The sequence below is a fragment of the Benincasa hispida genome, chromosome 3, assembly GCF_027475165.1.
Source record: "Benincasa hispida cultivar pf3 chromosome 3, pf3_genome.v1.1, whole genome shotgun sequence".
Lineage (NCBI taxonomy): Eukaryota > Viridiplantae > Streptophyta > Magnoliopsida > Cucurbitales > Cucurbitaceae > Benincasa > Benincasa hispida.
This window is the reverse complement of record NC_143480.1, coordinates 48,427,964-48,494,014: the sequence shown is the minus strand read 5'-3', so window position 1 is coordinate 48,494,014 and position 66,051 is coordinate 48,427,964. Positions and strand designations below refer to the sequence as shown.

At 33.1% G+C, this 66,051-nt stretch overlaps 3 protein-coding genes and 3 non-coding genes across 22 annotated transcripts; 2 read left to right on the top strand and 4 right to left on the bottom strand.

Annotated features, from left to right (window-relative positions):
* The first annotated feature begins 11,554 nt into the window (after positions 1–11,554).
* Positions 11,555–15,226, top strand: LOC120074283 (glucose-6-phosphate/phosphate translocator 1, chloroplastic-like). 8 transcript variants are annotated; one of them, XM_090311657.1, is made up of 9 exons: positions 11,555–11,768; positions 11,970–12,192; positions 12,782–12,952; positions 13,497–13,654; positions 13,799–14,043; positions 14,123–14,192; positions 14,596–14,678; positions 14,759–14,889; positions 14,975–15,226. In XM_090311657.1, the coding sequence occupies exons 5-7, from the start codon at positions 13,816–13,818 to the stop codon at positions 14,604–14,606; spliced, it is 309 nt and encodes a 102-aa protein (XP_090167783.1). In that variant the 5' UTR covers positions 11,555–11,768; positions 11,970–12,192; positions 12,782–12,952; positions 13,497–13,654; positions 13,799–13,815; the 3' UTR covers positions 14,607–14,678; positions 14,759–14,889; positions 14,975–15,226. The 8 variants fall into 8 exon arrangements, 7 of the variants coding, with proteins under 7 accessions (XP_090167783.1, XP_090167781.1, XP_090167782.1 ...); XR_016528342.1 differs by having other exon boundaries at positions 13,799–13,926; positions 14,123–14,678; XM_090311655.1 differs by lacking the exon at positions 14,596–14,678.
* Positions 15,227–26,805: 11,579 nt separating this feature from the next.
* Positions 26,806–26,887, bottom strand: TRNAS-AGA (transfer RNA serine (anticodon AGA)). The gene has a single exon. It is a non-coding gene; the product is annotated as a tRNA-Ser (tRNA).
* A 70-nt stretch (positions 26,888–26,957) lies between these two features.
* On the bottom strand, positions 26,958–27,030 carry TRNAA-AGC (transfer RNA alanine (anticodon AGC)). The gene has a single exon. It is a non-coding gene; the product is annotated as a tRNA-Ala (tRNA).
* Positions 27,031–31,066: 4,036 nt separating this feature from the next.
* TRNAA-AGC (transfer RNA alanine (anticodon AGC)) lies at positions 31,067–31,139 on the bottom strand. The gene has a single exon. It is a non-coding gene; the product is annotated as a tRNA-Ala (tRNA).
* Positions 31,140–32,471: 1,332 nt separating this feature from the next.
* LOC150037326 (uncharacterized) lies at positions 32,472–33,069 on the bottom strand. Its single transcript, XM_090312114.1, has one exon. The coding sequence runs from the start codon at positions 33,057–33,059 to the stop codon at positions 32,583–32,585; it is 477 nt and encodes a 158-aa protein (XP_090168240.1). The 5' UTR covers positions 33,060–33,069; the 3' UTR covers positions 32,472–32,582.
* Positions 33,070–44,352: 11,283 nt separating this feature from the next.
* On the top strand, positions 44,353–58,925 carry EMB1513 (copper ion transmembrane transporter). 10 transcript variants are annotated; one of them, XM_090312113.1, is made up of 7 exons: positions 44,353–45,983; positions 46,285–46,403; positions 52,924–53,024; positions 53,799–53,850; positions 54,599–54,645; positions 58,428–58,618; positions 58,713–58,925. In XM_090312113.1, the coding sequence occupies exon 1, from the start codon at positions 44,776–44,778 to the stop codon at positions 45,790–45,792; it is 1,017 nt and encodes a 338-aa protein (XP_090168239.1). In that variant the 5' UTR covers positions 44,353–44,775; the 3' UTR covers positions 45,793–45,983; positions 46,285–46,403; positions 52,924–53,024; positions 53,799–53,850; positions 54,599–54,645; positions 58,428–58,618; positions 58,713–58,925. The 10 variants fall into 10 exon arrangements, 9 of the variants coding, with proteins under 9 accessions (XP_090168239.1, XP_090168237.1, XP_038883724.1 ...); XM_090312111.1 differs by lacking the exon at positions 53,799–53,850 and having other exon boundaries at positions 44,353–45,979; positions 46,328–46,403; XM_039027796.2 differs by lacking the exon at positions 53,799–53,850 and having other exon boundaries at positions 44,353–45,979.
* Positions 58,926–66,051: the final 7,126 nt, after the last annotated feature.

The following is a 66,051-nucleotide window of genomic DNA, read 5'->3' as shown; positions in this document are numbered from 1 at the left end:
AAAACAGAAAAAAAAAAAGAATATCTTCTATTGAAAATATTTTATATTATAATCTTATGTGAAAATCAAATATTAATTGAGGAGTAAGTATCATGCTCTATGCCATCTTCAATCACCAATTGGTGAAAGTAATTTTAACATTATTTTGTCTAATAACCTCTTTTGGTAGCACAAGTCCAAGAATTTCATAACCTCTTTTTTTCGAGCTTCAAGTAAAAATAAAAATCCACCAAGATGAATAGCCTTTTTTCTATCGTGAACTTGAGTAGTACAACATGAACACAGATACCAATAAAATATAATAATAAAATAAACAGATATAAAAATAAACTAAACATAATATATAAATATATGAAATAAATAAATAACAAAAGTAAATAAAATAAAAAGGACGAATTTCTCCACTTTCTCCAATCTTTTTGGATTTTGTCCGATGTATGTGTATTCCAAAACCCACCAAATACTACTATTTATAGGCAATTTGGCAAGTACTAGATGGGTTACATGGACATTAATAATGTGTAATGTTGAGACACATGAGCAACACTTTGGGAAACGAGTGCATGACACATGACACTTTGGGAAATGAGGGCATGACACATGGTCAATAGACACTAAACATGAGCATCTTATGGGCATCTATTATCATAATATTTATAATATTCCCCCTTAGATACCCATTATATATATATATAATATGTCTCGTTAAAACCTTAGTAGGAAAAAACCCATTGGAAAAAAAATCCTAGTGAAGGAAAAAAAGAATGCATATTTCATATAATCTAATATTCTTAAAAAGAATACAGTATATTTACTCCCTTTCATATACATCACTTATCTTTGAGTCGCCGCATTCCAATATTGTGCACCAATTTCTCAAAGGCTGCAATTGGTAATGATTTTGTAAATAAATATATTAGGTTATCCTTCAAACAAATTTGTTGTATAGTGATGTCACCATTTTCTTCAAGATCATGAGTGTAGAAAAACTTTGGTGAAATACGCGTTGTTCTATCTCCTTTGATTTGAGATATGCATGTTATGTTGTCTTCGTATAATATCATTTGAAGATTTTTACTAAAAGACAAACCACGTGTTCCACGAATATGTTGAGTTGTTGATCTTAGCATACATATTCTCGACTAGCCTCGTGAATTGCAAGAATTTCAGCATGATTGGAGGAAGTAATCGTAATGGTTTGTTTCACTGATCGTCATGATATAAAATTTCTTCTCCATATACTAAGTACCTATTTAAGATCTAGCTTGTATGGAACCTGCATCTTCACAACCAACTAGATCATAATAGATTTATTAGAATAAAATAAATGAATATAAACTAATTCTTAAATAAAACATATCATATGTTTAACTCTACTCCAATATCCTCCTTTTGGAGGTATATCATATATATGTAACAACATTACTGAAAAATACTATAAAGTGCAATGTATAAACTAGTCAAACTATATAAGTGCACTTACTTCTTAAAATTTATGGTTCTTCATGACCTAACATTCTTCATCATCTTTCTAAGATCAGATGATATATCCTTTTCACATCGAGTGAATGAACCACCATAGAAGTATTCAATAATGTATAATCCACAAAAAATCTTTAATGTATAAATTGATGCAATTTCATTTGCTTTATGCTTATTTGCAAACTGGGGCAAAATTTATCATCTCAATTTCTTTCTTCAAAAATTCTATTGTCTTTGAAATCTCTTCAGGCGTTTCTGCTCAAATCATCAATATGAAGTAAATCTCATGTTGTGATTTCTTTATAACAGGAAATGGACAAAAAGAGTTATTTTTGTACCCTTATACAAACAAATATTGAATAAGACGATTATATCACATTTGTCAAAAATATTTTATAAGAATATCTATGATATATATATGATTCTCTAATATTTGAATTATAAAATTATGGTACCTTTAATTCTTCAGGATTTTTATAAATAAATATCATTATTAAGAGATTCATATAAATGTGGTATGATTGCATCTATAAGATGTATATTAAACTTTTCATATACGATCAGATAAATTGAATATCTCATGGCATTATATATCAACTATTAGAGAATATGTTTTCTCATAATTAATATCAGTTTATTGCGAGAATTATTATGGGATCCGTCTTGTTTTATATCTTGTGACTTCACTCTATTTGTTTTACAAATACTCCACTTATATCCCACATGTTTAACATTCTCTACTGTCTGGACTACTAGTCCTCGCGATTTGAAAAATGAGTTTATTTATATTGGAATGTTTCTTTCCACATAAGTAATACTTTCTATATCAATATTTTTCATACTCACTTCCATAAATAATATCGTGAATAATATTGTATGCAAAATGTTGTCAACTTACATAGTTCCATAATTTATTGAGATCTCATTATTATCCTCATTTACTTCAATATCTTTATGAGTACTCATATCTAGAATTTCTTCTAGAACATCATATTTTTAACTGAGTCATTTATTGACTATTTCGTTTTCGAGGATTTTTATCTCTGGAATGGAATGGTCTATCACGCTTCTGGCGTATCCCAGACTCATTAGTGACAACTTACTGCATAATGGAGTATTTGCAGCTAGTATATGTGACTTATTCACTTTCTTAGCATGCATCTGGTAACTGATTTGTTATATTTACAAAATTATTTTTTGAACTTCAGGTTCACATGATCTGTATCTAAATGAGACAATAACGATGCATTCAATATAATGTATTTTTCTAACTTTTTAATTCTTCCCCCTAATGTTGGAAAATTTGTCTCATTAAAATGATAATCAGCAAACCGTGCAGTAAATACATCACCTATCAGAGGTTCAAGATATTTAATAATTGATGAGGAATCATATCCAACGTATAGGTTAATTAACAAAAATAACCTTTTTCAAGTTTTGATTTTGACTTTTGGATCCTTTTTAAAAAGTATGTTTTTTTTACCCCCACAATTTTGAAAATGAATGAAAATTACCCTAATGCCCTTCACATTTCAAAACTCACTCAAACCCTTCAAACCCTCACTTTTCTTTTCCATTTTCACTCTTCTCCATTTCAAAAGTTCTCAATCTCACTCCATTTCACTCTTCCCATCCTACATTTCCTTGTTATTCTCCTTTTCATTAAAGATCATTTCGAATTTTTCAACTAAGGTATGGATTTTCATTTTTTTTCACTCAATGTGTTAGTTTATGTTAGGTATTCTTCCGTGAATATTTGAAATCTATGTTAGATCTATGTTGAATGTTATTTTTTTTTCCTAAAAACATCATGTTCGTCATTTTCTGAATAAGTTCGAGCCTAAAATGTGTTTTCGAAAATCGGTCTCACCCGGCCGGGCTTCATACCATTGTGAACGAATATGTGATCGAGCGGGCAAGTTTGAAGTTGCTTTGGGATAGATTTGGGGAAGAGGGGAAGATTGTGCCTGGTGGTGGCCGGGCCGTATGTGTATTTCGACCAAGTATGGGCGGGAAAGACTGGGTATGGGGGGGAAAGAGAGGAAAGGATGAAAAAGAAGGGGGAAAAATCGGGTAGGAGTAGGTGGCGCATATGGGTATGGGCATATGAAATGATTTCATCATTATTTAGATGCATTGCAAACAGATTGAATGACAATGCGATACCACGTATTTTGAGATGGTCGTGCTCACATTCTCCTCCATATGGAGTGATTAGAGACGAAGTCTTTGGGTCAGATGCAGTATGTTTCTTCTTAATTTTTTTGGGTTAGAATTTTTTTTATGATTATAGCATCTTAGTTTATTTATTCATGATTACAATTTTTTGTATGTGAGAATTACTTTAGAACTCGTTCCTTCTGAGGAAGAGATTCAATTTATGAATTGTGTTATGGAGCCACTCATCCCTCCATTTGCATCAATTGCACCCCCTGCACCACCTGTACAACCAGAACCCACAAATGATGGCGATGTTGCTAGACCTTCAAACACTAAGGAGGTCGATGACAGTGACAATCAATAAAGACATGACCGGAAGTCCCAAAAGAAATGAAAGAAGTACCGCAAATTGGTTAAGCTAGTCAAACGTCTTGATGTCGCGTGGAAAGTTTGGAACGTGACCTAAAAAGCATTAAGAAGTACTTGCGATGTTTATCAAAAGTAAGGATATACCATTATGATGCTTCTTGTATGTTGTCTTCATAACTAAGCATGCAGGGACCGGGCGCCACCTACTCCTACGCCAAAGCTCCCACAGGTACATGATCATTTAGTTCCTACGCCAAAGCTAAACGATCGTGTAGTGCTATCGTATAACATTTAAACGCATCGCTTAGCTCCTGCAGGTACACGATCGTTTAGCGTTCAACATCACAACGACCAGCGCCCATTGCTATACGATTGTCTAAATTTTCTTCACATCATGTAACGTCTGGAACTAAACGATCGCTTAGCAACTGAACCTCAAAATGGGAAGCTTCAGTGAATATTCGTCTAACTTTTCTTCACATTGTTATACGATCGTCTAACTATTTTTTTATGTTTTTTTTTTATATAAATATCATTATGGAAATAATTTGGTGAAGAGAACTTTTTGTGGAGTTGTAAACAAATTAAATTTTGTGGAGAATTTTTAGTGTTGGAATGTGAAAAAAAAATTGTCAATTAATTTTGGATAAAATAATTTTTTGTGAATAAATTTTTGAGGTGGAGAATTTTTTGTGAATTAATTTTGTAGGTTGGTTGTTGAAATTGAAAGTGAGAATTTAATAAGGGGCATAAGAGTAATTGTACAAACAATATTTTCCATGCTCACATCATTTTCATCATCAAGGGGGTCAAAAAACTTGTTTTTCAAAAATAGGTCAAAAATTCAAAATCAAACTCCAAATAGGCCATTTTTGTCAATTTTTCCAACATATATTCCTAACCTCCTTTGAGGACCCATCTTAATACATTGTGATGGAGCAACTGGAACATATATTGCATATCCAAAAATTCTCAAATGGGAAATATCTGGCTCATGGCCATAAGCTAATTGTAATGGTTACTTATGATAAGCTACTGGCCTAATGCATACAAGTGACGTCACATGCAAAATAACATGTCTCATATAGATGTAGGAAGCTTAGCTCTTATAAGCAATATTCTAGCAATTAACTACAAACGTTTTATGAATGATTCTACTAAACCATTTTGTGTATGAACATGAGCTACAGAATGTTCAACACTTATCCCAATTGACATACAATAATTATCAAAATCTTGGAATGTAAATTCACCAGCATTATCAGGACGAATGGTCTTAATTGTATAATTAGGAAATTGTGCTCTTAACTTAGTTATTTGAGCAAATAATCTTACAAATACAAGATTTTGGCTTGGTAATAAGCACGCGTGACCATCTGTTGCATGCATCTATTAATAACATAAAATATCTAAATGGTTCACTTGGTGGGTTAATAGATCCACATATATCACTATGAATTCGTTCTAAAAATGTAGGTAATATAATCCCCACTTTAACTGATGATGGTCCAATGATTAATTTGCCTTGAGAGTAAGCATCACATGATAATTCATTAGATTAAAGATTCTTCAATGTGTGTCCATTTGAATTCTAAAAAATTCTTCTCATCATTATAGACTCTGGATGACCTAATTTGTCATGTCAAATTGTAAATATGTTTGGATTCATGAACTTCAAGTTTATTGTTGCATATGTTTCAATTACTCATATATGAATATTATATAATCCATAAGATAAAGCAGACTACTCTTCTAAATAGTTTTTCATATGAGATAGTAAATATGATATAAAGATACTCTATATTATTTTTTCTATCAGCCTCAATATAATAACCATTGCAACGTATATCTTTAAAACTTACTAGATTTCTCTTTGATTGACTAGAGAATAATGTATTGTCAATTGTAAACTTTGTTCGTCTAGGAAAAGTAATATTTGTTTTTCCAAAGCATTCAATCAGGTTTGCAAAACCTGATATCGTATGCACTTTTGTTTCCAGCATTGTCAGTTTGGAAAACATTTTCTACTTGTAAGTATTATATGTGTAGTTGTACTGTCTGCTAGACATAGATCTTCTTTACTCATTTTTTAGTCACCTAACATATGAAAAATAATCCAAGTTTCTTCATTAAAAAATTAATTACAATAAAAAAAACAACACTTGAAATACACAAAAATTAATATTAACCAAAGAAAAAAATGAACATAAAAAAAACGGACAATATTAATACTAAATATTCTCAAAATCAAAAGAAATATTTGTTATGTCATCAATTGTGCCAATTTTCACTTGAAGAGATTTGAAAAAATGTGACACATCCAAATCTGTTATATTGGATGGGTAAAATATCTCATTATCCTAGTATGCAAAATTTGCTTCCACATTTTTCCCTTTTTTCTTCAGGGAGGCTTGATGGAGATCGACTAAGTGTTTTGACGTAGGGTATGTACGTGACCACTACCCAGTTATTCCACATCGAAAACATTTATTTTTAACACTTTTTGAACTATTATCTTGTGGAGTTTTTCCTTTGTGATCATCATTTTGTGTGGGTCATTTGAAATTTGAATGATTAAAATGACTACCACGAAAATAATAATTATTTCTTCCTCTGCCACGGTCACGACCTCGATCGCGACCATGACCTCGACCACGATTATTAACATTCACAGCATTCACTTTAGGGAATGATGTTGTTCTAGTTGGTCGAGATTCATGATTTTTCATCAATAACTCGTTATTTTTTTCGGCCACGAGAAGACATAAAATTAGTTCAAAATAAAACATTTCTCTCGATATTGCTATTGCAGAAGCATATCCGAAATGTATAAAAATGTCTTCTCTAACATATTGATTTAAAATTTTGGAGTCTCAAGTGCATCCATTTACGACAAGCTTTAGAAAGAAAAATTGTTTTCCAACAATCACATTTTTATGACATCCAGGTGTATTTTAGCGTCAAACACTAATGATAAATAATTATTACCATTCATATCAAATGCTAAAAATTCTACTTTTACAATATTTTTCATAATAACACTATTACAAAATATTATGTTTATATTAGAAATTTAATATATATTAAATATGCAAAATAACGTTAAATCTATCAAGTATAACAAAGAGGCAAAACCAACATACCTTTAGGACCTATCTTTAGCGAGGAAAATGATAGGAGCTCGTGTTAATAACGTGTTGTGAACTTGAAGAGTACAACAGGAATAAGGATACCAATAAAATACAATATTAAAATAAACTAAACATAGTATATGAAATAAATAAATAACAAAAGTAAATAAAATAAAAAAGATGGATTTCTCCACTTTCTCCAATCTTTTTGGATTTCACACAATGTGTGTGTATTCCAAAACCCACAAAATGCCACTATTTATAGGCAATTTGACAAGTAAGAGTTGGATTACATAGACACTAATATTGTGTAATGTTGAGACACATGGACAACACTTTGGAAAATGAGGGCATGACATAAGGTCAATGGACACTAAGAATGAGTATCTAATAGGCATCTATTATCATAATATTTATAACATTTTCAATGTTCTTTACCATCCATCAATACAAAATGGGTTCTTCCTCTGTTCTATTGAGAATCCACCAAAAAATTAACTTTTAAATGTCATTTTGATTATAGGTGAAAGATTTCTAGTACTATTCACATAGAGTTTTAAAGATGTGATTGTAGTCTTAATTAATGTCAAAAATGGATCAATCGTAAATTTGTATTACGAGAAAAATAGTCCAAGTGTCTACAAGACAAAAGAAAGTGAGCATCAATGTGGTGTCAAGCTACACACTTTGACGCCCAAGTTAGTCTCGAGTTTGTGAGTAACTTAATAGTAGAAAATAGTAGGGTATTCTAGGTGTATCTTCAACCCATGGTTTTGGTCGTTTATATAGGATAGTAAAGCATAATTGACATTTAGGCTCATGATGCCTCTCTTAAATTCTTCGAACCGTTGGTTAATACTCATTGGGCAGTTACACCATTATCGTAATTAATGCTTAAATTCACCACCCACTCAATTTCTCAACATTTCTTTTATAGCTCATCAGTTGAAATTATGGACGGTTTCAAACTCTACAACTCTAAGGTCTTATAGAGGTCTTTCATGAGTCCACCAATGTCTTTCATGTGACTCATAGGCTCCCTCTACGCTCCCAATAAGTCCTCTGAGCATCCTCTAAGCTCCCTATAGGTCATCTGAGCTCAATTTAGGTTCTTCTTATGGGTTTTCAAAGCTCACTCTAAACCCCTCATAGATGCTCTAAGCTCCATTGAGCACTCCCCATGGGACCTCTAAGCTCCAATAGGCACTCTCCATAGGTCATTTAAACTCTCTTAAGCTCTTCTCTTGAGTCTTTTAAGCTCTTCTCATGAGCCATCTGAGCTCTTCTTATAGGTCATCTGAGTTCTTCTAGGCTCTCCTTAGTCCTCACAACTTTTCTAGGATCTCTGTAGGAGTATATTAGCGTGTAGCGGAAGCAACAAGGATCAATAAACATTCTAATTCATTAATTTTGGTTGTAACTAAAGCATGCTCATACAATTATAAGAAGGTTTCAAGCAATACCTTTGTAGAACCTTTAGAATCTCAATTCTCTACTGTAAAACTTCAACAAATCTCGTTGTGAACCACCTCAAGATCTTCCCTACTATTCTATTGGAGCTTTAGATTGAGTTGTGGGACTCAAGATAAGCTTGAATGAAGGAAACTTAGAGAAGAACTCACTGCACTATCCCCTTTGAAGAATAGCTTCTTCAACTCGAATTTTTTAGCAAAAACTCAAATGATACATCCCTCAATTCCATCTATCTTCTCTATTTATTGTAGGACATCCATGCAAAGAAGATGGCTGCATGAGATGCAGCTCATGCTAGAAGTATTGAAGCTTGAGTCAAGTGGGTTTTGAGTGAGCTTCTTCATGATAGTGGAGAAATCCAACTTTCCAAAAAGTTTGTGTTTTTCAATCTTTTCTAATATCAAAATAATTTCAAAAATCAATTTTATTTCAAAATTAAAAATATTATTGATTTTACAAAATTAATTTCACAAATTAATTTTCTAATAATTAATAATAATTAATTAATTAATTCTAATTAATTTAATATCAAATATTAAATTAATTTTATACAAATTTCACCTTCATGAACTTTATATTTAAATATTAATAAATTCTCCAATTCCGTTTAATTCTAAAATTAAACGTGTAATTATATCTTATATAATTACTAATTCCCTTAGTTCTACTTTGAACGTTTCAAATTAACTTATCACGTTACTCTAAAGCTAATCCATTTACGAGCTAGTAGGGGGACCTCACGAACCTACAGATCATGGGCTCCAACAATCTGAGATTAATTGGCTAAACTCTTTACACCGAATTAACTCTCATTCGTTAACTATTGAGCCACTCCACTACAGCCTATAATTGCACTCCCCTCACTGTAGATATATTTTGTCAACTTGATATAACCATGATTAGTAAGTTAATCCTTCACAGGTTGTTCATAATAATGGTTGGGTCAAATGTCTGTTTTACCCTCGAGATTACCTCTTGTTCCTTAAGTCCCATCGATCCTCCAATAAACAATTGATTTGTGATCTAATCAACAAACTGAGTCCCTATCAGGCCAATGAGAGGGTGGGACCCCATGTTTAAGATTCGGAATCAGCACTTAAAGAAACAACTCTCTCCTATCCCTAAAAGCGGGTAGGATTGGGTTCCATCTTGCACTCTATGTCCCCAACTATCTACCCGGTCTTACCCCTGAAATGGAGGTTTATTGAGCCGGCGCTGTTGAGCCAACCCTTACCTATGCAAATCTAAGAATAATCCCGAATAAATAGAAGTTCATAATTAGCTCAGGATTAAAGTCAAGTTACCTAGGTCATCGCTTTGAAATAGTCAGTCTTAAACAGTAAACAACATTATAAAGTAAGAGTGACTGATTTCGTGGTCCGATTTTGTATAAAACCCATTGCACAGGACGTCCCTACTCCTCATGTTCTAACATGTATGAATTAGGATCACATCGTTTGTAGCACTTTACAACTCCTTGTAACAACTACAGAGTGGACCATATCTGATAGTGTGACCAGAATAAGGCACCCAACCTCATTCATATACTATAGATCATTTTGACTATTTACTCGAACCTGATCCATTTTTATGTCTCCACATAAAATTCAAGTACTCACGTAATAGTTATGGGACTTTTAGTTTCTTGGATTTCTAAAAAGCAATACATATTTTCAATAACAACTTATTGAATTTTTAGAATAAATTTTATTGTTTACAAACCACGAGTTTTAGGACATAAAACCCAACAATCTCCCCATGGGGCCTCCGAGCACTCATAGAATCTCCTCATTTGTCCTCTGATCTCTCCTAGGCACTCTCTATGGGTTCTTTGGTATCCATTAAGCATTCTCCATGGGTTCCCTGAGCTTCATTAGACTCTTTGAAGGGATCGAATCTCGTTGCAGAAACGTGTGGATGTCGATGTCAATGATTTCAATTTTGGAAAACATGAAAAACAAAGAAATAAAACATATAGGATAAACATATTTTTAAAGAGCACGTTTTTTCAGGGAAGATGAGGCTTACCCTTGAAGACTATCTTCTATATGAAAGGATTTGAATTCCCACAGTGGAAGTGTTCGAATGCTTGTGTCTTAGAAATTCATTTTGCATAACTCAATTAAACAGAGGAGACAAAATAATTTAATAAACATACCCTCTTAACATGCTTCTATTGGAAATTTAGAGAGGAAAAAGTGATAAGAAAAATGCATACCCTTGAAGAAACAATTTCTTCATGTTTCCTCTCCACGGCAAGAACACAAACAAGAACTTCTCTCGTCTCTCACGATCTCAGCAACACAGCAATACCACAAGTAGTGTAACAAGGACACCACCACAACACTACCTTGTTATTTTCAAGGCGAGAATCACAAAGAGTTTGGTGGGCTTTTATGTTAATTTTGAGAGAAAATGTGCAAGGAAATTGATGAAGAAGCTGAAAAGTTCTTCTGTGAATCTTTTTTCACGTTAAAGTGATAATTTTCCCATGTCCAAAAATACACACATACAAGAGATGAATGAGTAAAATAACTCCCACTTGGTTACAAAGTAACTCCATATAAAGTTAGTATTTTGAATTCAAAATTCAAAAACCAATTTTGATTTAATTTAATTATATTAACCAATTAATATAATTAAATTATATATTATATCTCATATGATAAATAATCTATTGTATATTATATCACATATAATATAACCTATAATTTATTATTCTCTCATATAATATATAGTATTAATATGAATCATATTCATATCAATTTTCACTACAAGAATTTTAGGCTTATAGTCGGTTGGAAAAAGTGAAACCGGATGTATAATGTCGGTTTTGTTTTTTTAAAAAAAGCGGATCTTTAATATCAGTTTTAAACTGACATTAAAGATCCACTTTTCTTTTAAAAAAAAAAAAAAAACAAAACCCATTCCCCCCCAATTTCTTTTCTAAACCCTATTTTCCCTATCAGTCACTGCACCTCGCCCTGTCGCTCGCCGTTCCTGCTCGACACCATCTCATCGACTGCCGCCGCACACTACACTCTCAGCTGTCGAAGTATCACCCGGCCCTCTCGATGCAGCATTCTACATCTGGCCCTCGCCGATTGTTGTTCTTTTCAAGATTATTGTGTATCATGCTAACCATTCACTAATGTACAAGTAGTTTACATTCCTTATCTTTAGTCTGCTCTGTCTCTCTAAACTTCAAGTTGAGACATTACTACAATATTTTAATACTTGTTTGTTGTTTTACGTTTTGCTGACATTGGTTTGCATTGGAATAAATGTTGTCCCTCTACGGTGTTCTTATATCAATTCTAATATAATTGCCTTCCTATGGTTTTATTGCTTCAGGTTTCATGGGTGCCATGATATCAAACTTGGCATTTGTATTCCGCAACATATTTTCGAAGAGGGGCATGAAGGGAAAATCTGTTAGCGGGATGAACTACTATGCATGTTTATCGATTTTGTCTCTGTTACCCTTGACGCCATTTGCATTTGCTGTGGAAGGACCACAATTGTGGGCTGCTGGATGGCAAACGACAGTTTCTCAAATTGGACCTCATTTTGTTTGGTAATTTTATTAACATATTCGTTTCTTGGCATCGATTGGGAAGTTATCAACTAATGATTGATCCACTTTATTCATGTTTTCTCTATATCTGATTGCCCGTTTGATGATTCTTCTGTCTGATTAAAGCAATATATTAACATGATATTATTGAGCATTGTACTTTATTAAAGTAAAACCATCCTGATTAATATTGGGAATGTCTTGCTTATGGGATTTGTATACTTATGAACTGAAATAGAAAGTGTCCTTTTGTCAATTTCATGCGGGGGAGCATCCTGACGGTTCAAACAATAATTTCTAGAAATGATTGTTTAAACACCTAACTAGATTAAACCAGATACCACTTCTAGTTTCAGGACAAAAAAATGGATTTTATGCGAAATCTCATAATAAGCTTGGCAATCTTTTTGGGTACTTTTTAAGTAGTAACATGGATTTGTAGAATGAGTTTGAAATAGGAATATTATTTTCTTGTTATTCAACTTTATAATTAAGTAAGTTGCATGATGTTTGTCATATGATTGAATCTTGTATTGTTGGTTTGAGCCTAAAATAATGCTTATTGTATCGATTGTTTGCTGTTAATCAGGTGTCTTACATGTCCTTGGATGAGATTTCTCCCTTGAAGTTTAGCATTGGAAACACCATGAAACGTATATCGGTCATAGTTTCTTCCATTATCATCTTCTGCACACCTGTGCAGCCAGTCAATGCTCTCGGAGCTGCCATTTCAGTTCTTGGAACCTTCATATACTCGCAGGTGATTCCTTGTTCTTCGAATTTGCTCCTCCTTGGTTCTTCTTCCTAGTTCTTTAGTAAATATATCATCTCATCATATTAGTATGGGTCTTGAAGATAACCTATTGGTCCATACTTGTGTTAGGATAAGATAAGATTTATGTGTTCACATTATTCCCATGTCAAAGCCCCCAATAAAAAATATAAATAAAACAAAGAAAAAGAATAGGGGTAGAAAGATATAGAAATAGAACTGCGAACTCTGTGATATGCACTCTGGTCACAAGATATTAGAATTCTGACCTCATTGTTTGTCGCACAATTTCTTGAATGCTGACTCGAAAATGTAAATGTCGAAAATTGGTTTTCTATTTTTTCCTTTACAGGGTATAGGAACAAATTTTGTTGAAATTTCTTTTTCTTCCCTCCTTGAAAAGAACGTTTATGTTTCCCTTAATATTCTTGAGCATCTTTGATAATCTTTACATCGGATTGAATGCATTAATGAGAGACAAACTTTCACAATCAACAGAATTTGTTGACCAAATCTTTTCCTCTGTTTGCAGGCAAAGCAATGAAGAGAGAAGAAACGAACCACAAATTTAGGTTTACGATAATGTAGCATTAATGTATCGGAGAGGGAGGTATGTCTCATAGTACATTTGAGGCGAAAAAGAAAAGGGAAAAAAGCAACAAAGAAGGCAAAGAAAGAGAAGCTAATGAGGTCGTTTCGGAATATTTAAGACTCAAAATTTTTATTGTAATGAAGAAGGAGCAAGCAGCTGTCTTGTTGTAGATATAAATAATGTTTAGATTTATAAGTTTCTATATGGGTGGGTTAAGTAAGTTATTAAGCATTTTGTTGCAGCTTCTTTGTTTGAGAAGATGAGGAAGGAAAAAGCACGGGATCAGTTTGTTATCCGATCTGGTTTCGATACTGAGGTTTTCTGGAATGATCCTAGACATTTGAAGCCTGAGCCTGTTTACAAACGTCAAGTGAGTATCCTTCAGCCTGTCTTGAGTATTGGACTTGTTTTTATATCTAAAGTTGCTACTCTCTCCTATTTACAAGCGTCAAGTGAGTATCCTTTATGCACATTCCCAATAAACACGGTTAGTTGGATATGAATTATGATAACATTTTCACTTTCAATCCTTTGTCTTAAACCTTTTTTGTTTGTGTATTTTTTAGGTATTTGGAAGGGGTAGGGAGGAGATGGATTTCTTGCAACAGCAAGGGATTCAGGTGAAAATTGTTCCTGGTAAGTGCATTTTTGAATGCTTGCAATTTTAAGCACAGTTTCTAAGTGTTTCAAGTGACTCTAATGATATGAAAATTCCTGTTTGAGAAGTTATAGTGTACTTATTTCTCTTTGGACTATATTGGATTAGAATGTAACACCCGTTTATGACTCATGGGTACTATTTATTTGTAGTTTAGATTTGATTCAAGGTGCTCGAGTTTGTAGGTCGAACTATGGTAGTTTGTGGGTTATTCATGCACTATGGTAGTCTTGTGACAACTTTTAAGGTTTGAAATATATTGTGAGCTAAATTTGCTTACTGATGTATGTGTTCTTGAATATTCATTTTTTGGGAATTCTGATAGTTCTGTTGAGAAAAAGTGGTTGTGAAATATTTTTGGGAGTGTGCTTCTTTGAACAGGTTCAAGGTAAATTTTTGGTTTTGTTGTGGTAGCATCATTATGCTGCCGAAAATTTTCCATCGTCTTCATATCTCATATCTAGGTAACAAGCTTCTCTTCTTCAAGATCTTGAAAAAGAAGATTCTCTCATTTATTCAACTATTGAGTTTTCTTGTTTTGCAGATGCAACAAATGAGTAAATATTTGGTATCGCAACCTCTTTATGCTTTTTCTTGGGGAACTTTAGATCCAACACATTCACTACAAGAATTTTGCCTTGAATGTACCATTTATGCACATTCCCAATAAACACAGTTAGTTGAATATGAATTCTTATCACATTTTCAGTTTCAATCATTTGTCTTAAACCTTTTTTGTTTGTGATCCTTTGAACAACAGTGGTCAGACAAAGATGTCTATAACTAGACACTGCTGAAGCTAGGGGGTTGGTTCAAGAAGAATTATGAAGAGATCCATACTTACCAAGTGGAGAGAGACAATAATCTCATAATGTTTGTATTACTTGTAATTTGTGTTTTCAAGACCTAAATTATTGTACAACCTTTTAAATTATAATTTTTTAGCAGAATTTGTAGATTAAATGTAGTAGATTTACAATCCATAAATGAATAATATGTCATAGCCACAACGTTCAATGATGATGTGTCATATTATACTTTTTGACCAAAAAAATGGATTCGGCAACGGAATTTTAAAAAAACGGACAGATTTGGGCTTCAATGTCGATTAATAATTTAAAAAAAAAAAAACAAAGGCTTTAATGTCGGTTGCACCCGACATTAAAGACCTTTAATGTCGATTGGAAATTTCACTAAAGGTCTTTAATGTCGGTTGCAACCGACATTGAAGGTTGTGTTATTGAAGCCCTTTAATGTCGGTTTTAAAGGCAACGACCATTAAAGGGCTTTAATAACACTATCTTTAATGTCGGTTGTCAACCGACATTAAAGCTTGAATTTCTTCTAGTGTTTAACCTATAGTTTTTATATGAATCACATTCACATAATTAATATTAGAATCATATTCATATATTTATTTCTCTCATTAAAACTTTATATTAGAATGTATCACATGCATTATATTAGTTTTATCTCATACAATTAATTTCCTTTAAATAATTTGAACAATTCAAATTAATCTAAAATTAATTTGATTCTCATTAATCCTTATTGATCTAACAATGAGACCTTATGACCTATAGATTGAAGCTTCAATGATATGAGATTGATTAATTAAACTCTTTAATTGAATTAATCCTCATTCATTAACTACCGGTCACTCTACTAAAGACCAACAGTTGCACTCTTCACACTGTAGATATATTTATGTGTCTATTGGATATAACCAATCAACAACATGTTGACCCTTCACAAATTGCTCGTTAGTACAACTGAGTCAAAATTACCATTTTATCCCTGTAGTTACTTTTAACTCCTCAATAACCATTGATTCTCTAATGAACAATTAGTCATAGTACAACTATAGTTAGACTCCTCTCTCACTAGTGAGAAAGTGTGGGCTTTGGATTGTTCAAGATCCAAATTAGCCCTTAAGGGAGTAATTCATCTACTTACCCTAATAACGAGAAGGAGTGAATTTCATCTTGTGTAGTTGAGTTCCCAACTCCCCATTCAAACGAAACCCGAAAATAGTAGGCATATTAAGTCGACGAATCTGGCCCCTTTCACCTATGTAGATCAAAAGACCATCCTCATAGGTTGGAATTCACAACTCACTCAAGATTAAAGTCAAGTCACCTATGGCCATCCTAGTGAAATGTAAGTCTCTTCAAGTAACGACGTTATAAAGAGAGACTAATCATTTCATGATCTGGTCTTATACAAACTTTTTATATAGGATACCCCTACTCACATGTGTCCACATGAATTATCAATATCAGATCATTTGTTATACTTTACAACAATTGTGACAATTACAAATTGAGCCACATATCTGTAGTGCCACCAAGATAACGTATTCAACCTTATCTATCTACTACATACCATTTAGGTTATTACTTAAACATGATCCACCTGTGTTTTTCCACATACATGTTTAAGTTGCATAAAATAACCTAGGATCTTAGTTTATTGGATTGAGTTAATGCACATAAAATATAACAATAATTTTATTTACAATAATTTATTTATACAAATTTAACAAACTACGAGAATATAAGAGATTTAGGACACCGATCCCAACACTATGTTAATCCTCCCGAATAAACTCCGACGTACAGCAAGTTTCTCCTTCGAATACAAACTCACCGAAGGAACACTACTACTAATGTCTTCTTCACTATTCTCAGGCAAGAACCGAGATGGTGGCATCTAACCTTTTGGAAAAGGGAATTGATTTTACAGAGAGAATTTTTCTATAAAATCTTGTGAGAGTTTTTAAAGAGATCTTCTTTTAGATAATTAAGAGAGATCTTGTTTATGGGGTACGTTTTTAATTCTCTTCCTCAAACCCCTTTGATCAATAAGAGAAGATGATGCACTCCCCACCAACGTACAAAATAACTCCCATGTAATTGAGAGTTTATTTTATTTAATTTAATTTATATTTAATTATATTTAATTAATTAAACTCTTTAATTAGACTAATCAACATTCATTAACTGCAGATCATTCCACTAAAGACCTACAGTTGCACTCTTCGTACTGTTGATATATTTCGGTGTCCATAGATATAATCAATCAATAGTAAGTCAACCCTTCACGAATTACCCGTAAATATAGTTGGGTAAAATTACTATTTTACCCCTGTAATTACCTTTAACTCCTTAAGTATTATTGATCCTTCTAATAAACAATCAATTTATAGTCCAACTATAAACTAAATCCCTCTAAGGCTAATGAGAGGGTGAGATCTTATTGTTCAAGACCCGGAATCAGCTCTTAAAGGAACAATTCATCTACTTACCTTAAAAACGAGAAGAAGTGGATTTCATCTTGTGTAGTTATGTTTCCAACTCCCTACTCAGACAAATCCCCAAAATGATAGACATATTGAGTCGACGAAACTAGCCACTTTCATCCATACAAATCAAATGATTGCCCTCATAGACAGAAGTTCATAACTCACTCAGGATTGAGGTCGAGTTATCTATGGTCATTCTATGAAATGTTAATCTCTTCAATTAACAATGTTATAAAGAGAGATTAACCATTTCGCGGTCCAGTCTTATACAGACTCTTTGTATAAAATATTGTTGTGTTTACACTATTGTTGTCTTCTATCTTGATTACTGTGATACAATGTGTTAGGTGATAGAGTTCAAAATTTCATGTGAAGCTCTAGTTGCGTACAAGTTTTCTTGAGATAGATTCAAGTATAAACCTAGCTCAAGTTTCCTTGTAAGCCAGGGTCGAACGCAGTAATTAGTTAGTACGAGATGATTAAATGATCTTTTGTAGTGATGATTCAAGTATATGTATGTATGTTGGGACTATAAACTAAACTAAGACAACGTACATGCAAGAGAAAAAGATTGAAGAAGGGAGATGCATTGACAGGATGTATAATGCATTGACAGGATGTATAATACATTGGAATGCAATGTGATGATTCCTCAGTAACAAACAACAAGCTTGTATGAAATCAATGGAATGAGATGGGGTTGGAAAGACTATCTGGTAATCTTTAAATATACATATGTGATGTGTCCAAGTTTTGTTCTCTACTTAAGTCTTTCAACATCTCTCGATGCATTTGCCACACTTGTCTTATTTCTAAGATGCATGCGTTTTATGAAATGAACAAATAAAAATGGTTAACTTTATCTTCTTATTTAATGCATTCCACAATCACTTACTCTCTCAAGCAGATAACTATTTCTACTCAAATCGATTAATCAGATGGATTCAAACATAAAACGTTTAAGTTAACATCAAGCAAGCTAGACTCACACGCATGTAACTTAATAGATTAATATTTAATTCCACCCAACCTACAGTGGATGTAGCTATTCATGATGACGAAAAGTAAATAAAAGGATGTAGAAATGGATGAAATCATGATTGAATTAATATTAATTAAGTATTTCTATAGAATCCCAGTTCATTCAAGACAAATAATGGAAGAAAATTCTAAGTAAGGGAAAGAAAAGTGTCAAGCCACCGGGGGTCAATGACTTGCTTCCTTTGGCTTGATTTTTTATGCTTATTGTTGTGACTAGGGTGAACAATACCAAGTGAGAAGGTGGAAACATAGCATCACAAGATAGAATTCACCCTTTCTCACCTTTAGGGAAAGTAGATAGATTGTTCTCTTAAGTGCTGACTCTAGGACTTGAACAATGAGGTTTCACTCTCTCATTAGCCCGAGAGAGATTTTGTTTATGATTGGACCATAACAGATTGTTCATTAAAGGATGAATGGTACTTAAGGAGCAAGATGTAACTATAAGGATAAACGGTAATTTGACCCAACTTTAGTTACAAATAACTTGTGTAGGATTGACTTAGAGAAAATGGTTATTATCGATGGACAAAAGAAAATATTCTACAATTCGGAAGAGTGCAACTATGAATCTTTAGTGGAGTGCCCCATAGTTAATGAATGTTGATTAATTTAATTAAATAGTTTAGTTAATTAATCTCAAATATTCATTGGAGCTTATAACTATAGGTCCATAAGGTCTCCTGCTAGCGCACTATGGGTTAAACAAGAGTTATTAAGTTTTTGAAAGAATTTAAAATGTTCAAATTGTTAAAGGGAAATGGTATTTGTTGTATATGATACAATTAACAAGTTTATTTTGAATAAGATTCAAGATTATATATAATACAATTAACAAGTTTATTTTGAATAAGATTCAAGATTAAACAAGGGAGATTTTCAATAATAGAAAAATAAAAGAAACTATTTACACAAAATAGCAAAATTTTAATCTTCTTTGATAGAGCTGATAGAGACTGATAGAAGTCTATCAATATCTATTAATGTCTATTAGTGATAGAAACCGATATAAGTCTATCACTGATAGATGCTAGTAGAAGTCTATCAATGTTTATCAGTATTTTTTTTCTATTTTTGTAAATAGTTTGACATTTTTTCTATCTGCGAAAATTTTCCATCAAACTAAATAATATGAGAGATTTAATTTATTTGAATAAGTTTCAAATAATAAATAATATGAACTGGATTCATATTAAAACCATAGGTTAAAATTAATATAATGTGATTCATATTAAATTATAAGTTCTAAGAGCGATGTGTATTTGAATATGATTCAAATATGTATTAATTAAATATGAGATATTTGATTAAATAAAATTAGTATAATTATAATATTAATTTAGTAAATTATTTATTATTGTTATTATAATAATAAATAGCCTCCTGCAGTTATCAATAGGGGAATGGGGTAGTGGGAAGGAAATCTCCCTTCTGTATTTATGTGAAATACGGGGACTATTCTTAGAAAATTTATGGGACTAAAGCATGCTCTGTCATACCATCAATCTCTCCGATCTCTCAAGCAAAATACTTAAGAAATCTTTTCTCTCCGTAATATACTTCTTCTTCAATAAAAGAGTTCCCACGAGCCAAACTCTTTCCAAAGAGTAGCAGGAAAACACTTGTGATGGTGTCCGATTTGAAGACAAGTTTGTGTTGTTCATGACGTAGATCAAGACAAGGAGAAGATTGAAGAGAAGTCTTCAAGGGTGTGTATTTTTCTGCCTTGGATTTTTAGTTTCCTGCATGATTAACTATATCTGTTTACTGTTTTGTATTTGGTTCTTGTAACACAATGGGGAAAACAACAATCCATTGCTTCCGTTTTAGGAATTTCAATCCTTCACAGGTAACATAGAATATGTCAAGGAGGAACAAATTGCCTCGTCAGCAGATGACAAGAAGCCATGTAGAAGCTGATATATATGCTCTCGATGGTGTGTATGCTCTCACTGGTGTGTATGTTCTCGCCGGTATCGCTGGTGTGTATGTTATCGCTAGTGTCGCTGGTGTGTATGCTCTCGCTGGTGTCGCTAGTGTGTATACTCTCACTGGTATCGCTGGTGTATATGCTCTTGCTGGTGTCGCTGGTGTGTTTGCTCTCGCTGGTGTCGCTGGTGTGTATACTCTTGCTGATGCTGATGTGTATGCTTTCCTAACAACCTCTGCCATATAATTATTCTCTACCAGCTGTACAGAAGATTCGTTAGTTATTTTTTGTCCTTATTCTAAAACCTTAGTGTATATATCTATACATCACTACCCTATATTATGTGTGGGGAAAAGTTTTAATATACGAAATCAAATATACAGAAAAGGGAAGAGAAATTGCTCTCCCAGATCTTCATCTTCTGCTGCAACTTTTTCTTCTTCAAACTTAGCTCATACAGCTGTTCGACTTGGTATCAGAGCACCAGGTAAGCTATGGCAAATCAACCCTCTACAAACTTTTTCTCATCTATTTTTTCTGGAGTTGCCAGCAGTGGAATCATCACAGGTCCTCCTCTAAATCAACTTCTCAACCAAGTGACATCCATCAAAATGGATAGGTCGAACTTTTTACTTTGGCTGAATCTTGCATGGCCAATTCTAAGAAGCTATAGATTGGAAGGTTATCTAATTGGGGAAACTCCTTGCCTATATCGTTTTATTCAAGTTCCAACCAGCGGTCGATCCGGTGAAAACTCCAGTGCAGATCCAACCACTGTCTCAATCCTTGTTATCGAAATGCAATCAAATCTAGCTTATGATGCCTGGATAGCAGTGGATCAGCTTCTTTTGGGCTAGCTTTATAACTCAATGAACTAGGAGATAGCAACACAAGTGATGGGTTTTCAAACTTCCAAAGAACTCTCGAGAGCAATCCAAGAGTTGGTTGGAATCCAATCTAGAGCTGAAACAGATTACCTCAAAAGAATGTTTTAGCAAACTCGCAAAGGCGCATTGAAAATGAGTGGGTACCTTGCTACGATGAAACGTTTTGCTGATAGTCTTACCCTTGTAGGTTCCCCCATCTCCTCCTCTGATCTGACTTTACAAGTGCTAGCTGGTCTTGATGAAGAGTACCCAGTTGTAGTAGCAATTCAAAGCAAAGGAACAACACGTTGGTCTGAACTGCAATCTGACCTGCTGTCATATGAGAAAAGGCTTGAGTATCAACTTACTGTCAAGACAGGAATTACCGGAATAGCTAATGTCTCACTCTCACCCAGCCCACCCTCAGCCAACATTATGCATAATCAGTCCAATCCTTCAGCACACACCCCTTGAAACTCTTATGGATATACACAACCACCAAATGGTAGGGGTGGAGGAGGTCACAACAGGGATCGTGGTTGTTGGAATAATGCATCCACAACTAGACCAACCTGCCAAATATGTGGAAAACTTGGGCATAAAGCTGATGTTTGCTACTTCAAATACAACAAGGAGTTCAACAACCCCAGACAAACTCACAACCGTATTGAATCTACTCAACTCCCACCAAATCGAAGTCAAGAACAGAACACCTCTGTTCTTCTTACTCATTCAGTTGTAGCTTCACCTGAGTCAATTGCTGACCCCAACTAGTATGTAGACAGTGGGGCGTCCTCACACATCACCAGCAATCCAAGCTTTCTCCAATCCTCATCTGCCTACACAAGTAATGACAAAGTAGTGGTTGGAAATGGTAAATCCCTTCCTATATCTCGCTATGGACATACAAATATACCTACTAGTTCTGGTGTTTTGTCATTATTAAATATTCTTTATGTGTCTGCCATAGCTAAGAACTTGGTAAGTGTATCCAAACTTGCCAAAGACAACAATATAGTGGTTGAATTTCATGCTGACTTTTGTGTGGTCAAGGACAAGGAGTCGGGAGTACCAATCCTGAAAGGCCGGCTTAAAGATGGGCTATACCAGCTGAAGGATGTCAACCAGTCTATAAATAATGCCCCACTTACTTCAAGATTGTCAGCATCGTTTGACTGCTCCATCCAAAGAGTTCTCACGTCAGTCTGCTTTTCAAACCAGTAGGATAGTAACCACAATGCTTCTCCACAAGCGACTTGGCCATCCATCCCCTAAAGTTTTGTCAAAAGTAATTAGTGGATGTAACTTACAAATTACTGATAATGAGAAGTTATTTTGTGAAGCTTGTCAGTTTGGAAAGTCTCATGCCTTATCCTTTTCTGACTCACTTTCCCATGCAAGCACACCTTTTGAACTAGTGCATATTGATCTATGGGGGCTAGCCCCAATGCTTTCTGCGGATAGATATAGATACTATGTGTTGTTTGTTGATGACTGTAGTCGATTTACTTGGCTATACCTGTTAAAACAGAAAGTGACACTGTAATTGCCTTTAGACACTTTCAAGCCTTTGTTCTTAATCAATTTAACAAATCCATTCACATGTTACAAATGGATGGTGGGGGTGAGTACAAAACAATGGCACATTTATGTGATCAGCTTGGAATTCAAATAAGGGTCTTTTTCCCCTACACTTCAGCACAAAATGGTCGAGCTGAATGTAAACATCACCATGTTGTTGAAACCGATCTTACTCTCTTAGCATAGGCTAAGATGCCACTGCACCTATGGTGGTATGCCTTTCAAACTGCTGTTTATCTTATTAATTCTCTTCCCTCTCCTATCCTTCAGGGTCATAGTCCCATGGAAGTGTTACTTGGAAGCAAATTGGACCTGCTATCTCTAAGAGTTTTTGGGTGTGCGTGCTATCCACACCTTTGTCCATACCAGCACCATAAGTTTGCCTTTCACAGCAGTAAATGTGTTTATCTTGGCCCTTCCCCAATACACAAAGGTCACAGATGTCTTACTGAGGATGGGAAGGTCATCATCTCTTGCCATGTCATATTTAATGAAGACGAATTTCCATTCCAAACAGGTTTTGCTAACCTTCAAATCTCTACTCCCACAAATAAAGCTCCATCAATCTCCACATGGTTCTCTTCACTTCCCATCCATCCATCCTCTCCACAACCCTCATCTGAAACAAATCCCTCTATCCAACCTCAATCTCCTCACACTTTTTCTACACCAGCCACAAGTTCGCCTTCCCCATATCATAGCCCATTACTATCTCCCTCAACTATTTCTCAATCCCCTACAGTGTCACCCTTAACAACACCTCTACCCTCCCCTCCACAACAATCCCTACAACCTACCACTCAACCCCTTATTGGCACTCATCCAATGATCACCAAAGGGAAAGCTGGTATTTTCAAACCCAAGGCTTGGGCTGTTGAACGTATTGAAGACCTTACTCATAATGAACCAACTTCAGTCTCTCAGGCTCTTACAGCTCCACAGTGGCAAGAAGCTATGAATGAAGAACTTGCTGCACTACAACGTACAAATACCTGGTCACTGGTACCTCCTTCATCTGATCAAACAGTTGTTGGTTGCAAATGGGTCTATCGTATTAAACGTGATGCTCAAGGCCTTGTTCAACGGTATAAGGCACGTCTTGTTGCCAAAGGGTTTCATCAACACTCTGGCTTTGACTATTTTGATACATTCAGTCATGTTGTTAAGATGTCTACTGTTAAAATTGTACTTACTTTGGCAGTGTCTCATCACTAGCCACTTCGCCAAATTGACTTCAATAATGCCTTTCTCAACGGCAAGCTGAAGGAGACTGTCTACATGTCTCAACCCCCGGGTTTGAAAGCAAAACTCACCCACATTACGTTTACAAGCTCAACAGAGCTTTCTATGGTCTCAAGCAGGTTCCTCGTGCGTGGAATGATGAGCTCAAAACGTCTCTTTGTCAACTCGGCTTCAAAGTAAGCTCCCTAGACACTTCTCTATACTATATGCGTACCTCATCCTCCATCACTCTGCTGCTAGTCTATATAGATGATTTGATACTCAATGGCAGTGATCCAACTCACATCGATCATCTTGTTGCCCAACTGCATACACAGTTCTCTCTCAAAGATCTAGGATAGCTCAGCAAATTCCTTGGTGTCCAAATCTCTTATACACCATTCGGCCTACATCTGCATCAAGCTCAATACATAATTGAGCTTCTCTGTAAACTAAACCTCAACCATTTGAAATCTTGTCCAACCCTTGAAGTACCTGGCACCTCTCTGTCCTTGAGCATTGGAACACCCCCCCATGACCCATTTCTATATTGCAGCACGGTTGGTGCTCTCTAATACCTCACTAATACAAAAACGGACATTGCCTTCATTGTTAATAAGTTAGTCAATTTCTCAAAGCTCTTACTGATATTCACTGGTCAGCTGTCAAACGTGTGCTTAGATATCTTGCAGGGACTCTCCACTTTGGCCTAACCATCAACTGTGATACTTACCTCAATTTAACAGCCTATTCTGATGCAGATTGGGCCTCAAGTATTGATGATCGAAAATCTATAGCTGCTTATTGCCTCTATCTTGGATCGACTCTCATTTCTTGGTCATTTAAGAAAAAAATGACAGTGGCTCGTTCCAGTACTAAGTCCGAGTATCGAGCTATTGCTCATGCTGCAACCGAGATCATTTAGGGGAAAAATCTATTAACCGAGATTGGTTTCTCTCTAAAAGGTATACATGTTCTCTAGTGTGACAACGTGGGTGCAGGTGCCTTAGCTGCCAACCCTGTCTTTCACGAACAAACTAAGCATATCAAAATAGATGTGCACTTCATCCATGACCTTGTCCTTCAAGATCAACTTCATGTTAGATATGTGCCCTCTGCAGAACAATTGGCAGATTGCCTAACTAAGCCTTTACCCCCTGATACATTTGTCTACCTTCGAAGCAAGCTCGGACTAAAGGACTTACCCTCTCGCTTGATGGGGGATGTCAAGGAAGAACAAATTGCCTCATCAGCAAATGACAAGGAGCCATGTAGAAGCTGATATATATGCTCTCGCTGGTGTGTATGCTCTCGTTGGTGTGTATGTTCTCGCTGGTATCACTGGTGTGTATGCTATCGCTGGTGTCGCTGGTGTGTATGCTCTCGCTGGTATCGCTAGTGTGTATGCTCTCATTGGTGTCGCTGGTATGTATGTTCTCACTGGTGTCGCTGGTGTGTATGCTCGCGCTGGTGTCGCTGGTGTGTATGCTCTCGCTGGTGTCGCTGGTGTGTATACTCTCACTGATGCTGATGTATATGCTCTCCTAACAACCTCTGCCACATAATTATTCTCTACCAGTTGTACAGAAGATTCGTTAGTTATTTTTTATCCTTATTCTAAAACCTAAGAGTATATATCTATACATCACTACCATGTATTATGTGTAGGGAAAAGATTTAATATACGAATCAAATATACAGAAAAGGGAAGAGAAATTACTCTCCCAAATCTTCATCTTCTGCTGCAACTTTTTCTTCTTCAAGCTTAGCTCATACAGTTGTTCGACTGAATAGAGGTTAAATGGAAGTGGGTGCGTGTCGAACCTTTTCAAAAGAGGAAAACACCACCAAAATTTGCCCAAATCACGTGGGTTTCCTCACAACTGCTTTGTTGAAGCTAATTTGGGCTTGGTGCTGCCATTTCTAATTATTGCATGAGGGTGAAGGCGTCGTTGGAGCTCGAGGTGGTGGTCGCACGTCCGATTCGTGGACAAGAGGTCGTCCATGCCATGGCTCTCGTGCCAAGGCTGCACTTACTCCAGCTTGTATGTATTGTTACCTAATTATACTAAAAATATTTTTAAAATTCAAAACTTCTAAAACAAAAATAATTATTGAAATTTTAAAAACATGTTTTTTTAATTGAACTAAAAATTCAAATAATTGAGAAAATGATACAAGTTATTAGAAAGAAATGGTAAGGATGCAAATGTGTCGAGAATTTTACTATTAGTTTATGTGTTGCTCTTTAATTTTTATTATCCATTGATTTTGAGATAAAATTTCAATATCATCTATTAGGTTATATAGTATCAAAATTCTTAAAACCTAAATAATTATTAGTGTAAAATAATGAAATTCCACTAAGAAATATTCAACCTAATGACACACAAGGCTCTCTTCTTTTTTTCGAAAGAGTTTGGAGATTTTTTAGTCGTCTCTGTGTCTTATGGATAACAAAGTCGTGAACTTCGAACCATTAATTGGTGTATTTCCTAAAATTATTATTATTATTATCTTATTTGGAAATTTTATAAACTATACTACACGCAACCGCATGTCTTTTTCATAAGTAAATATATATCTATATTAATATAATATATCCCCACCCAAATAATTAATGTAATTAAAAAAGTAAAAATAAAAGTCGTGAGCGGCAGGATTCGAACCTGCGCGGGCAGAGCCCACATGATTTCTAGTCATGCCCGATAACCACTCCGGCACGCCCACGGTATTGGGAAGGGAAAAGCAATTTAAATTATCATTAAGTTTAAATTCGCCAAAAAGAAATGTAAAAAAGTGGAGATGCGGGGTATCGATCCCCGTACCTCTCGCATGCTAAGCGAGCGCTCTACCATCTGAGCTACATCCCCAATTTACTGTAATATTAGGTCTTTAATTATCTTATCTTCGGGTTGGAGTTAGTAATATTTAAATAATTTGACAATAGTACTATATACATTATTTTATAAATACAAAAAGGAAGCTTGTATATTTCTAATTACTGTTATAAAACTGGAACAAATGGAGATTAAGAAAATAGAAAGATACTGCAATAGTCATTCAAATTTGAATTGGTGTTTACAAGGGTTGTCTATAACTCTCTATTTATAAAGTTATTATAAAGATAGTGGTTACGAAAGTCAATATCAAAACAGGACACTATATGTATATATTTTAGTAAAAACAAGATAGTTATGAGATTTTTGTTTCCCAAGTGTAACAATGGTAAGAATGGGAGATTGAACGTTCGACCTTTAAAGAAAAAATTGTGTCAATTATTATTGAACTAAATTAATTTTGACAAAAAAATTATGATATTAAGCGAAAGGAGTTAATATAAAATATAAACCCTACTTCTTTGACCTATTGGTTTGTTTTATTATTATTTTTTCATATGTGTTTTTAAAAATCAATCCTAATTTTGAAAATTAAAAGAAAAAAATTTTCAAATTTTATTTAAAAAAATATATATGAAAATTAAAATATTTAGTTAGAAGAGATAAAACCACGGTAGAGAAATTATAAAAAGAAAAAAAAAATTGATTTTAGGAAATTAATAATAATATTCATCAACCCGAGGCCTATTTTCCTTCCACGTAAACAATAACTAACTAGCGTATTCTCTAAATTATGGTTCAATAATATGCTTAAAAAACATTGTTTTCATATGAAAAATTCAAATTCGGTAAGATAAATCTAGTTTTTCAAAAAAGAAAAATTAATGATCCATTTGATAATTATTTCATTTTTTATTTTTTGTTTTTGAAAATTAAGTTTATTTCTTCTTATTTTTTGTATTTCTTAAATATCATGATTGAATATCTAGTCAAATTCCAAAAACAAAAACAAATTTTTAAAAGTTACTTTTTTAATTTTCAAATTTTGGCTTGGTTTTTTAAACTGTCGAAAAAAATTAGATAACAAAGGAATAAATTTGACGGTGAAAGTAGTGTTTATAGACTTGATTTTTAAAAATTAAAACTAAAAATCAAATGATTATAAAACGGGCCTAAACAATGTCATTCAATTTAAACTATTTTGCGGTTATTGATCTTTTTATTATGTTTTGTAATTGTTCTTTTCTCATACTTTTTTTAGTATTTGAACTTTTCATACGCATTTGTCCTCAATTAAGACATAGTAATATGTGAGACACCTTACAAAATTTTCATATGCATATAAGAACACCTAGCCAAAAGAGGACCCCGAACCGTCAAGGTAATCCAAATTCCTATCCTTTCAAGTATACTAAATTCTCAAATTTTCAATTCAATTTGAATATACTAAATTCTCAAATCAATTAAATTTCAGTTTCAATTTTAAAGAAACAATATTAGGATTAGGATTACCTTGATGATCGATGAATGTCAATAGTTGTAGGTTTTTACCTTAAAAGTTATAGTTATTTCATGACTTTTGTTTCTTTACGAGATTTCATATTTTGAAATTGATGTATAATAACTTCATTATCTAGCTTGTCAAATAAATCTTTCTCAATATATGTTATATGACAATCATCTATTCATTGGTCTTTCTTTCAATTATGCAACTAAGTCTTTAAAATATTCCTAAAACAAAATGTCCTCTAAAAATTAATAAAATAAACAAATTAAAACAAAAAATAAGAATGATTTGTTGTAAATTGCCGATGTATTGTCAAGTTTCTTGGAGGGATTTTTACTGATCAAAGTTTTCACGAGAACAAAAGCATATGAAAAAGAATATACATAAAATAGAAATATGAAAAGTATTTATAGACACTTTCAATTGGTTAAAATCCATAACTAATTTATTTTTCTTTTTCAGTTTATTAATCTTAAACTTTTTTATTTGTTGAGGTAAAATTTAAGGTTCAGCTATCATGATTTAAACTAAACGTATAAAAGTAATTAAAACATGAGAATTAAGATGTTTAAACTAAAAATAATTGAAATATGAAAACTAAATGCATATAAATAAAATAATAAATTTAAAAAGAATAAATAAAAAAAAAATTATCTCACAAACTAAGAGAAGGAGTTGAAGAAGAAATCAAGGAAGAGTCGAAGAAGAAATTTAAAAACTGCAGAATTATTAAAGTTGAAGTCTTAAAAAAATAATAATAAAAAAAAAACCTTTTTGGTACCTGGATTTTTAGTTATACGTTCATTTAGTCTTTAAATTTTTGTAATCACCTTTTAAATTCCTAATTTTTGAAAAATAGGTTTTAATGGTCCCTAAAATTAGTGGAGTTTAGTTCTTCGTTTGCTACCTAACAAACTAATTTTTTATTATTTTTTAACGCTAACATGAAAAATTAAAAGATTGTAAATAATAAAAGTAATAATAAAAATGTCTCCCACCGTTTCCTCGATTGTCATTTGGGTGTTTGTCAATTTTTACTGTGAGAATGCTTTTTGAACCCATTAAAATATTAAACCACCGTTTTCCCATCTTCATATGGTAAAATCGTTCTCATTTTTAGGGTGTTTGACAATCAAAGAGGGTTAAATTGAGTTGGTATTTTTTGCTAATTCAATATTTGACAACCAACTTTAAATATTAGTGAGGTTGAGTTGGTTATTTTATAGACCACCTTCGATTGGCCGACTCCGACAACCACCTCCGACTACACTCTAATAACCAATTCTGACAACCACCTTGGTACAAAAAAACTCTGACTTCCACATTCACACGACCAACTTCGACGAAGAACTCCGAGCTCCACCATCCACCACCAACGACAACTCTAATGACTAACTCCAACGATTACCTTCGCACAAGCAACTTCGGCGACAAACTCTGCCTATCGTGTGCCCAACTTCGATATCACTGGTAAAAATAAAATGGTGGGTTTAATTACCCACCATTTTGTTACTCTCATTCTCATCCGTTATTCCATATGTTTTCATTACTCTCCTAACTCCCTTAATTACTTTATCGTTTCTCTCTCTCATGCTCTCTTCACATTTACTCTCATTCTCTCATCTTATCCCTTCTTTTGTCGTCTGGTTCATCTTTTTTATTTTTTCTCTTCTTTCTCTGTCTGGCTCGTATGAGTTTTATTTTCCCCTTTTTTTCTCAACTTCTCCTTTTTCTTTTTTTATTTTCTTTCTATAGCTGTTCTTTTAGATCTAATTATTCTTCTTCTATTTTATTTTTTTTATTAGATCTAAAAAATATTACATACTATATTTTATTATTGTTTTACTAAATAAAAATTCAACGATATGTTCTAAACAACTTATCCATTGATATTTTCAAATATTATATAATTCTAATAAAATAATGAAATTTAAACTTATGGCTCAAGTTTTTTTTTTTTTTTTTTTTTTTTTTAAAAAAGATAGTTTGTACACACTAATGCAATATAATAGTAGAAAAAAATAGACATCAATATTTCTAAAACCATTTCACCGATTTTAGAAAAAGATAAGTCTATATTCCACAAATTGATGAAAAGAGACTATCTGATATTTGGTTTTATGATTTAAATTGTAAGATTTTTGGTTTTTTTAAGATTAATATTTAAGTATCATCCCTTCTATCTAAAACAATGTTAATAGTTTCATTTGATGACACTAATCTTTTCAGTTCTTTTTAATTTTTATGATAATTAATAATTAAGTTGGGTTTTTGAATGGAATAATTACTTTTATTTGAGTGTTTAAAAAATTAAATTCAAAATTTTGTGTTATGTATATGAATAATTTGTAAAGAATTTGTTATGTTTTGAGAATGAAAAAGAATTGAAAACTTTTTTATTTTTATATTTGAAAAAATAGAAAAATATGTATACAATTGAAAATTAAAATTAATAATAATAATAATAAAAAAAAGACGACAAAACCAATTTCATTTATAAAAACAGCCGCAAACTAAACACTAACTATAATAATTATCAGCTCTGCTTTGATAAGAAAAAAATGGAGATGCAGGGTATCGATCCCTGTACCTCTCGCATGCTAAGCGAGCGCTCTACCATCTGAGCTACATCCCCATTTTGTTTATAAAATTAAATAGACAATATACTAATAAACTGTGAACTTCATGCCAACTTTCGGTTTCTTTTCTTCTGAACATGTTTAATTAGGTCGATGTAATTCTAATTTCTTAGACTTTCTAATAAATCATTGACTATTCAATAATTTTTAAAATTCACAAATCTTTTGAATAAAAAACTGAAAATTCAAAACTTTTAACATTTTTACCGTTTAGAGATTAAGAAATAGAAGTTCATGAACATATTCAATAAGTATTAAAATTTAGCTTGGGTAAAGAATTTTAAGACAGTGAATTAATAAGTTTTAATTTCAGATTTTAATTAACCACTTGTTTAGAGTTTAACAAGTGTGCAATTCTTGTTCGAGAACATTTCAAATTTTAATTTCTTAGTTTATTATTATGAAATAACGATAATGAAAAGAGATAACTGCTAAATGCAAGCATGAACTATTTGAGCTACATCTCCAAATTGACATTTAATTTTAATAGTTTAAAATATATTTTATAAATTATTTTTAGCTGACAAAATAATTTTAATAAAAAAAAAAGAAAAGAAAAGAAAAGAAAGGAAGAAAAAGAAAAAATGTGTAACAAAAGAGAGGGGGAAAAAGAGAAGAAAATTTAACCTACTTCTTGCAAAAAATTTGCAAGAACATGTAAGATAGACAAAATTATACAGCAAAAACTAAAGAAAAAAAATATTCAGGAAAAGTTATTAAATGTCTAAAGTTTTTTTAAAAAGACATTTTTAGAATTTATGAGTCAAAATATAATAAATATGAGAGTTTAATAATCAAATTCCATTTCATAATTATTTTATCTCTTTGATCTTCAAAAATTAAGTCTACGATTTACATTTTTTTTTTAAGTGTAATAGTTGAAAATTTTAGCCAAATTATTAAAAAAAAAACAATTTTAGTTTTTCTCTTTTTTCTTTTTTTCTTTTTTCAAAATGATCTTTTAAAATATTGATTAAAATTAGATAACAAAACAATAAATTTAAAAATTGAATAAATTCCATTGACCTGATTTTTAGAAACTTAATCAAATGATTATCAAAGTTAAACAAGGCATAAAAACATCTAATAAATTTATAAAATATTGAATTTATGTCTAATTAGTTCTCAAATTTTCAATTATGTATTTAATAAATCGTTAATCTATTCATTTATGGGGTGTATTTTTTAAAATTAAAAGTTAATCGATAATAATTCTTTCGCAAGAAAAAAAAATTAAGAAAAAAAATTATTTGTAATAATTTAGAATTCGATCATCAATATTGTTTTCTTTGTTGCATCGGAACTAAAGATTAAGGCTAGATTCCACGTGCTCCAAACAACACCTTGTATTTCGTCCTTTCACTTTTATACTTGTGATTAATTACAATTACAGCCTCCTTTAAATAAAAATTACAATTACAATTGCACGACCAAACCAACTAACAAGGCGGACGACATGTCGTCTCGAAAGCAGAGTTCACTTCTGAGTTCTGTCGCCTCGTAGCTCTAATGTAGCATATAATCGCCACCAGAAAAGTGGTAGCGAGTCCACCCAATATCACGCCTCCGCCGGCGATAGACTTATCTCTCGATTTATGATGCTCATGATTTTCCAACCGAATCTCATTCCCACTCTCTCCGCCGCTCGCCGCCGCCGAGGTCCCCTGAACTTTCATTTCGCTCCGCGGCGCTTCAGTCGGACTCGAAAATACAACCGCCGTACTCTGGTGCTTCCCGAGCTTTCTTCCGGAAGGCGCTTCGGCGGAGGGCGGTGGTGGAGCGGCTCCGACGGAGACTGAATGGAGAAGAGCATTGGCGAAGATGAAGAGAAGGAACAGAAATGGAGGCATATTTTGGGAGGTGAGATTTACAGAGATTAAGCGATTGGAAATAAATAGGGTTTTTGGATCCGACATTGGAATGGGGGTGAAAGGAAAGGAAAGTTCGTTGGAGAAGCAGGGGTCGATTTTTAATTAATAAAATTAATTGGCACTGTTTGGGGAAATGCAAGGAAATTTAGGCGGGTACACGTGTGGTGTGATGTTGGAAATATAAGATAATACAATTAAGATTGCAAGTGAGGGAACAATATCATTTATGTGTTTATATGTAAAGCTGTGATGACAATATAATATTCGAGTTTTATATTATTGCAATTTGAAACAAGTATTAAAAATAAGATCTCATGGTGGGGTTGCTAAGCCAATTCAAGTTGTGTATTAGTATTAAGGTTATTGGCTTATGGAGATTAATTACTTCGGAAAGCCCTCTTTCTATGGAGTATAGTTTGAAGCCTTTGCTCCGTTTGCTATTCTCGTATAGGAATATTGATGAAATGAATGAAACAAATTTGTAATGGGTACATTTATGATATAAAATATGTTTTGTGAAATAATACACTCCAACCCTTTTTTTCCTTCTATGACTATTTGAGTAATTTATCATAGGAATCTATATAAATCATTAATATTCTGCATGAGACACAATGAGTCAACCTCTAGTTCATGTATCTCTTTTAGAAAATGTATTTTAAAACTCTCCATTATGTGACTATAATAACTCTTAAAATGAAGAATTTGATAATAAGAAGTGCACATTGAACTCACTTTTGAAAAAGCTATTTCGTTGCTTGAAACTACTTTTCTCGATTTTTTTTAGTTACCAATATCAAGGTTAGGAAATGCTCCTCTTGGCCGGTTGTATAAACTTCAATCATCACATGTTTGGGAGTGATTACAAAAATTCTAAAATTTCACATTCAAAATCATTTTAAAACTCGTTTTAATGACTCAAAATTAATTTAATATTTAATTTTTTACTTTTAAATGTACTTTTTTATATCATCAAAATGAGTTTTGAATAATTAAATACATGTATTATAGGACTTTTAAAAACGATAAAAGTGATTCTAACCATTTTAGAATTACTCTCAAATATGTCCTCAATTAAGCTATATCTTGTTGTTATTCTAATCAACAATTCCATATTTTGGATTTTCATTTTATTATTGTAGGGGAATTGAATGCGCACATTGTAAACAATGATAATGTTCAAACCCAGAAGTAAGCCAAATAATATAACAACTATAAATTGATATAACTAAAAACCTCCAGATACTGTAGAGACGTCAATAGGTAATCGAGGCACGTTCAGATAAGCATTGTCCTTAGAAGACAATTGTTCCCTTTACATGGATTGTAAGCAGGCTATAACGATCGTCTTACATGATATGATGAGTAACTCTAGTAGGATTGCAAAATTGAACTAGTCAGATCTAGTTAAACTATTGGATACTTGCTCTCAACTCAACTTAATATGGAAAGAAAAAAGAGAAATGAGAGAACTCTTCAATTTGGAATAAGATGCTATCAATGAAGAAAGAAGTTGCTATTTATAGGCTAGTAACTTAGTCAATCTAAAAAATATAAAATCAAATCAAATAAATAAAAAAATTAGAACATTTGTCAAATTTAACTCAACTGGATTGTTATTTGAAAAAAACTAACCATAACTCATTCAAATTGAAGAAACTACAGATTTAACTTTTATATATGTTATTGACTAAATATATTTATATATATATGTTAAATTTATACATGAAACATCTTTTAATTTTAAGTTTCAATCAAAGTTGAAAGTTTCTAATCTTGAATTTCATCTACATAATTGAATTCATTTGTTTATGTTCTAGTATTCAAATGTTTCACTTTTTTTCACTATAAAAATCCAACAATTGTGAGTGAGGCACCGATATCAAGCTTGTGTGAAGAAAATATGCTAACCTTCAAAGGAAACTTCTAATATTTCCATTCTCTTATTCTTTCACACAAATGTTTCTCTCCACCTTTTGTCATATACCTTCTAACAAAAGTTAGCGTGTAACCTTTTCAATATGTTAGAAGTGTGATCAAAGTTCCATATTATCTAGATAACATAAAGTCATAAATTTATAGTTAAATAAGGACAATATCTTTATGAGTACAAAATCTTTCTAGTGATACATGTATTGGAAATAAATTTAGGGAATTTAAATTTATGAAATAATAATGAACATATGGGTTGTGTCCAAAGTTTTGACGTGTAAACACAATAATTTATGTGGGAAGTTCCAGTGTCGGAGAAAAACTATGGTTCCACTTATATCATTTTCTTTACTCTCAGACTAGAAAATATCATAAAAAGAATTTGACTAAAGTTAGTACACTCAAACTCAAAGTGTTTCTAGATTTAAAGTCAATGACATAGATTCCTTTTATAGTACTTAGAGTCAATCACTTTTGTTATGGGTGAATTAAGGCTAAAGGCTAATCCATCACAACCCATGAGGTTTGACAAGCCCAAGTGTCGAAAGGGGGAAGACGAAGATCCCAATTTTCAAGGCTCCCATATTTGAGTTGAGGAGCAATCCTATTGTGGGTGTCCAGCCCACTTGTTGCACAAGCAATATTTTATTTTCAACTTGTGTTTTTGTGAGTCCAATTGGGACTAATTTTTAGAGTAATTATGTAGAATGACCAAATTCATATATGCAATTGGAAGAATGACAATTTTTTAATTATAAGATTTATGGCCAAAATATTGAGGTGTAGGACCCCACCTTATATTTTATTTTTCAATTCTACCCACGCTCCCATATATGGATGATGGATATTTTTCCTCATTTTAGGAAAACCCATGACAACAAATAAAAAGAAAAAGAAAAAGTACATGATTTTAGGAAAGCTTCCCATGATTTTAGAAAAACCCACACCAGTTTAAAACTAAGATTTTGTTGCGATTTGATTTTAAATTTAATTAAATTAAGATTATAGTGTTAGTTTTTCCCTGCTTCTTGAAGGTTTCTATCAACACATCAACAAAAAAAGGCTTATTCTTTTGAGGAGCAAAAAATTATAAATAACATGTGGTGTGAATTTTTAGTAAGAATTGAAAACAAAATAAGTATAGATTATTAACAAGCACCATAGAATACAACAGCAAAAAAAAAAGTCATATTCCCTTTTGCCAACGGATTTTATTTTGTTTTAACTTTAGTTATTTCATTTTGCACTCTAATCGACAATCCTAGATATTTGATGAATTTATGTTTTTGTTTTTTCACTTCCCAGTTATAATATACTTGTTTTTGTAAGCGACACAAATACAATGTAAATACAATTTTCGCATAGCTTTACACTAACTTTAATTTTCATTTACAACATATATGTAGATTTTTAGTTTAGGGTATTTGTGTGGTTCAATTGTTTTTTTAATACATATTATTCGCATTATTTGAGTGACTCAATCTGAGTAGAAGGTATTTGTGAGACCTATTATGAGACAGATTTTTAGAGTTGATGGGTAGAGGATATTTGATAACTATTTTTATTTGCTTATTACGTGCATAAATTTTGAGTTATTATTTATAATTAAATATTCTTGATGATTAATGTTAATTTTTTGGTGAAAATCAAAGTCTATTTTTTTTTTTTAACTTTTCAACACTAATCTCTACTTTTAAATATATATATATATATATATTAAGACTATGCATCTCTTCGTTAGTTTTGATTGCGTGTTGATGTTATTTTAGAATTAAGGTTAAATTTTGGTTAATTAAGTTTGTTAGATCTTGTTTTAGATTATTAGTTTTATATTTCAAAATACAACATAATTATAGGAATTAGGTAGTAGGGGTATTTATGTCCAATATTAAAATTTAAACAACATCAAAACTAATCATTCGGTTATTTTCACAAAGAAAAATACATTTGGGCATTTTTTAAAAGGCAATGGTTCGGTTTTTCAGCAACAACTTCCACAAAATTATCGATTGCTGGAGATTGAACATTGGATTGTGCTGAAATTTGGTTAGCCTATTTGAGACACATAGGGTCTCGTTTTGAATGGTTGGATCATTGTTTGGAGCTCAGGTTTGTCCCTAATCGATGTCGAACACAATCTGTAATGAGTGATTTTCATTCTTTTTATCTCTCGAGTGTTCATCTTGTATGTATGAAAGTATTGGTGGGTAGTGAACCTTTGTATGACTAATTTGGGTTCTTTTTGCCTCAATTTTATCATAATAAGATAAGTTGATAAGGGTGGACTCCTTATAAGTCCTGTGGTTTTTACTCTTCATATCGAAGGGGTTTTCCATGTATAATTCGTGTGTGCTCTTTGCTTTTTAGTCTTTTAGTCTTTTATGGTTTATTGTTGTCTGTTGTTGGTTAATTGATTGGTGATTATTCAGTGATTTATTTGTGGTGTTTTGGAGAACAATTATTTGGTTGATTGTCTTGAAGGAGATCCTAGTGGGTTGTTGTTATATTGTTTGGGTCCTAACAGTTGGTATCAGAGCGAATTTTAATTTAATGATTGTTATGGAGTCTACTAGTAATGGTGGAGATAGTTCAATCATAAAATTGACATTGGCCAATTACTCCATTTGGAGACCCATGATGGAGGATTTGTTATATTGTAAAGATTTGTTTGATCTAATTAAAACAACCACAAAAGCAGATGACACAATTTCTAAATCTGCAAAACCAGAGAAAATGGAAGAAAAAGATTGGAGAAAGTTAAAGAGAAAAACTTTGGCGACTATTAGGCTATTAGAATTTTCAACCATGTGTCTAAGGAGTTCGACCCATATGAGTTGTAGAAGAAATCGGAAGGTCTTTATGAAATGAAGACCACACATAACAAAGCTTCTTTAACCAAGCAACTTGTTGATTTGAAATTGAAGGGCGGGAGGTCTATTTTTGAGCATTTGAGTGACTTTCAGATATTATTAATAAATAGACTACTACGAAGATTGATTTTGATGATGAATTGCAGGCTTTGTTTTTGTTGAGTTCTTTGCTGGATAATTGGAAAACCTTGGTTGTGACTATTAGTAACTCTGCTCCAGAAGGTGTTTTGTCTTTGGATATTATTAAACAAAGCATGTTCAATGAAGAGATAAAAAGAAAGGAGATGAGAGTTGATAATTCACATGCTCTTGTTGTTGAGAATCGTTGAAGAAACAATAGTAAGGAACTTAAAGACCATGATAACTCAAAAGAGAGGTCCAAGTCCAGAGACAAAAAGACTATGACATGTCATTACTTTAACAAGTCTGGCCATATAAAAAAGTTTTGCTATCTTTGGAAGAAAGAACAAAGTAAGAAGCAAGCCTCACAAAAAGAGGAAGATGATAAAAATATCGCAATAATTATTTCTTAAAGTGATATTGTTGTCACCTTGATTTGTGCAACTAGTGAGTGCCATCATGTGGAGAGTTCAAACACAAAATGGGTGGTAGATTTAGGTGCTTCATACCATTGTGTTCCTAAAAGAGAGTATTTCATGAACTATCAATCTTGTGATTTTGGTAGTGTGAAGATGAGAAATAAGAGCTCAGCTAGCATAGTTAGGCTAGATGTATTCGTGTGAAGACAAGTATTGGGTGCACACTTATATTAAAGAATATTGCGCCATATTCCTGATTTACGCCTTAACTTGCTATCTGCAAATGTTCTTGATCAAGAAGGATTTCGACATACCTTTTGTGGTGATAAGTGGAAATTGTCTTAGGATTCAATAATAGTTGCTTGAGGTAAGTTGTGTTGCTCTTTGTATAAAACAAACTTGAGCATATATTCTTTTGAGTTGAATGCAGTAGAAGAAAATAATTCTCCAAATTTATGGCATCAAAGGCTAGGGCATATGAACAATAAGGAGATTGAATTATTGGCAAGAAATCTCTTATCCATGTTGATAAAACAGTTTCTCTTGACCCTTGTGATCATTGTTTGGCAGGTAAGCAACATAGAATTTCCTTTATAGGAAGTCCACCAAAAGACAAGGAAAATTGAAGTTAATACATTCTGATATTTGTGGGCCTATTGAGATAGAGTCACTTGGTGGCAATAAATATTTCGTCACTTTTATTGATGATGCTACTCAAAGAATTTGGGTGTATATGTTTAAGACAAAAAGCCAAGTGTTCAAGATTTTTAGGAAGTTTCATGTCATGGTAGAAAGAGAGACCGAAAGAAAGTTGAAGTGTCTTCGATATGACAATAGTGGTGAGTATACTTCTAATGAGTTCAAGTCTTATTGTTCAACAACATGACATTAGACATGAGAAGACAGAGCTTGACACACCACGACACAATAGAGTTGCTAAGAAGATGAACAGAACCATTGTGGAGAAGGTGAAGTATATGATTAGAATGTCTAATCTTCCTAAGACATTTTAGGGTGAAACAATGCAATGTGTCATGTATTTGATTAATTGATCTCCATCAATTCCTCTTGGTCTAAACATTCCAACGAGAGGATGGAAGAGACAGGATTCCACTTATTTGCATCTCAAAGCCTTTAGCAGCAAGGCATACATGCATATGCCTAAAGAACAAAGGTCAAAGCTTGATTCGAAGACCAATTTATGTATTTTTGTTGTGTATGGGGATGAAAAGTATGGTTACAGACTCTACAATCCAAAAAAGTTGAGCACGGAAAGGGTGCAGATCTTTTTAGTACAAGGTACGCTTCTACTATAAAGTTGTGTTTTGATACTACTACTAATTCTACTTCTACTTCTTCTGTTGTTTAGGCGAAAAGTGAGAATGTTGATGATGTACATGATGATGTCGGTGAGATACAATCTGATGGTAATATACTAGATCATATTGATGATGATGATCTTGATGAGTCTTCATCCGATGAAGAAATTCATGAGGAAGATGCATATGAAGAAGTGATTCATGGAGAAGTTCATGAGCAGGGGGAACAACCTATTCCCCAAGTGAAGGATACTCAGGCTCGAAAGTCCACCAGAGTGTGTAAACCTTCAACAAGTTATCCTAGCTCAGAGTTTATTCTAGTTAGTGAAGATGGAGAGCCAGAGAAATATCAAGAGGTCTTGTCTCATAAAGAAAAAGACCAGTGACTTGATGCAATGAAGGAGGAGATAAATTCCCTAAAAAAGAATGAAACCTATGAACTAGTGAAGCCTTCAAAGGGCAAGAAAGTATTGAAAAACAAGTGGGTTTTGAATTACAAAAAGGATGGTAAGAAGATAGTGAGGTACAAAACCAGTGACTTGACTTTGATGAGATCTTTTCTTCAGTGGTCAAAATGACATCTATCAAAATAGTATTGAGATTAGCAGCAAGTCTTGATCTTGAGATAAAGCAACTTGATGTAAAAATAACTTTTTTACATGGTGACTTGCATGAAGTCTATACGGAGCAACCTGAAGGATTTGAAGAAAAAGGGAATCATAAGCTTGTTTGCAAGTTGAAGAAGAGTCTTTATGGGCTTAGACAGGCACCAAGGAAGTGATACAATAAATTTGATTCATTTATGATAAGCAATGATTATAAACGAATTATAACTAATTCTTGTGTGTATTTTAGAAAGTTCCCTGCAGGCAACTTCATCATTCTTCTTTTATATGTAGATGATATATTGATAGTGGACAAGATATAGTTATGATTCAAAATTTGAAAAAAGATTTGTCTAAGTCATCTGACATGAAAGATTTGGGTCCTGCAAAGTAAATCTTAGGTATGGAGATTGCTCGTGACAGGAAAGCTGGGAAATTGTTGTTATCCCAATTGAAGTATATTGAACAGGTGCTGGAAAGGTTCAATATGAAGCATGCTAAGCCTATTAGTGCACCGTTAGCAACTTACTTTAAACTAAGTAAGAGAGCTTGTCCTACAACAGAGAGAGAAATAAGTTATGTCATTTATTCCTTACTCTTATGTTGTTGGTTCTTTGATGGATGTTATAGTATGTACTAGACTTGATATTACACATGCAAACAGTCTAGTGAGTTGTTTTCTAACCAATCCAGGTAAGACTCATTGAGAATTAATGAAGTTGATCTTTAGATTCTTGCGAGGCACCTTTAAATTGAGTTTGTGTTATGGAGGTGGAAAACCTATGCTTGAAGGCTATACTAATGCTGACATGGCAAGTGATCTTGATAACAGAAAGTCTACCTCGAGTTATGTGTTTATATTTTAAGGGAGAGCCATCTCATGGCAATCCAAGCTACAAAAATGCGTAGCATTGTCCACAACTGAGGTAGAGTATATTGTAGCAGTGGAAGTAAGCGAGTTGATGTTATGGCTTAGAAGGTTCCTTCAAGAGTTGGGTTTGAAGCAAGATGAGTATGTAATATTTTGTGATAGTCAGAGTGCTATGGATTTGAGCAAGAATCCAATGTATTGTACTCGTACTAAACACATTAACATTAGATATCATTGACTACGATATGTAATTGAAGAGAAGATATTGAATCTGAAGAATATCCACACCGACAAGAATAGTGTAGATATGTTAACTAAGGTAGTTCTTGGAAGCAAGATTGAGCTTTATAGTAAGCTTGTCGAGATGAGGTTTAAGTGGTCATGGATGTGATTGAGTCTTCCCCGTGTTGGGTTGGAGGGGAAGATTGTTGTGGGTGTCCAACCCACTTACTGCACAAGCAAAACTTTATTTTAAACTTGTGTTTTGTGAGCCAAATTGAGGCTATCTTGAAATCCTTAGATTTTCTTTTATGTGATATGAGATGACCTATGAAAAAAGAGAGTGAAAAAGAGGCAGAAAATCAGAGAGGAAAACAACAGTTTGGTTTTTCAGCAACAACTTCCCCGAGATTATCAATTGTTGAAGTTTGAACCGTTGGATCGTGCTAAAATTTGGTTAGCCTATTTGGAATATATATGGCATGTTTTGAACGGTTGGATTGTTGTTTGAAGCTCAAGTTTGTCTGTAATCTCTGCCAAGCACAATATGTAAATGGGGTGATTTTTCGTTATTTTTATCTCTCAAGTGTTCATCTTTTATGTATGAAAGTATTGGTGGGTGGTGAACCTTTTTATGACTGATTTGAGTTCTTTTTCTCTCAATCTTATCATAATAAAAAAAGTTGACAAGGATGGACTTCTCACAAATCCCGTGGTTTTTACTTTTCACATCGAAGGGGTTTTCCATGTATAATTCGTGTATATTTTTTGATTTTTAGTCTTTCATAATTTTATGGTTTATTGTTGTCTATAGTTGGTCGATTGCTTGATGATTATTCGGTGATTTATTTGTGGTGTTTTGTAAAACAATAATTTGATCGATTGTTTTGAAAGAGATCCTAGTGGATTGTTGTTATATTGTTTGGGTCCTAACAAGTCCAACCCCCAAAAAGAGATAATAAAAACCTCACTATATGCGTCTAGTCACACAACCTATTTCGACATTGCCCTTCTGACATAGGTAGAGCCCACATAAGAACGTCAAGACAATGTCAGACTACTCAAAGGTATAAATAATTGAAGAGACATGTCAATCCATTAGTATATGCTATATTACGTTGCTCAATTCGACATCAACTATATCTGATATCAACTTAAGCTTTAGAATGTGTTAGATGAGAACCACATCTTCCATGTAGAATTATTCTCTCGTAATATGTTGCCAAAATTTCTACGAGCATAATGGATTTGAATTGCAACTTTGAAGGGAAAAAATGGGAAAAAAAAGTGAGTCAACCTGGAATCTACAGCCTGCATATCAGATCATGTTCTAGAAATTGTAAACATGTTGCCGCTGTTCATAATTATTTAAGCAAACAACGCTTCCTTATTCTATAATTAACAAACCACATTGCTCATAGATTGTCCATTATATTGGAAGCAACATGTTTTCCTTTTATATTTTTTAAAACTAACATCTGAATATTTTATATTTCAAATTTTGTGTTTTTTTCCCTTTCTTTATGACATCAATTTGATTTTAGCCAACACAATTTTTATATCAATATTCGTGGGTTGATTTTGTGAGCTGTAGTAGAGTGCAGATTTTCAACAAATCTAAGGAAGAAGACAGCACCGATATTATAAAATATGCGGTTTAGTCGAGAAATTGTTTTCGTAACGATTTTTTATTTTCATTTTATTTCTTTTATACTTATTTTATTTATTGGAAAGGTATAAACAGTGACCAACAAAAGGTTTAGGCTGAATTACTTTATTTTATTTATTGGAAATGTATTTGTTATGTCGTCTACTTGTAAGAATTTAGTGATTCAGAATAAATAAATAAATCAATCAAAGTCAAATTACAAATTTGGTTTCTATAATTTGGAAAAAATTAGAAATTTAGTCTCTATAGTTTTAAAAGTTTGAATTTACCTTTATAATTTTATAAAATCTCATAAATAATTGTTAGAGAGTACGAGACTCCATCTCAAAATCAATTAGCAATGAAAAGAGTAACCCATCTATCTTATAAAGAGTGTGAGTTACCTTGGTTTTTCCAATGTGAGATTCTTAACAATAATCCATATAGTTTAATAAAACTTTTATAAATAGTTCCTATCGAAAAAACTATTTATGAAAATTTTATCAAGTCATAGTGAGTCAATGACTACAATTTAATTATAAACTACATTGGTTAAATTATAAATTTTTTCAAATTATTGGACCAAATTTGTAATTCAACTATAAAACAACCATAATTAAGCCAGATTTATTTTTAAAAACATAAAATGGGTTTGAATGATATTTTTATTTTTATTTTCTAAAATACGTTTGTAAAAGAATTATTATTTTTTAAAAGAGATTTTTACATGAAAAATCCTTGTGAGTCATATATTTCATTAAATATCTTTAAATTTGAAAATTTTTATTGAAAGCTTTTAGGTTAGTTTTGGACAATTTTATCATTTTTCCATTTTTTTAATATATTCGTTTTTTTTCCTTGTAATTAATGAGCGGCCTTTTCTTTTGGTCCTTAATGAGTTTTTTTTTTTTTTTTTTTTTTAAAAATTATTATTTAAATTATTTTTTTATTTATGAATATCTATTTCCATTTTAATGCACTAAATATGTGATTAATGAGATTTTCTTTTTCTTAGTTATAGGAGGATTGTTTCATTTTCTTCATCTCTTAGATTTAGTTTCGTTTTAATCTATCATGAACATCTGTTCGTGATCTTTGCAACCTTAGACCAGCCTTCGTCCGTTCATTGTCGACTTCGACTAACTTTTCAATCTCCTTTGTTTGTCGATTTTAGAAGAAGTAAAATAGTTCTGTAATTTGAAGAAGTCATGAATAAAGGAAGAAGAAAAAGAGTGAACAAGAAGAATGCAAAGAGAAGAGGAAGAAACGTGAGAAACACGTCTAGTAAAAATTTTGGAGAAAAATGAGAAAAATGGAGGATTCAAACCATTTTTTTTTTTTAAATTTTTTAAAAAGGAAGTAATGGGTGCATGGATACACGAAATTGTATGCATGGATGGGGAGATATACAAAATCCTAGACATCTTTTTTTTATAAAAATTTTTGTTTTGTTTTATAAAAACAGTGAACGAGGTCTTAATGGTATGCATTTTTTTAATTAAAAAATATTCTCAAAATAGTATAAGCTCATTGGGCCCTTTACATTTTGGGCTTTCTAGTACTCGGCCCAGGATATCGAAGCCGCCCTGCCGGCCCATAAAATCCTACCCGCCACCCGTTTCCGCCATCACTGCAACCGTGAGTATCTGGGCGCCTCCTCCTCTACCAGTTCCATAGGTTTGCTGCCTTTCATCAATCTGCCATCAGGGCTCTGTATTGCCACTTCGATTTCTTCAGCTTCAAAGTATCGAGGAAGAAATGCCAATTCTTCCAATTTCCCTCGCAATTCCAAACCCTCTTCGTCCGCCCTTATTCTCTTTCTCTCAGTCTCTAACTGGTTCAAACCACCTCTTCTACTTTCCAAATCGGATGCCGATCGTTTCAAAGTCGACAACGCTTATTCGAATGGGTGGAGGTCCTAGAACTTATCCAGGCGGAGTATCGAAGTGGCAGTGGAAGCGGATGCAGGCCAAGAAAGCTAAGCAGCTGCTTAAGGCCCGGCTATGCCGCGAACGCCAGATATATGAAATGCGTAAGCGGGCTGAGCTTAAGGCGGCTGTCGCCGAGCTGGAGAGACCGTGGGAGGTTGTGGAGAGGGCTCCCAATTTGTTCTCCGTTGGCGCCGATGAGCAGGTGAAGGTCTTGGCGGATAGGTTTCAAAGGCCTGGTGGATTCGATTTGTGGACGGAAAAAGATGGGCCTCAATTGTTTCAGACGGTTGACGAACTACCTTCCGCTAGGTTTTTCCCGAAAGGGGTGGTTCATAGTGTAAGGCCGTATAGAAGTATTACTGGGTCGGAGAGTTCGTTGAGTTTGGATGCAGAAGCTGGAAATGAAATTGCAACTAGTTTTCAAGAAGATGATTTTAAGACTCACCGTAGGTCTTCTAACCGGAAATTGAGAAGTGCGCCAGTGAATAAAGGGGAAGTTAACTCAGATTACCCAGATTACTCGAATACAGAGGATTCTTATCCGAAGCGTTCCTTGGTACCATCAAGTAGTAATGGTAAAAATGGAAATGTATACGAGGGCGGAACCAGGAATCGGGGGACTGAAAGAAACCTGAAGTCTTCTAAGAGAGAATTGAATCCAGGACAAATTGGATTGGATAGAAGACAAAGAGTTCCTGGTTCTCAGGCGCACAATAGCAATACACAATATGGAAGACGCAAGGATTCCAGGCGATCCAAGAGTTCACATTCTGAAGTTTATGATATGAGTTTGGAGCATGATGGGAGTTACAGATTCCAACCAATGAAAAGTCGGTCAACCTGAATGATATGGCCCAAGTTAAATCTTGAGAGAAATCCTTTTAGTATAACAATCATATTGGCTGAAGAAGAAAAATTCACTTTGACTGTGTCGTAGAATTGCTGGAGCTGAACTGGAAAGGCCACCCAGATGACAGGTTTGGCTGATAATTGTCTCATAGGCTGGTTAGCTGAGGTGGATGCCTCTCGAAGTATGTATGTTATACATTCTCACTTCAGCATATCCTATGTATATGTAGTTTCTGAGATGACTTAGAAATACTTTATTGCATATCTCCTGCACGTCTTTGTATAATGCACTAACTTATCAAGTCTTTTAGTTCTATCAATTTACTCTACAATTTCTAGCTACTTTACTGATGTAGGCAGATATTATTAGTTTGATTCTCCTTTTATAAAAGCATAAGAAAGTGGAAGAGGTTTTATAACGATAGAATGCTTAAACCATGAACGGGCATAACATACAAATTTTTGTGGCAATTGTGATTAACAACAGAAACTACAGATGAGAAATTCACCATGTAAAATTGTCACAACAGTTCAGATGATTCCCTATTAGACCTATTATACCTGATGATGGAATGGAACCAACTTACTGATAAGGAAAAACCAAAGGTATTTTTATAGAATTCAGCATTTTTTATGCTCCCATGGTTTGTTATTTGTGCTCTCTAAACCTTATTTATTTAGAAAAAAAGAAAAAAAAAGGAAAAGAAAAGAAAACCCAGGCCGAAAGGCGTTAAACACATAAAAACAAAAAAAAAAGCTAACCTTTATTGTAATCTGTAAGTTATTAGTCACATATGTCGGTGCTTTTCTTTTAATTCTATTTTGGCATCATCACAGATTCACACAACTGCAATTATCTTAAACTAAGATACAGGCTTCATAAATATTCTCTTTCCAAAATTTTCAAATGTGTGCTCTGTGAACGTTTCATCTCGTCATGCATGGATGAATATTTATTTATTAAAAGCCTTTATCACATTAATATAAACTTTGGCTTAACAAAAAAGGTCATTTTTAAGTGATCGTGCAACATACCACTTATCAACTGCCCAGTATCTCTGTATAACGAAGCATCTGCCACAACAAGGATACACACCTAGACTTAAACGATCTTCTAATATTTCACTTGACACGTAGATCAAGGTTGCTGAAAATTATGGTGTAGCTCCTATCTTTTGCTTGAGTTGTACCTTCAGCCATTCAAATGCTCATCAAACACTGTTTAGTGTCTATTTAGGCCCCACCAGTGCCCATGTCTATTGGCATATTTGTGGGTTGGTAACAGTAACGCGTTCCCTTGTCATGGCGTCTTGGAAATTATCAGAATGTCATGGACAGCCTTTCTCAAAGTATGTCTACGCTCTCTCAAAGAAGGCATTTCAGATTTGGAGCCAGTAGTCAAATTTGCTTCTCCTTAGCAGTTTTTCTTGAGGTGCACTGGTGTTCACAACTCTAACTGGCTATTTTCTTCTTGATAGAATTCATCTTCTTCAAATGGCCAATAAATAGTGAAATCTCAAATGATCACATCCACCACTTAATTGTCTTTTCTTTTGGATAATTGATTCAATTTACTTCTATCTTCTTTAAATTAACATGAAGTGGAAGAGATGGATGGACTCCTAAATTAACATGAATATCTCCAACCGGTGGTTGAAAAAGTGAGAAAAAGTCTAGCCTCTTGGAAATAAGGTTACTTTTCCAAAGCTTGGAGACATGCTTTGATTCTGTCAGTTTTGAGTGGCGTTCCCATTTACTTCTTTTCTTTGTTTAGAGCCCCTAGTAAGGTTTGCAAGGACATTGAAAAATTTATGCGTAACTCCCTTTGGGAAGGGGCAAGGGAAGAAGGATATGGTTCACACTTGGTTTGGTGGGATATTGATGGGAGCTCGGTGAACCAAGGGGGTCAGAAATTGGTAACTTAGGGGGTCTTTGGGGTAAGGAGTGGAGTAGTGAGAAGTAAAGAGTTATGAAGCCTTGGGAGTTGTGAACTTATGGGGCCCACAGTGTAAAGAGTTGATAAGATATAAAATTGATGTCTTTTAGTAGTGGGACCCACCAACGCCTCGGGCCAAACAAGGAGTGGAGTTCACAACTCTTACTTTCCAACTTCTACTTCACAACTCCTCAGGCCAAACACACCCTTAAGGACTCACAACTTGGGGGGGGGGGTGTCTTTTAGTAGTGGGACCCACCAACGCCTCGGGCCAAACAAGGAGTGGAGTTCACAACTCTTACTTTCCAACTTCTACTTCACAACTCCTCAGGCCAAACACACCCTTAAGGACTCACAACTTGGGGGGGGGGGGGGGGTTTGCTTTCCACCTACCAGAACTTATGGAAGGATATTTCTAATGAGCTCCCCTCTCTCGCATTTTGTTCGTTGTGTGGTAGGGGAGAGTAAGGAAGTGTATTTTTGGAAAGATAAGTGGTTGGGGGATGAACCTCTTTGCTTTACGCTTCCTTGTCTTTATCATTTATCCTCCTTTTAAAATCACATAGCGTTTGACATTTTGATTGGTCAGGGAGCTTGATTTTCATATCCTTTAGGTTTTGGTCGCTCTTTGACTGGTAAGGAAGCTGAAAAGGTCATATATTTGATGTTGTTGTTGGAAAGTTTAGCTTTAGGTATGGTTGAAAGGATTTGCATGTCTGTAATCCCAACCCTCTAGAGGAGTTCTTCTATAACTCATCTTTTTCATTGTCTGCTAGATCCTTCTCCTTCTAACGAGTTTGTTTTTTTTGTCCTCTTGAGGATTAAGATTCCTAAGAAAGCGAGATTCGTTACTTGGCAAGTTCTACATGGATGTGTGAACACTTTAGATAGACTCTTGAGGAGGTTGTCGTTGTTAGTGGGCTTGTTTTGTTGTTCTTTGTCGGAAGACGGAGGATGACCTGGATCACATACTTTGAAGATGCGAATTTGTGCACTTTGTCTAGAATTTGTTCTTCTAGATGTTTGGTTTTATGCTTGTTTGTCAAAGAGACAATAGTATTATGATCGAGGAGTTCTTCCTCCATCTACCTTTTTGTGAGAAGTATCGTTTCTTGTGGTTGGCGAGGGTGTGTTATCATGTGGAATCTTTGGGGAGAAAGGAACAATTGAGTCTGTAGCACGTTAGAAAAAGAGCCTAGTGATGTTTGGGTTCGTATTAGGTTTCGTGTTTCTCTTTAGGCTTCAACTTTGAAGTTCTTTTGTAATTATTCTATAGACACTATTTTGCTTAATTGGAACCCTTGTCTTGAGTGAGGTTCCCTTCTCTGGGGCTTAGGTTTTCGTATACCCTGAAGTCTTTCATAATTTTTTCTCAAGGAAAGTGGCTCCTCTATAAAAAAAAACCAAAAAAAAAAAAAAAAAAAAAAAAAAAAAAAAAAAAAAGAAAAGAAAAGAAAAGAAAGGAAAGGAAGAGAAATATCTCCAACTCCAACCCCTTTTCCTTAGTTGGGTTCCTTTTGGAGGCTTGATTTTTTTGTATGTCCTTGTATTATTTCCTTTTTTTTCTCAATGAAAGTGGTTGCTTATTTATTTTTTAAAACGAATATCTCCGACCATAGCTTTGGAAGTCTATCTCAACTTTTAAGTCTCAAGGACTTCATGAAGAATAATACAACTGTTACGGTTGGCATCGGTAAAAGAGTGAGTTTGGCCTGATCTATGGATTTCAGATAACATTCTTGGCCTATTAATCTTATCACTAGTGTCTACAAAATCTTGGCTAAGGTTCTTGCTAATCGCCTGAGGAAAGTGCTCCCCTCGACTATTGCAGGGACTCAAGGTGCTTTCATAGCCGATATTCAGATTCTTGACCAGGTTTTCATTGCCAATAAAGCCATTGAAGAGTATAGGGTTAATAAGAGGAGGGGGTTATTTTCAAACTTGACTTTGAAAAGGCTTTGATCATGTTGATTAGGACTTTTTGGATAAAGTGTTGGAGAAGAAAGGGTTTGGGTTCAGATGAAAAATGTGGATGTGAGGGTGTGTTAGGAATGTGCATTAATCTTTCCTGATAAATGGAGCACCTAAGGGATTGATTTAGGCTTCTAGAGGTTTAAGACAAGGGGATTCCCTATTCATCTTCTTGTTTGTTATAGTGGTGAATGTTTTAAGTAGGCTCATCTCTAGGGGGGTGGAAGGTAATATCGTTGAGTGGCATACCTATTTATTAGCTTTCCCTGTTTAGGGCTCCCAACTTGGTTTGTAAAAGTATTGAGAAATACATGGGAGACTTCCTGTGGGAAGGTGCGGATGAATGTAAAGGATCTCACTAGGTTAGCTAGGAGGTTTTGGGGCGTCTTGTGCGCCAAGGTGGGTTTGAGATTGGGAATTTAAGACTTCAGAACAAAGCTCTGTTGACTAAGTGGTTTTGGCGTTTTGCCCTTGAGCCCGAATCCTTGTGGCATAAAGTCATTGGTAGTAAATGCGGTACTTATCCCTTTGTCTAGATGGCAAAGGGGGTTAAAGGTACACACACTGGAACCCTTGGAAAGATGTCGTGTTAGAGCTCCCCTCGTTCTCCATTTTGGTTTGTTGCATTGTGGGGGACGGTCAGGATGCTTACTTTTGGGAAGATCAGTGGGTTGGGGACAATCCCTCATGTTCCGCGTTCCTGCATTTTTATCACTTGTCGTCCTTTAAAGATCGTCTGGTCTCAGACTTTTTGGTGTGGTTGGGGAGCTCTGTGTCCTTTTCTCTCGGATTTCGTTGTCGTTTAACTGATAGGGAGACGATGGAGTTTGCCTCTCTTCTTTCGTTGTTGGATGAGTGTAATTTCAGGGAGGGGATGAAGGATATTCGAGTTTGGAAGCCTAATTCTTTTGAGGGTAGTGTGAACACCTTGGATACCAAAGAAAATTAAATTCTTCACCTAGCAGGTTTTGCTTGGCTGTGTGAGCACCTTGGACAAGCTTGTTAAGAAGGGGTCCTTGTTAATGGGTCATTTCTGTTGTATTCTCTATCTAAAGGTGGAGGAAAACCTGGATCACCTTCTCTAACGCTGTCAGTTCAAGAGGTTTGTGTGGATTTGCTTTTTGCAGGAGTTTGATGTTCAGATAGCTGGTTAGAGGGATATTTGTGCGACGATCATGGAGTTACTCCTCCACCACCTTTCAGAGAGAAGGGTCATTTGGGGGGTTGTGTAATGGGATGTTTGGAGGGAGAGAAACAATAGGGTGTTTAGAGGTTTGGAAAAGGTGCTCAGTGAGATTTGGTCCTTAGTGAGACTTCATGTGTCACTCTGGACTTTGGTATCGAAACTTTTTTGTAATTATTTTATAGGCAACATCTTGCTTAGTTGGAAACTCTTTTTTTTTAGAGGGTTGTTTTTGGGGGCCTGTTTTTTTCGTATCCCTTGTATTCTTTCACCTTTTCTCAATGAAAGTTAATTTTCCTATCCAAAAAGATATATATATATATATATATATATACACATTCTTGCTCATTTTCCCAAGCTATGAAATACCTCAGTGTTGGAATGCTCAAAACAATGATTGATTACTGGATCTAAGAACAAATCTGGATAATCCAGATTTGGAGTGGCTACTATCCTCATGGTCTCAGATCTGTCTGGCCTTTTCTCTTTCGAGATATTGCTATATATCTATCTACGATTACCATATGCCCTTTCTTCAATGTTAGGATACTGAAATTGCTAAACCAATGGATGAATACCTCTTTCTTTCAATTTTATCTTTGAGGCCTTAACAGTTAAGCTCTAACGATAAAATTCAAGGCTGATATCCATGCATCCTACATCAAACGAATTGGCGTATTCTTGGTAAAGGCCATTGGGAAAATGCTTGTCATATTTTTTCTAGGATGTTCTTGTATCCTAAACATTTGCTGAAGAATCCCCGTACTTTTTTGTCCTTTGTCCTCCCACTAATTGTAAAGCAGAATATATAAAGTCGAAGATCCTTTGGTTTAATGCTAGGGAGTGACCTTTTGTTGTAGTGGATTGAGAAGAATAGGAGAATTCAAATATGGATTCTCAGGATTGGGGGAAAGTTTAGGCGTCTTTTAAATGTATGCTTCATTTTGGTGTTCTCTTCCCAAGTATTTCCCTAATTGACGCTTTCCTTATTTCTTTCATCAGACTGCCTCTTTGTAAATTCCTTGGAAGTTTTCAACATTTCTTTCTACCTAATGAAAGGTTCACTTTTTCTATCAAAAGGAAAAGGAAAAGGAAAAGGAAAAGGAAAGGAAATAAGGAAAAAGAAGAAGAGAGGTAGAAGTAGAAAGGAAAAGAAAGAAGGGGAAAAAAATCTCTTTCCTTCTGTGAATAAGGGCTAAATTCGTCCGATATTGCTCTCTCTCTCTCTCTCTTTTTTTTTTTTTTTTGGTGTTTTCAATTTAAGAAACTTTGTGCTGCACAGCAACATAAATATTATTTCAGAGCACTTCAACCATCATTGGAGTTGCACTTGTTTGACGATGGTAGCATCCCATCCTATCATTCTTGTCTGTTCGTTGTTTTACCCAGGCAGATTATCTGCAATTTTTATGCAATTGGTACTTTAAGCGGCTCTTTGTCATAGCTCCGTATCTTCAATTATGACTAGTGCTACCTTTATGGTTTTCTTTTTCAAGGGGTGCAAACTTTATGATTGATCTCTTCAAATGTAAATCAATGGTATATGCCATAGAATCTGTACAATTTGAATGCTCTCTTATCATTCGTTCTGCTGGCATACTTTCAAAAGGAGATTCTTTGGTGAAATCTTATCATTTGCTTTGCTGGGCATCCTTTTTGTGATAAGGAAAGATCCTTTAATAGTTTTCTTGATTATCTAGTTTTTTTTCTGCTTTTTTTTTCCAGTGAGTTGGTCTAAAAATTACTCTCTTTAAAGATTTTTCAATCTCTTATCTCGCATCTCATTGGAAACTTTTTTTTTTCTTTGTAATTTCGAGGGAATGAGCATTCAACCTTCTTTTTAAATTCTGTCCCATCAATGAAATCATAGGTGTTTCTGTCTAAGAAAAGGACAAAAAAAAAAAAAAAAGAGAAAAAATTGTGACATTTTTTTTGATTGCTTCGCGAGTTGGCGTCCTTCAATTGCCTTACCGTGATAATACTAATGGGTCAATGGCGCACATATCTCAAGCACTTTATGTCAAATACTCGTACAGGTACTTAAATGTGCTTAGCCAGATAAATTTGGAGATAGCATTATCAACAGGGATGAGAATTATTTTTGCTGATTGTTGGCACTGTAAAATCAAACCGACAGGTATGTTATTCTTTAACATTTGTCTTGCTTCTGTAGGTTCTTTTAGCTTTGTTAGAATTGCCTTTGCTTGTTATCTGTATGCAGATAAGACCAACAATTATGCCGTCTTATCTGTTGGTTGGCTCATTGGTTGCAAAATATGCTTTTGCTTTTTGATATTGGATTAAAAGGGGTTTAGGCAACTTCCATCTCTGTCCCACTGAAATTTACTCCTATATGTGTCAAAGTAGCAACAACTGAATCCCTCCTCAATTCAAGAATTCCTTTTCACTTTGCAAATTTATTGGAAACTCTTTCTTACGCTTGGTGTTAGCCCAGCTCTTCCTAATTCCGCACATCAAGGCCTTGAAATCCTCTTATAGGTTTCATTCTAGAGGAAGAACCAATTATTTGGTGCAATGCTATCAGAGCTGACTTTCATATGTGTGATTGGAAAGAAATTAAAGAATTTTTCTGGAGCCAAGTGTGCGGGTGGAAGATATTTGGAACACACACCAATAAACAAACAATATTTGTATATATTTCTTCTATGATCACTAACAATGGGAACACGTTCCTATAATTCCTTGTAGGTTTTTGTATCTTTCATTATTATCAAAATTTACCTTTTCTTATCACATGCAAATGGAGAAAAAAAAGAACAGTATCATTTAAACATTAAGGAGGATTATACAATGCAAATCAACCATGAATGATGAAACACAAACGAACTTCATTTTCTTATCTGTTAACCATGAAACACAAACAAACTTCATTTTCTTATCTGTTATCCAGAGCTGACTAGCAGTCTATCCTCCAGACTGGCTTCACCGTCATTAAGAGCTTGGTAATTTCTGGTTTCAGCCATGTGCTTTTAAGGTCCTCTTTTCACCTGCTGTGATTACTGATAAATTGTTCGATGTAGTATTCTGAAAACAAAATATTATTCACTCATCCTTTCTGGCTATACTTTGTCAGATGATAGTAGCATCTCATCGTTTCCTTCTTTTCTGTCAAATTTTTGTTCAAGCAAATTATGCATTTTCTACTTGCCTCAATCACACCTCACAAGTATATCGAATTACATATACTAGTGCAGAGCTTGTGATTTTTTTTGATATCTGTGGGTGTCCGGGCCAGCTTACCTGCACCTCGACTAGTCTCACAGGATAACCCGCTCGACCCTACAACATTAAGGGTCAAGGAAATTCATAGGAAATTAATTCCTAGGTAGGTGGCCACCATGGATTGAAACCTTGACCTCTTAGTCATTTATTGAGACTATCTCCTTTTTACCACTAAGTCAGTCCATGATGGTTTAATGTAGAGCTTGTCATCGATATTTTAAAATTTAGAATCCGACTTTCTTATGGTCAATCCTTGTAATTGAGTGCTAAGTAACGGGTTGGTGGCAAAGTCATATTTGTAGCTAGCAAGTCCCTTTATGCCTTTAATCATTTAATGGCCTCGCATCAATTGATTGACCCATATGGATAATACTAATGGCACACATATCTCATGCACTTTATGTCAAATACACGTATAGGAACTTTTACATGCTTAGTCTGATAAGTTGGAGATATCATTATCTACAGGGATGGAATTGCGACTGGACACAATAGCTGTAATTTCAAAAATTCAGGTACCGTTATTCTTAAATTTTCTACTCTCTAGGGTTTTCTTGCTCTGTTAAAATTGTTCAGTCGCTGTAGATTTGTTGATAAGGCTAAAGCGACGGTTCTTTTCAATAGTTTACTTTAGGCCCTTGGTTCATTTGATGTTGATGCTTTGTTTTTCTTGTCTTCTTGGCCGAAGAGATATATTCAACTGGTTTTAGAAATAGTTCTTTCTCCATAATTGGGCCTATAAAATCAAGTCATAATGCCTTTATTTAGTTTGTAAGCAGAGTCAACCGCCATAGTCCCTTCAATCTTCTGGTTTCCACATCTTTTACGTAAGTGTATGTGCATCGTGGGTTTTTGTGCATCTCTTTTTTAAGCTTATCTGAGTGGATTTCAGGTTCTGTCACAAACTGGCACTAGTTCTACTATTATAATAGTGCTATTGTTAGATAAGAATTTTGCATGTTGCAAAATAGTTTTTGTCATTAGCCCTTTATGAGAAGTTGACTTCTCTGCATAGGTGGGCGGCTATTTCAACCTTTTTGCTTGTTCGCAACCTTATAGACTTTCTTCTGTTTTGCTCCCTTTTAAAAACTTGTGGTAGGAACACATCCATTTTACTAATAGGAAAAAAAAAGCTTTTTTTTAGAGAGGGATGTAGCATTATAGAGAGTTAAAATTAGTAATGTCAAATAAAACTTGTTTAAGTTATTTCCAGAGGAAGATAGGTAGAAAGTAAAATCTAATAATTTTCCATGCCTGTTTAAAATCATCAACAAAGGTTTCACAGTTTTTTTTTTCTTTTATTTTGAAAAAGAAATATGACCTTTCATTGATACGATGAAAGGAGTCTTATTTTCAAAGTACAAGAAACATAATAAAAGATAAACTACAATAAAGCTTAAACCGAAAAAATAAAAGTGTTCCAATTTAAACTAATTTCCTGAATAGAATAATTCGAAAAAGCCTTGAATAGAGAACACCAAGTGGATGCAAGAAGACAAGTAGAATTCGAACGAGCTGACTAAGAAAGTGACTTATAGGGAAAGACGCACTGATTTTGTTCAAACCAAATTTTTGACAAAAGAGTTTTAACTGCATTGGACCATAAAATCTGAGAGCTAGAGGCCAAAGGAGGGCCAACCAGCGAATAAGTCAACTTCTTGGCCATTGTAAGTCTTGCGGTGTAGTCCTTCAGAGGTATTTTTAGTGAAAGGACAATGCCAGCTTTTGAAAGATTATGATTTGAATAAAGATAGTATGTTACTCTGAAAAGATTTATCAAAGACCTACTGAATCTGGAAAGTTGACACCAAGCTGATTGAGAGAAACTGCATTAAAAAAACAGATGTTGTAACCATAAAGATCATCACAGAATTAAAACAATATCTTCAATTCATGGCCTATTGACCCATAAGCATGATCGAGGAACATGAGGTGACCCAATTGTTGTCCTGTACTCGGCTTTGATAATTTTGAAACAAGAATGAGCAAGAGGCAACTCTTTCTTACCTCTGTTTCAGTTTGTTTGCAATAATAGCAAATATGGTCTAAATAATAGATTTATCCCTAGTAAAATATTTTACAAAAATGGCACAAATGTAAGAATTCATATATAAGTGATATAAGTATATTACTGATGTAGTTATACATTAGGTATAGGGTTGCAAATATAGCCATTAAGCCCAAATTCATGGGAAATATAGCAAAATGCAAAAAAATTACTGTAGCAAAATTTAGATACAACCCGTAGAAAATTCTCAAAAAGCCCATCAAATAGCCATCAAATCCATCTACAATCATTGGTTTTGTGGCTTTTTGGATTGTGGACTGATATGTTCGATTCAGTGGAACTTGACAGGTTGGTTGTTGATGGGCTTGATGGCTATTTGATGGGCTTTTTGGGAATTTTATATAGGCTTTGTCTAATTTTTGCTATATCTGCAATTTTTATGAATTTTTGTTATATTTGCAATTAGTTTGGGCTTAATTACTATATTTACAACAAGCCCTTACAAATTTGGAAGTACAAGAACTAATTCTTTATGAACTAAAGTTCAAAAGTTAAGTTGTTACTTCCATGAAAGTTCAAAAACCAAAAGTGATTTTTAACCCATATTTTATCAATTATACAAAATGGTAAATGGGTGATATACTTTATATTTGTATGTCAACGATTTACTTTATTAATAATAAAAAAATAGTAAAAATAAGTGATATGCAAGGAAAGAAATCATCATACTTACAAAATTTTCCATTCATTACATTTTTCCTTTTTGGATATTTCACAAATTGTCGATGAGTGGGATAACATGTTTGTGGATGACACATATTGAATACAAAATCACTTCAAAATTGTTGTTATGCGGATCGAAAATTATTGATGTTGATATGTTAGAGAAGATATTTTCTACATTTCATGTCTCGAATATGCTTCTACACTCCAATTCTTTTCTGAAATGTGGAATACGTGCTGAATACATTGGATAGGAGAGAGACACTTGTTAAGCACATTGGACAAATGAAATGGAATGTAAAATCTGTAAATTTTTACTTTTTGTTTGAAAAAGATTGATCGTAATAGGAAATAAATTCTAAGAGTGAAACATACCAACTTTGTACTAGAGCATAAAAATATGGAGATATTACTAAATTAATCAGTTGGTATTGAGCATTTAAAAAAACGTTTTTTTTCCCAAGTTTGATAACCATTTTGTGTTTGGTTTTCTGTTATTGAAAATTGTATTTTGTTTCTAACAAGTTTTCGATAAGTTTCTCACTTACTTTTTTTAGTTTTAAAAAATTGGCTTAGTTTTTGACATCGTAGTTAGAAAATACGTTAACACAGTAAAATTATAAGTAGAGATAATGTTTATAAGCTTAATTTTAAAAAATAGAAAATCAAGAACAAAATGGTTATCAAACAAGACCTTCATTATTTGTTTTTAATGGCTTGTTTTTAGATCTTAGTCCTTTGCTAAAATTAAAAGGTATTGCATGTTCTATCTCAATTCTTTCATATCATCTTTCATATATAAATATCATAAACTAAAACATTCTTTTAACGTGAAATTTATTGAAATATACGGAAATATCAAGCATACATAAAAAATGTGTCTTTCCCCTGCCCTTGGCTTGATCTTTTACTAACTGGTGTGTGCCTATGCCTCGTGTCTCTGCCACTGTCTGTCTTTGTTTTGGTAATGGTTTTCTTGGGGTGATGCATTGCAAGTGAAACACTTTTACTCTTTTAGGAAAAGCACTTTAAGAGTGGTAAAATTTGAAATAAAGATTGGATTAGAAGAATTTTTCGTGGTTTGTTACACAGAATAAAGAGATCAGAAGTACTAAAGACATCAGATTGGTGGTGGTTTGGAGAAAGCACATAATTTATGCTTATTCTACTACAAGCTGTACTTCGCTTATAAATTTAAGAACTACTCTCAAAAGTCATTCTAAACTCATTTTGTAGTGTTAGATTTTTCAAAAGCACAATTATCTGATCATATCTTGAAAGATTTTGAAAGGTGCTTCAAGTTACCTAAAAGGGCAATTCACTGTTTCAAAAGTCATGTTAAACCTACTCCCAATAGATTAGGATCTACTGATATGCCGGGAGTATTGTTAAGAGTTTATTGTTGAGGTTTATGATGAGTACTTAATCTGCTTCCTGGATCTTTTATTGGTTTAAGATAATTTGAAGAGATGTAAAGCAGTAAACTAGCTTTTATTTGACAAAGATAGACCGTCCAGCTACCATTATAATCACTTCTACCTAATGGATTACTCTGTTTCTTTACAGCATCAGCCTCTAGAAGGTTCAGAACCAAAATAGAGATTCCTTATCTTTCATTCGTGCTTAAAGGACCAGCACTCAAAGACCAATCCACATTCCACAGAGACCCAATCAAATTAATTCATTTTTATGGCATGGACTGACCAATCTTGTTTCGATTACTTGGGATCACCACCTCTTTCTCCTGTTTGGCTAAGGTAAATTATGAAAGTTTTGAACCTTTTTCTTTTGAAGGGTCCTCTTCAACTATTAGAATGATTCAGACCCAAAACTTTTCTCTTTTATGGCCAGGCCAGATTTGTTACTCTGAGTCTGAAATGGACAAGAAGAGCATGGAGGTGGATTAGATATTGTGGTGTTGTCATTGCTTGTTAAACTATTAGGTTAAAAAACACTATTAGTCCTGTACTTTAATGAAAAGCAATAATTCAGTATCTAAATTTTAGTATGTAACAATATTATGTAATAATATTGCTTCTGTACTTTTAAATTTGTAATTATCAATCCTCTTAGCTTAACAAATTTAAAAGTATAGGGACGAAATCGTTATTTTCAACAAAACTATTGTGTTTAGGATAGGATTGGGAAGAATTGCAAATCTTATTGATAACAGAGGGGACAGCACAGCCACACACCACCTTGTATTAGATGAAATGATATGGCCAAACTATGAACATCTCACGTTCTTTATCTCTAAAGATGATTCTGAGTCAGCTACCAATACATTCCCTTGTCGGTTTCTTGTGGTGTTAATCCAAACAATGCCTTTTTGGGGATAACTACTGGCCATACGTTGATGGTATTTTGTTGTAGTGGTTGTTTGTTTTGGTTTAATATATATTTTTCTTTCATTTAGATGAAAAAGGAGTACCAATTAAGGTGTGTACAAAATCGAACTGAATCTGTAGTTTCAATCATAGCAGGTAGAGCTAAAAGGGACTTTCTTTTTCCTTTGGCATGTCTCACGATTACGGATTTTTTTTTCTTCCTTTTTATCCTGTTAGATCCTTGGTCGTTTTCAAATTAGAGAGATGTTATTTGTATGTAATAATAGCAATCAATTTATACGTTAATTTGAGCACAGCTTAATAAATAGGTCATAGTTCGATTTCAAATTTTTGCAGTTTGTTTATGGTATTATTTTTTGAGAAATTATTATGATTTCCGTCTTGTTAGATGACTTTCCCTCCTTTTTTTTCCATTTATTTTTCTTGTTCTCTCTTTTCACAAATTTCGTTGGATATAAATTTTTAAATCAAAATATTAAAAAAGTTTGTGCTATTTTATTTTAAATCTTTATTGTGCATTTTAGACGTTAAAAATATATATAAAAAGACAATATTTTTGTTTATGTTAGTAAACATAATCAAACCTAACAAACAAGAAGCTTGACGTTTTAAGAATTTACCCTTTAATTGTAAAGTTTTGTTATCTCAGACGGAAAAAGAAAAGGTGAAGTTTTGTTATCTCATAAGCCGAAGTTTTGTTATCTTGACGTTTTTTTTCTCTTTTCGAGTACAAATTGAGAGTGGGGATTTGAACCACGGATTGGTTCAGCACATTTAGGTGCTAATTGAGTTAAGCTATTGTTGATAAGAAAATGTAAATTTTTGTCACTGAATACCAATGATATGTGATAAATAAGTATAAACTCAAACGGTTAAAACATTTTTGATCATTGTATCTTGGAGTTTGTTTAATTTTAGTTTGTATTTTCAATAAATTTTAGTTTTAGTTTCCTAAAGTTAACTATGTTCAAAATTGGTTAAATAATAATAATAATCTTCATGTAAAAAAATATGATATGTGTATACATTTTTAAAATTCATAGTAAAAATGTTAATAAATAAAATATTTTTAAATTAAAAAAATCAATAATAAATTAATAGTAGAGATTAAATTTACGACTTACTAAAAGTATAAAAAAATAAACATTTAAAAGTAAAAAATTAAAATTGAATGAATTCAGAAGTATAGGACATTTTAACCCAAACACTAACAACAAAGAATTAATAATGAGGTTGATTATGGCTCTCTTTGTGAAATTAAGTACTTTTGGAAAAGATATTTCTATGCTTTTACTTTTCTAATGGGTTTCAAAATCTTAAAACAAAATAAAAATATAGAAAAATAAAAGTGTAATTGTTTTACATGGTAAAAGGACTGAAAACATTTTAAATCTAACAAAATGTTATGTGTATCAATAATAGACCGCGATAGGCTCCTATTACTCAGTGACAAATTGTGATAGATTTCTAGTAGAAATTTATCGCAGTCTATGACCGATAGATTAATAACATTTTGTTATATATATAAATAAGTTGTTCATTTTTTTTTATTTGAAAATAATCTAAAATAAAAATAATGTAGAATTCGATGAGAAAGTAGTTTAGTTTTAAGGATATATTTTTTAAAATTTAAAATTTTAATTTTTTTCCTATTTTATAAAAGAATTGTGCAGCGTAGAAACAAGATAATTACAAAATGTTGTAGTGATGGGAATGGCACATCAAGGAACATTTTCAAAAGTAAAGAGAGTGTGAAAATGAAATGACTTTTAGAGTGAAATAGAGCAATTTGATTATCGAACGCACACTCTCCCTCATACTACATATAAAAAAGATGCCCACTTTTAATAGTATATATAAAGAAAATACTGAACCTTTGGATTTATCCTTATCCCCAAAACAAATTATTATCTTAATTATTCTAATCAACCATCCCATATTATTTAACCGATATGTATCTTGTAGCAAATTCAGAAATTGAATTCTAATTTAAACAATTGTTTAAAATATATTTGATACTATATATTTAAAAATCATAACAATAATTATAGTTATCCACTATTATTTAGTTGACAGTAAAATATTATTTATTTATTTATGTTAAAAAATTTATATAATTATTATTTTGTAACATTATATAATTTCTAATACATTATTTAATACAAATTATATATTTTTAATAATGACTTGAGTTTATAATCTGACATATTGTATTTTTAACTGTTTTTATATTTATTTAATATAATTATGCATTTTAAAATTTAAAAGTAAAAATCTTGATATACAATGAAAAAATAAAAACGTTACTTTTTAGAATTAACACTGTTTGGATCATAGAATCCAAAAATAGTTTTCAGAAACAAAATCTGGATTGTCTCCTAAACATGTATTTGTTGAACTTAGTGAATTTGAAAACATAAAACAAAATCTAGATTCTTTACCAAACAAGCCTCAAAATTTTTGATTGCTTGATGATTTAGTATGACGACAAAGTAGGAGTTCTTGTTTCAAACCTTGAGCATCATTCTTCCGATTAACTTTGATTTTCAATAGTTAGTTTTCTACAAACTTTCGAGGTCACAAGTGAGGAGAATATCTTTTTGTTTTTATTAGGTAACATAAAATGTCATCTCAAAACTAACTGACCACGAAAAAATTAACTCATCTATCTTATAAAGATTCTGATAATGATTCCCCATCTTTCCAATGTTGAATGCTCAACATACCACTCAAGATAATGTCATTTTGGATTTTGGATTCCATTTTTTGGACCGAATGCTTGTTTGGGCTTCATATGCTTTGATATCATATCAGATAAACATGGAGTTCTATAATTTTTTGTTTTGTTGTGTTAAAGTAGTGATACAGTTAAATTTGCCGTAATTCATTGGCTTGAAATATCTTACAAGAACTTAACTATCTATTTTGATTTTTTATTTAAACTTGGACCTCAACAAACAAACAAACCAAAAAGGAAAAAAAAGTGAGAATCCCATTGATTTTGAAGTTAGTAGTAGAGAGGTTTTAGGGTATATCACATAGGCATGTGGGTTGGAGATAACATTCTCTCCTACTCAGTCTTAAGACTTGGAATATATTCCTGATGAAAAAAAGTTATTTTTTTTTTGGAGGAAAAAGAAAAAGAAAAATGCAATTTTAGGTATGAGATCCAAATCCAATAATGTCGAGAGAATAGATTGAAAATGAAAAATTTGAAAGTGTAGAGAGAATCTTAGTGAGAATGATAGATTTGACCTCCATGAATCTCACACGCATTGCCAAAACCAAAGCTACTGCTTCTCTGCTGTTGGATGCCTTAGCTTTGACTCTTTTCTTTTGTTTTCTTCTGTTTTTTTCTTCTTCTTCTTTTTTTTTTTTTTTTTAACCTTTGGGCTACAACTCATTGTTCCTTTTTTCAACAAAAACGACATATAAACCTTAAGCATTTACTTGGATATTACAATGCTCTTTTGCTACCTTTGTTCAATCATTACTTTTGTGTTTCTTTTACATATATTGTCTTTGGCTTTATCCGTGAAGATATTTAGAGCTGCAAATTATTGTTATTTTGGGTGTTCTTCATCTGGTTGATTTTTTTTTAATCTCATTTTTTTACACAAATAGTATAGTTCTTAAAGGGTAAGTTTCATTTTGATGTTATATATGGTTAAATATAAAGTATGTAAAAATTGCTTTCCTTTCACAGGCAAGACAGTTAAGTTAAGAAATAACAATACAAAGTAATAAATAGAATGGGAAAAGAGAAAAATAATATTGGGACATGCTTCTAGAATAGTATGATATTGTCCACTTTGGATACATATAAGTTTGAATGATTTTGGTTTTGATTTCACGTAAAAAGCTTTATATATGGATTACAAAGGCACTCTTTCAAAACTTTTAGATCACTCACTATTTTTCCCACTCTCAAACTAGAGAATACATAAAGGAAATTTAATTATAGATACTTTGAAACCAAAACGATAGACTCCTTTTATAGTGATTGGAACTCATCATTTTCTTGAACCTCTACAATGTGGGGAAAACCACTCTTATAATATTTTGTCAAAACCCAACAAATTCTACATTGGTAAGATATTTGAAGAATCCACAGCTTCTACTGCAACCATTGTCTTCACCCACAATCAAAATTCTCAACTCATTCCACATAAAGAGTAGACCATTAGGAATACCTTAACTTTCCATTTTTTTTTTTTTTTTTTTTTTTTTTTTTTTATCACATGTTGATCAACCTTGTTGAATTTTATGGTACAACTTCCACCTACTTGGCTCGAAAGTTCTTTAGCCATTGATACAATTTCGACTACACACCTTGCATAACCACCATATCAATGTCTATGTGCAAATTTATGGAATCGCTAACATCGCATCCTATTTCATGGTACAAAGGACATACCATAAGGATGAATTTCAACTTCTTCAGAGGAAGACATAGTTTCTCCAGATGAGAGAGACATCGTTAGTTTCCGACCTAGAACCCTCTGACGAATCTGCTCTATTTTTCACGTGCCCTGACTACCCACATTTCCAACATCCTATTTTCTACCTAAAGACTTTATTTTTGATTTTTTGATGGAACTGTTCCTAGACTGCATTAGATGACCATCACGTTTAACATGTACTTGCGTAATCCATATATTGTATTTAATACATTATTCACGTGCACGTTTCATAAGGTGAAGTTGCGAGTTTCTTCACATCAAACTTTACTGGACTCATAAAGTTTGACCATCTATTTCACTTCTAGTAAATTAACAAATAGTAAACAACTTACAATAGTCAGAATATCACAATCCGTTTAAAATTTTCCTTTTATGATATGGAAGTTCAAAGAATGTTGCAACCATAAAACAAACTTAGAAATTCAAGAAATTATGAACCTAATGGTCTGCACCACTTGTTGGGAAAGACCTCCTACTATTAACGCAAAAATAAGTAGAAAAATAAAAAAATAAAAAATAGGAAATACAAGAATTTACTCAGAAAAATCCAAAACTAAAGAAAAACAACGACCCACAAAAAAGAAATACACTATGTGAATAATGGTTACAATCACATATAATTCTCTTTTGATCCCAATTACAAAAATACCCTCGTAAATCTTTTGTATCACTCAGACCCTTATTCCTACTATCAAACTAGAGAATACTTAAAGAGAATTTAACTAGAGTTAACACACAAAAGCTTTTAAGTGTTTCTAACTAGAACTCAAAGTCATACGCTCCCAACCCAACCCATCACTTTTTCTGGAACCCTTTTGATTTAAGAAAACCACTCTTCTAATATTTTGTCAAAACCCAAAATTCATTATGGATTTACAATAATATTGCAATGCTCTTTTCTCGACCATACATGTTTTGATCAATGAAATAGAACCTTGATGCAATCTAATGAAAATTTTAAAATGATTATCGTTGTAATCAAACTCTCCTAGGGCACCAACTTCTATTTAGAGATGTCCATTTTCCTCACGGGGATTCCCCATTTAGGTAGAGAATGGGAGAGAGAGTAGGAAAAAAAAATCTCATAAGCTAAACAGGGACGAGAATAGGGAATGCATTCTCCATCCCCGCCCCTACCCCCTCGTTACCCTTTTTCTAAAAAATTTATTACAATTAATAATTTAATATTATATTTTATTGTTATATAAATATTATATTTAAATTTTAAGTTTTGTTGTTTAATGATCAAGATAATGAATATGTTGAATTGAACATTAAATTCAAATTATATACATGAATAGTTTGATAGATAATTATTTTCTTTTACTATAAAATTTGAGTAATTTTCTTTTAAATTCAAATTGTTATTGTAGAACTAATCTTATAAAAAACTAGTGAGAAATTTAACTATTTAATTAAAACTTTTCTATACTAACAATTTAAGTTAGTAGATTTTTTTTTATTTTTTTTTTTTAAAAAAACCAAACAGCGAAAAATTCTATGCGGGAAATTCAAACCTTGCAAATTCTTTGTGGAGATTTTTAGTAAGGATAGAAAATGAAATGGGAAATAGGGATAGGACAAGGAAGCCATTTCCGACTTTACCCCACTCAGTGGACATCTCTACTTCCATTGATATCCAAGATTTTGTCAAAATACAAGGTATTTTTTAGGATCACTACTCTATATTCTTTTAGGCGATTTAGGGATTGAGTTCCAATTTAAAGTCCTTTTTCTTTTGCCACTTGTTTCACTTTCAAAGAGAGTCAACTTTTGTAAGAATGGAACTAACTTGCTTACCCAATTTCTTTCTACTTAATTATGGAAAAATAAAGTCAACATTATATTTATTATATATGTAAGCTCTCTCCAACATTATTTGACATTGTATCTATCATTATTACTCACTTCAATAGAATAATCAAAGTCAACATATAATGCCCCACTAAATGCTGCAATAGAAAAGCTCACACATAAATGAATTTGATCATATATATAGGACTAAACCATTAGTTGGTGAGAGAGGATTGTTTTAAAAAAGAATAATTAAAAAAACACTTATAATTTTTTAAAATAATTTGTTGACTACATTAAAGTAGTTTAATTGGCATTTTGATATGATCTTTAAGGGGAGTGGTGTGACCACAATGAAAAGTAATAGCCACCTAATGTCTTCAACTTTACCCACTTAATAAACATACAGAAGAACAAGAAAAGAAATTGTTTTCTTTTAGTAAAATTAATTGCCATTTATCATTGAAAAAACATATTTATTACGCTACTATAATGTAATTTTTAAAAAATAAATCTTAAATCACCGATTGACCTAACAACTTAAACTTATTTGGGTGAAATGTAATAGAAGACCTAATAGGTGAA

Coding starts and splice junctions, on each gene's coding strand:
- LOC120074283 (XM_090311655.1), top strand. CDS start 13,816: ATGAGGAAGGAAAAAGCACGGGATCAGTTTGTTATCCGATCTGGTTTC. Junction 14,044..14,122: donor GCACATTCCCAATAAACACG/GTTAGTTGGATA, acceptor TGTATTTTTTAG/GTATTTGGAAGGGGTAGGGA.
- LOC150037326 (XM_090312114.1), bottom strand. CDS start 33,059: ATGTCGGATCCAAAAACCCTATTTATTTCCAATCGCTTAATCTCTGTA.
- EMB1513 (XM_039027798.2), top strand. CDS start 44,776: ATGCCAATTCTTCCAATTTCCCTCGCAATTCCAAACCCTCTTCGTCCG.